The 72,089-nt window shown below is 37.0% G+C and overlaps 5 protein-coding genes across 7 annotated transcripts; 4 read left to right on the top strand and 1 right to left on the bottom strand.

The window, feature by feature from the left end:
- The first annotated feature begins 4,917 nt into the window (after positions 1-4,917).
- Positions 4,918-6,720, top strand: LOC103500999 (uncharacterized). The gene is made up of 2 exons (XM_008464477.3): positions 4,918-5,057; positions 6,160-6,720. The coding sequence occupies exon 2, from the start codon at positions 6,190-6,192 to the stop codon at positions 6,532-6,534; it is 345 nt and encodes a 114-aa protein (XP_008462699.1). The 5' UTR covers positions 4,918-5,057; positions 6,160-6,189; the 3' UTR covers positions 6,535-6,720.
- A 5,339-nt stretch (positions 6,721-12,059) lies between these two features.
- On the bottom strand, positions 12,060-23,682 carry LOC103500998 (uncharacterized). Of its 3 annotated transcripts, none has more exons than XM_051081812.1 (6): positions 23,558-23,682; positions 23,097-23,469; positions 16,678-16,874; positions 15,793-16,063; positions 15,011-15,665; positions 12,060-13,568 (listed from the first exon to the last, which is right to left on the bottom strand). In XM_051081812.1, exons 1-5 carry the CDS (start codon positions 23,566-23,568, stop codon positions 15,015-15,017), a joined length of 1,503 nt encoding a protein of 500 aa, XP_050937769.1. In that variant the 5' UTR covers positions 23,569-23,682; the 3' UTR covers positions 12,060-13,568; positions 15,011-15,014. The 3 variants fall into 3 exon arrangements, with proteins under 3 accessions (XP_050937769.1, XP_050937770.1, XP_008462698.1); XM_051081813.1 differs by lacking the exon at positions 12,060-13,568 and adding an exon at positions 14,725-14,924; XM_008464476.3 differs by lacking the exon at positions 12,060-13,568 and having other exon boundaries at positions 14,725-15,665.
- A 2,498-nt stretch (positions 23,683-26,180) lies between these two features.
- On the top strand, positions 26,181-31,935 carry LOC103500997 (ninja-family protein mc410-like). The gene is made up of 5 exons (XM_008464475.3): positions 26,181-26,369; positions 26,457-26,535; positions 28,015-28,263; positions 28,966-29,968; positions 31,272-31,935. Exons 4-5 carry the CDS (start codon positions 29,029-29,031, stop codon positions 31,754-31,756), a joined length of 1,425 nt encoding a protein of 474 aa, XP_008462697.1. The 5' UTR covers positions 26,181-26,369; positions 26,457-26,535; positions 28,015-28,263; positions 28,966-29,028; the 3' UTR covers positions 31,757-31,935.
- Positions 31,936-32,384: 449 nt separating this feature from the next.
- Positions 32,385-34,698, top strand: LOC103500996 (E3 ubiquitin-protein ligase ATL42-like). Its single transcript, XM_008464474.3, has 2 exons — positions 32,385-33,861; positions 34,027-34,698. Exons 1-2 carry the CDS (start codon positions 33,213-33,215, stop codon positions 34,473-34,475), a joined length of 1,098 nt encoding a protein of 365 aa, XP_008462696.1. The 5' UTR covers positions 32,385-33,212; the 3' UTR covers positions 34,476-34,698.
- Positions 34,699-35,053: 355 nt separating this feature from the next.
- On the top strand, positions 35,054-37,031 carry LOC103500995 (E3 ubiquitin-protein ligase ATL42-like). Its single transcript, XM_008464473.3, has one exon. It carries the CDS (start codon positions 35,555-35,557, stop codon positions 36,863-36,865), a length of 1,311 nt encoding a protein of 436 aa, XP_008462695.1. The 5' UTR covers positions 35,054-35,554; the 3' UTR covers positions 36,866-37,031.
- Positions 37,032-72,089: the final 35,058 nt, after the last annotated feature.

Below are 72,089 nucleotides of genomic sequence, written 5' to 3'. Positions count from 1 at the left end.
AGCTACAGATCTTATATAATTTCTAAAAATTCCTAACAAAAAAAATTATGCAAGCAAAAATTCAAGAAAGAAACTATATCGTGCCATTCTCCGACAACGACGCCATTTTTTTGACAAATTGAATTTTGGGTTTTACCTTAAATACCCATAGTTTGTCTACTCACCAATGTCCTTCATCTCAGTCGGGAAACACTGAGATTAGCCCTGAGATTTCACTTCTAACGTTTTACGTGTGAAGTATACTGTCGAGTATGGAAAGAAAAGAAAAACGCAATTAATTTGGGTGATTTAGGTTTTCATGGGCTTTTTTGGTATCCCAGTGTTTTGGGCTTCTAAATAATGGGTTAAAAATTTGGTATATGATGTAAATATTTTGCCTAATTATTATATTTTTTAAAATCCCCTTTCAAAAAAGAATTAGTATTTTGTAGGGATGTAAACGGGTTGGATTGGATTGGGTTGGGAGACATTCTCAATCTAACACATACTTTCGGGTTGGTTGGGTTGCCAACCCGAATAACCTAAATTAAGTTTTCAACCCAACCCGTAAAATATGGGTTGGATTGTCGGATTGTATTATTATTATTATTATTCCATTTCTAAATTTTAATGTTTGTAAATGAAAGTCATCAAGTATTAAATCAAATGTGTTTCGCATCAAGTTAAGCAAAAAATACATAAATAAATAAAAACTCTCGAAACTCAAAAGATTATTTAACTTTTATTAAATAAATAAATAAATATATAATATAATATATATAGAGAAACCTTCATAAATATAACAAACTACTAAAATATTTACAGCTCGTGTAACAAAGCTCATAAAGTTAGCCATATTTTATATATTCCAGGTTTGCCCTTCCATCCTTCTTCTCTTCTTTGCGATTTTTCTATCGTTTTTCTTGTTTTTCTCCTTTTTTTCGTTACGTGCATCGTCTTTCTTGATCGTGTACCAAATATATTACGCACGTTACGAAATATATTACGTGCATTGTTGACGGGACATTTTTGGTATTTTCCATAACGGGCCTGTGGGCTTTTTTTGTTTTTAGAATTGTTCTATTCAATGTAAATATTTTGCCGCTTTGTTATATTTTTGAAAGGACCCCATATATATATATATAGACCCAAATTTTTCAAACCCTTCGACCCGAGACCCAACCCAACTTGAAATAAATCAAAATTTTCAACACAATCCAACCCACGTTTTAAACTAATCCAACCTAACTCATATTATATGGGTTGGGTAGTCAGAGTTGTCGGGGTTACTCAGGTTATTCTTATACCCTATTATTTTGTAGATATTTTAACTACTATAGCCTAAAATTCTTATTACAAGTTTGACCTTATGTTGCCAAATTTTTCATAAATGTCCTAATGATTTTCAATTTTACACAAATGTAGAGCCCAAAAGATCAAACTACTTATTAATAATATATTAAAAAATAACAAAAAATGAAATAAGGAAAATGGACCAAGATTTGCATTTATTAGATATTTTATGTAAATATAGTATGTGATTAATTCTATTATGGTAATATTATAATCATAATTACCCCATAATTATTTTTCTTTTGGTGATTTTGTTCAAAAATTCTTTGCTCCCTCCTATCTCTCTCTCCATCCATTCTATCGTATTCCGTTCATCTCATTCAAATTTTTCCGGTGAGTACAACAACAACAACAACAACAACAACAACAACAACAACAACAACAACAACAACAACAACAACAACAACACTACTACTACTATTATTATTGTTATTGCATTATAATTAATTTTAAAACGTAGAATAATTTATTAAATTGTATATGGCAGAGATGCGATGAAGTTGGTGGTGCAATATTTGACTGGCTTTTTGTTCTTCATCGAGGTTGAAGACGATGTCATCATTTGTGATCTTAGGACTCAAACCACTGCTCACCAACGCAACCTCTCTTCTCACCGTTTGATCATCATTCCCAACCACGATCTTGAATGTCACATCTTCTAGGCCGATGATGGAATCTCACTTGTTGATTTTGGCTTACGTGATGTCTCCCACATTTATATCTTTTTATGTCCCTTCGATTATGATGATGATAATGACATTGAAGCTCACCGATTCTTCTTTACTTCTTCTTCCAGCGCTGGATGAAAATTAATGATGTTTTACGTGGTGATGAAAATAATATTTATGATTTATTAAACTGTCAAAATTTAATAAATAAAATATTTTTATATTAGAAGAGATTTTATTTGATAATAATTACAAATCTACAATAAAACATAACATATTATTGAATATAATAAAAATTGTATATTAATTATTAGTATAAGTAAGGAAATAATAAATTTAATATAAGGTAAATAAGAAAATATTCTGAATTTAATTTCGAAAGGGGTCTTTTCAAAAATATAAAAAAGCGGCAAAATATTTACACTCTATAGAACAATTCCAAAAATGGAAAAAGCCATAGGCCCACTGTGTAAAATACCAAAAATGATCTGTCAACTACGCCGTCAATAACGCGCGCGTAATATATTTGCGATCGTTTAGATATGGTTCAATATATACTCGATCGTTTAGATGTGGTTCAATATATACGCGATCGTTTAGATATGGTTCAATATATACGCGATCGTTTAGATATGGCTACAACGCGATTGTTTAGATATGACTATAATTTATACACGATCGTTTAGATCTGGCTATAATTTATACGCGATCGTTTAGATATGGCTACACCGCGATCTTATATGGCTATAATTTATACGCGATCGTTTAGATATTACTACAATGCGATCATTTAGATATGGCTACAATTTATCTTTTCAATTCCATCGTTTAATTTGTTACACGATCGTTTAGATTTGGGGACCCAAATCTAAATGATTTTTTAAAAAATTTTGGTACACGATTTTTTTAATTCTTTTGGTACACGATCATTTAGATTTCTTTACACGATTGTTTAGATTTATTTATACGACCGTTTACTTTTTTACATGATCGTTTACATTTAGCTACTTCAATCCAAATGATTTTTTTTCAAGATTTTTATACACGATCTTTTATTTTTTTACACGATCGTTTACTTTTTTAAACAATTGTTTACATTTGGCTACTCTAATCTAAATGATTTTTTTTTCAAGATTCTTTATACACAATCTTTTATTTTTTTTACACAATCGTTTATATTTGGCTACTTCAATCTAAATGATTTTTTTTCAAGATTCTTTATACACAATCTTTTAGATTTTGATATTTTGTTGTACACAGTTTTATACACAGTCGTTTAGATTTGGTTACTCAAATATAAACGCGTAAAAAAAAGATAATGGAAAGAAATCGCAACAAAAAAAAAAGAAGAGGAAAAGTAGAAAGACGATGGAAAGAAATCGAAGTGAAAAAAATGAAGAGGAAAAGAAGAAAAACGATGGAAAGATTAAATGGCATAAATAAAGAATTGAAAAATAAGAAAGATGATGGAAGAAAATCGCAGAAAATAAAAAGAAAAAAGAAGAAAGACGAAATTGTAGAGAAGACGGGGAAGACGAAATAACAAGTGGAAGACGAATCGCGAGAAAGAAAAGAAAGATGGAAGGGCAAACCTTGAATATTTAAAAAATGGCTAACCTTATGAGCTTTGTTACATGGGCCATAAATAGTTTACAGTTTTGTTATATTTACTTCCCTAAATGTAACAAAACTGTAAACTATTTATGGCTCGTGTAACAAAGCCTGTAAGGTTAGCCATTTTTTAAATATTTCAGGTTTGCCCTTCCATATTTCTTTTCTTCCTCGCGACTCGTCTTCCTCATGTTATTTCGTCTTTCCCGTCTTCTCTGCGATTTCGTCTTTCTTCTTTTTTCTTTTTCTTTTGTGCAATTTCTTTCCATCATTTTTCTTATTTTTTTAATTCTTTATTTATGCCATTTAATCTTTCCATCGTTTTTCTTCTTTTCCTCTTCGTTTTTTCCACTTCGATTTCTTTCCATCGTCTTTCTACTTTTACTCTTCTTTTTTTCGCTGCAATTTATTTCCATCGTCTTTCTTCTTTTCTTTTTTTTTTTTTACGCGTTTACATTTAGGTAACCAAATTTAAACGACTGTGTATAAGACTGTATACAACAAAATAGAAAAATCTAAAAGATCGTGTATAAAGAATCTTGAAAAAAAAATCATTTAGATTGGAGTAGCCAAATGTAAACGATTATGTAAAAAAAAATTGTGTATAAAGAATCTTGAAAAAAAATCATTTAGATTGGAGTAACAAAATGTAAACGATCATTAAAAAAGTAAACGATCATGTAAAGAAATGTAAACGATCATGTACCAAAAGAATTAAAAAAAATTGTGTACCAAATTTTAAAAAAAATCATTTAGATTTGGGTTCCCAAATCTAAACGATCGCGTAACAAAATAAAACGATAGAATTGAAAAAGATAAATTGTAGTCATATTTAAACGATCACGTATAAATTGTAGCCATATATAAACGATTGCATATAAATTGTAGCTATATATAAACGATCGCATATAAATTATAATCATATCTAAACGATCGCCTTGTAACCATATATAAACGATTGCGTATAAATTATAGTCATATCTAAACGATCGCGTATAAATTGTAGTTATATCTAAACGATCGCAAATATATTACGCACGCGTTATTGACGACATGGTTGATAGGGTATTTTTTTGTATTTTATACGGTGGGTCTCTTAGCTTTTTTCGATTTTGTAATTGTTTTAAAGAGTCTAAATATTTTTTTCGTTTTTTTATATTTTTTAAAAGATCTCTTATATTTATAGGTAAGTTTTCCATTTCGAAAATTATTTATAATTAATAATTAGTTATAATTGTCCTAAAAATATAGAAAATATATTTTATTTTAAGATATTAGCGATGTTTTATATCACAACTGCGTACTTTCTCTGAATCTTTCCATTTTGTATAAAACCTAAACCATGGTTTCTTCTTATAACTTTTTCCTGCCTCTCTCTCCAATTGTCTGTTGTGTAGGCGATAGGCGTGTTCTTCCGGCAACCTCACGTAGCCGTTTCCCATCAAGGTCTTCCCGGATCTCTTCTTTTCTCCTTCTCTTTCTTCTTATTTCTTCACTCAATTAACTTCAGAATAGGGTAAATTTAGTATTAATTAGGTCAGTGAAAGGATTTAAAGTTCTTTCGGATTTCCAATGGAATGGAGGGTTAGACCACTGTCATTTCTAGATGCATCTAAGATATCTTACATCTTGCTGATGAATTTTGTTTCTAATTTGTTTTCCTTTTCTTTTGAAACCGTTTATTGGGTTCAGTATGTTGCTAGAATTGTTGATAGTATAGGAATGTAATGAGCATTGTTTGTTACCATGATTGGGAGTTTCACTTTTCTCTTTCAGCTTGGGGGAATTATTTGAGGGGCTTGCTCAAAGTGGCTACCCCGATTCTATAATGTTGAATGTATGTGGGAAAATTCGATACTGCTGTTTTCAGTTTGGATTTATGTTTATGAGTTTTTTGAACCTTTTGGAAAACACTTTGCAGTGGCCATAGTGGGTAGAGTTTCCTGAATTTGGCTTGGGTCTTTGCAAATTGAAACCATGAGGAACCGGGCACAATATAAGCACAAATTAGTCGAAACTGAATCAGTTAAATCAAACCCACTAGTGTTGTTGAAAATTGGGTCCGTCTAATCCATGCTCATTGGTTTTGTTGTCCATTTTCACTACTAATATTCATTTAGCGAAAAATTTTTGCAAAATAGAACTAATGTATGTATACCTTGGTCTTATGAATGATGCTATTTTAAATCTTTCAAGAACAATTGCCCTTTTTATTTGTTGCTACTAATAGTATAGCATAACCATTACCCATTTCCATTACTTGGAAAGCTAGGACTATCAAACAATGATTTGTTTAGATGCCCATGTGTCACTTATCTTTTTTGTATTTATGTGTTAGGATTCACTTCGCTTGATCGGAGGTGGTTTTTGTTCTTTCATTTTCTTTTTCTCTACGAAAGTTTGTTTTTAAGGGAAAAATGATGAATGAAAATAGGGAAAACAATAGTATTTGAACAAATATATTAATGAAGAACTAACCGAGTGGTAGCTTAGCTTAAGCTTGAGAGGATTGAAGATTCTGATATTCACCCTTACTTGTGTTGTTTAGAGTATAATTGAGTTGGAGTAGTCAAGGGAGATGGTGATTCCTCCTCCTATCAAGCCACCAAGATTAATCCAGTATCTAAAGCCATATGTCTTGAAGATGCACTTCACAAACAAGTTTGTGAGTGCCCAGGTGATCCACTCTGAAACAGCCACTGTTGCTTCGGCCGCAAGCTCACAAGAGAAGGCATTGCGGTCAAGTATGGAGTCGACAAGGGATGTGGCTGCTGCTGCAAAGATTGGAAAATTGTTGGGAGAGAGGCTTTTGCTTAAGGGAATCCCGGCTGTTTGTGTGCACTTGAAAAGAGAACAGAAATATCATGGTAAGGTCAAAGCTGTTATTGATTCTGTGAGGGAAGCAGGTATTAAGCTGCTTTGATCCTTTTTTTTTTTTTTCTTTTTCCAATTTGCTTCATTTTGGCCCTCCTTGTTATCTGGTTTAAGTGTTGGGCTTCATCAATCAATGCTCAATATTATCTGAATTTGTATTGCCAATGGGATGAGATGCATTGTTGGACTTTTTGTCAAATTATAAATCTGAAACTTAGAGTTCTTTCCCGCTGAAGCCAAGTCTCCAATCTTTTTCATAGATCAAAATTTTGCACTTGTTGCTACCATATCACCAAAAGATTTTTTCCAATGTTAACCCACATAAATAACTTGTACTCAAATGTAAAATAAATTTCAGACGTTGAGGGTAAGAAGGGTAAGAGGAGTTGCTTCGTGTGGAAGCTAAGCGAGCAAGCGGTGTTCCCTTTATATTTCCTTGTAGTAAGGGAGAGATTATACTCCTAAACACCTTGAATGTCAAGGGCTGCAAGAGAGTTTATGTAAAGGATAGGATAGACGTTCAAGATTTAGGATTTACCTCTGTATTAAAGAAAAGAGAAATGTAAATGTAAAGCATTGGTCTAAGAAATAGAAGGCTGTGTTTATTTATTTTTGCTACATTATTCTATACTTATGGTTAAAGAAAAGCTAAGTGAGTTTTCTAATTCAATTGCTTAAGTTGTGTAATTTTGTTGCATTGAGTTGAGAAGGTCTCTAAAGTTTAAAGTTGGAGCTTTGTCTAAAGTTAGAGTTCAAAGGTTATTTCGCTTACTAGGCGTTCGACGTTTGTCACACGGGGTGATAGGCATTAAGTATCTAGGTGGCATGCCTCCATTTGGTCGCATGAAGTGACTTTTGGGGCAGGGCATAATGGACGATGTCGCAAACTAGCAATTGTGGTGAGGCTCTAGTATCACAATCACTATCCTGTAAATAAAAACATTAAAAAACGGGGTTTCAACTAAAATAGCCTAAATTGTTATATGATATTACACAATGGTTATTTTTTTTTAATATATTACATAAAAGTCTTAAATGAACTAATATTTTTCACAAAAGAATGGATGAATTTACCTTATTATCCAAATTTCATTAATCTTGAACAATATTTTTCTTAATTATCAACAATCATATTTATTATATCAATTGAAACTTTCTTAATTATTAATATATATATATATATATATATATATATATATATTTATAATTTCTTAATGTAATATTTATTAACTTTAGAATGGTTTAAATGTGGTATAAATTATTATCTTATATGGTAATAATATTGTTTATTATCCTAAAAAATAAATATTTTCAATTTCACCAACTAAAAGTTAATTTCTCATGATCATCAATTTCGACATCGGCATTCTTTTTCGATTGCTATTACAAAAAACATTTGTTCTTTCTTCTTCCCTTTCGATTTGCTTCTTGTGATGCAATTAGTCTTTTTTTATATTATTTATTTTTTCGTTTCGTATCATATATTTTTTTTTCCTTCACAAATTTGTTCTTTTTTCTTCCCTTCCGATTTGCTTCTTGTGATACAATTAGACTTTTTCTCGTATATTAGTTATTCTTCCGTTTCGTATCATATATTCTTTTTCCTTCACAAATTTGTTCTTTTTTCTTCCCTTTCGATTTGCTTCTTGTGATACAATTAGTCTTTTTTTTCGTATATTATTTATTCTTCCGTTTTGTATCATATATTTTTTTTCCTTCACAAATTTGTTCTTTCTTCTTCTGTTTCGTAACATATATTTCGGTAATTTTTTCTTACTCAATTTAATAAATTGAAAACATAACCTTTCATTCATAAAATATTCAATGTATTATTTCATATATACTATTCATAAATCAATTTAACATATCCTATTTTTCGGTAAATGTATATCAATTTATATGTATTATTGTATATATGAAGGTGGATATATACACTAAATAACAGAATCGATATATCATATTATTTGAAAACTGTATGTCAACATATATTTATAAATTGTATATATCAAGTGGTATATATTTAAATGCAAATATTACGGAATCGAAGTTTAAAACGTTTTAGGAAATCTATGATGTAATGGAGTAAGAAAAAATATGAGGAATTGAGGAAAAGTATGAGGATAACAAAAAAACGAAATAAACTGAGAATCGGTGAAGAATGAAATCGAAATCAGTGATAGAGGAAATAAGATTACGTGAATAAGGAAACTGGATGTACCAAAATTGAAAAAATGTTGCGATTTTTCGGTGACAGAATCGGGCTTACTTGAAGAAAACATATAATATTCTACGGTTACTAGATGTTCATATATATGTATTGGTAAATAAGAAGCGGTATATATCTTAAAAAAACATAACACATATCATATTCGTCAATTACTGTATGTCAATTTATGTATATTATTATATATATGAAGGGGTATATATAAACTAATTCACATAACAGACAATTGAAATTTCTTGGGGATACTGTAAATAATAAATATATGCATTGTTATATATATGAAGTGATATATGTCTAAAACAAATATTTCGGAATATAACGCTAAACGTTCTAGAAATACTATGATTTAATGGAGTACAGAAAAATATAATGAATTAAGGAAGACAATTAACCGAATACGTGAGGAGAACGAAAGGAGAAATAAATTAAGATTATGTGAATAACAGAATCGAAATCGATGATGGATGAAATATAAGGAGATGAAGAATGACTGGATGGAATTTGTGAAGAAATTCGATAACTTTCCAATGGAGGATGTATCAAAATTGTTAGAGAAATTGGATAAATAGCAGGCGACGGATGTAACAGAGAAGAATGACTGTTGACGATGGAGATGAGGATGTAAGAATTATGCGGTTGATGAATAATTAAGAAGGAGAATTTTGAAAATTATTTACATATTCAAAGATATATTATTTGATGATAATTTAAAATAAATTATATAAGGTAACGTTTTTTCATTAATAATTAAGATTTTACATTAATCAAGATCATAATTAAGGAAGTTATAGTTTAGACAATAATGATAAATATAATGTAAATAAGGTCAAATATACTTCTTAATTTTGAATTATCTATATAATTAATGTTAATCATAAAGTTAAAATTGTCCTACAAATATGTGAATTCCTAATTAAGTAAAAAAAATCTTATTTTAGGATATTTGTGAAATTTCATAGTCAAATTAAGTATTTTCTCTAAATCTTTCTTTAAAAACACCATATAACTAAAAATGTGCTTTCCATGTGAGAACTTTGTTAAAATATATTTGTGCTAAAATGAATAAATAGTATGTAGTGGTAAATTTAAAAAATAACAATATTGAATGAATACTTTTTTATATACAATGTTTTTTTCCTTATTTCAACATTTGAATTTTTATATTTTCCTTTCTCTATAACATTATTGTACTTTTTGATCAAGTCATTGTACAGACTAATTTGAACTTTTGTTACTTCAAAAAGAAAACATATTACATTTTGTTTATTAAGTAAACTGTTGTTTAAATATAATTTTAAGTAATAAATGTGAGGAGCTTAAAAAATAAACTATATTTAAATCCTAATAAATAATATTATTAAAAATTAGATTAAAATTAAGAATGAAGTGATAAACAATTAAATTTAACAAATATGTATGATTGTTGACAATAATAACTTTCAATTGTTGACAATAATAATTTTCAATACATCTAACACTTCTCCCTTTTTAGTTTTATATTCTTTTATGAATAACACTCCTTTTGAGGCTTCAATTATTTTGAAAATGTTCCAAACTTCGTATTAGCAAATATTCCATTAAGTCAACAGATTTAAAATGGAAATAAAAATTAACTTACGAAACAACAACAAAATGTAAATATTGGCATTATCTTAAATCGATTTTTTTTTTTTTTGAGTTGGCACAAAAAATGAGTAGATAAAACTTGAAAGCAACAAAAACTTTGGATAGAAAATTTAACTCAAAGGATGCATCTATATTTATACTAAAAATTTGGACCGTTCATGGTTATTGTTATGGAATTTGAAAAGGATTTTTTTTTCTTATAATAATTATATGTATTTATTTCTTACAAAATGTTACAAATCATTTATTTCTCATATTACAAACAACTTATATTTTTTAAGCTATGGAATTTGGAAAACCAAGTCTATTTTATTCGAGTGCATAATGGTTACAAATAGTGTTAAATATTTTAGATGAGTTTTCAAAACACTATTCACCCACGTAATGATTGGTTTTCCAAATTCTATAACTTAAAATAGGCTTTGTTGAATTTGCTATCCACTTAGGCCATGTATGAGTGACTTTCTCCCTTCTTTATTCTTTATAAAATTTATATATTTTTTGAGACAAATATTGAAAGGATAAATTAAAATGATTATTTATAACAAAACAAATAAAATGTTGAAATGATTATTTATTATAAACAACATAAGTAAGTTATTGAAATGACTATTTATTACAAACAATATAAGGAGAGGTTAGGATCTTTCTTTCATTGTTTGACCAGTTTTATATTCAAATATGATTTGAATTTTGAAAAAATGAATGTGGATTTATGCTCAGTAGATCAGAACTAGTTAAGATAGATAAAATGATAAAAAAGTCAAAATGTTGACTTTTGACTTTAATTTAAATGGTCAAATCACCATATTGCCTTTGATCTAAAATTAGTGGAAAAATCCAATATTTTGTTAGATAATCCCACTAACACTTAGTGAAGAGTGGTTACATGAAATGTAGATACCTAGCCCACTAAGTTCCACTAATGGTTAGTGGAATGTTAGATGTTGAGATTTGGTGTACTAATTACTAGGGGTGTAAATCGGTTTGGGTTTTTTTTTTTTCCTAATTTCTAACGTTTATAAAGTTCAAAATTGTTCTTTTTCTAAAAAAATTTCAAAATTGTTGTATATTCAAAATTTCAAACATCCATTAATTCAAAGTTTCAAACACATAAATAAATAAATAAATAAATATATATATATATATTATATTTTATTAATTCGGGTTGGGTTAGGTTGACCTGAATTTATCAACCCTCCAACCGAGACCCAACCAACCCAAAAATATCAAAATTTTCAACCCAACCCAACCCACATTTTAAACTAACTCATCCGAACTCATATAATATGGGTTGGGTAGTCCGGGTTGTAGGGTTATAAGGGTTATTCTCACACCCCTACTAATTACATGCACTTTTACATGTAATTAGCTTATTTAAAGGCTCTTTTTCAAATTTGAAAAGACATTTGGCTAAATTTGTATTTTTGTTTTTACAAAAAATTTACCAAATTTTTTCTCTCTTCCAAAAATCTCAACTCTAATTAATTCCTCCTCCAATTTCCATCTTTCTTTCTAATTTTCCTTCACTTCACTTAGCGAGTCCCACAACATGGTTCTAAGTGCGAAGAATTACGGGTCAACTCTAGTGGTGGTCCCGAATTTAAGTTTGTGAAGAGATTATAAAGATTGAGAAGCTACAAATGTAAGTTTTCCATTAACCTTAATTTTATTTTAATTAGAGTAGTTAAAGCATGTTAATTTCTAAATTTGTTTAGATGTAATTAGAGTAAAATTGATCCTTTATTCTGTTGCGCATGTCTCCTTTTTCTTTACATTCATTACGACACTCCCAACACATACTTCATAATCTCGGCACACTTGTTCTACTAAGAACACCTCTCCACAATGGGTACTAATTAGCAACACATTTTCTAGAGGTTCTATTTGGTGATTTAAGGTTTTAGCGTGCGATACGAAAATAAAAGAATGTGTGGCCCCGGAGTCAAAGAATACAAAAGTAGAAGAATTACAAATCAATAACGAGTGATTACGTGAGGGTTGTCCCTAGCCTCACTCCAAGTCATAGCGCAAACTTTTCCTTGCGACTTAAGCCTTTCAGGTCCTCTGACTCCACTAAATCCAGCTGCAACTTTGTTTTGTCGGTAGGGCTGATTGATCAATTGTGACATAGTTCATGGGTTTCTTTGAGCTCCTACATTTGGACAATTTCTGGCAAAATGCCCTAGTTGTTGGTAGTTAAAACAGCTCCTTGGAAGGCTACTTCTTTCCTCAAATTTCGAATTTTGTCCCTTCGCTGGCCTTCACTGAGGCTCATTCTCCGTTCATACTGAGGTACCCCCCCTTTGTCTCTTCGTTGCCTCTAGAATCCTCCCCCATAACTGGTCCTGAAGTTTATGGGGGTTATGAGAACGAGTTTGGAATTTTCCCATTGCTAAATGCCTACCGCTTGTCACCTGGCCTCGCTGCATCACTCGTCCCCTCTCAAGCCACTGAAACCCAAATGGCCTAGGTCTTTTTTCTTAACCTTATTTTCCTTATCATCTGCCATGCATCTTTCAACCCTTACAGTAGCTTAGACCATCTTAGAAAAGTCAGACCAATTCATGATGGCAGTGACTGATGCCCTAATTTCAATCTGCAGGCCTTCTTCAAATAACTTGCCTTAGTCTGCCTCATCAGATACAAAAGATGAGTCGTACTTAGCTAACTTAATAAATCTTTTCTCACACTCTACAACAATCATGTCGCCTTGGACCAAATTTATGAATTTGCTTCTCTTTGTGTAACAGAAGGAATGAGGATAGAAGTTATTTTTGAAGGCTTTCTTGCAGTCATCCCATATGACGGTACCTTATTCGCATGTCCTACCGCGTAAAGAGTCCACAAGTCTTTTGTGCCTTCTTGTAACAAGAACGTTTCTAACTTTACCTTTTTCTCTTCGGGACAGTCCATCACCCCAAAACATATTTCTATTAAACTTAATCACTTCTCCGTGTCAGCCGAATAAGTGGTTCATGCAAAGGTCGTTGCCTTAATGCTTTCAGTCTCTCGATACAGAACCTTTTATTTATCTTTTGAGGGAGGTGATCCACCAGGCCTTCCTCAACCCTTCTTTCCACCGAACTATGTGGGTTATAGACACTTCGTCTGATGCATGCACTCTATCAGCAAATACGATAGCTAGAACATCTGTCGCCACTTGCCTGACTCATCTCGGCTTTCCTCGTTATGTAGGGATATTCACGGTTCGATTTGGTTTGAAGCTAAAACTGCATCGAACGAAAAATGCAAAAAAAATCTCATATGAAACCGAACCAAACCGTTTATCTATGTCAAACCGAATTGAAATCACACTGCTTATGCATAAATAAAACTGAATCGAAACCAAACCCTTATGCATAAATATTAAAATTGAAATCCTTTATGAACATTATAAATAAACAAAAGGTATACAAAAAAATATAGATTAAATTATTCAATACAGTTATAGTTTACTTATTAATCATCATCATCATCTTCTACTAAGTTACTTATTTAGTTTCTTTTACTAATAATTTTTTTAGTTTACTATTATTATTATCACATTTATTATTATTATTGTTATTATATTTATTATTTTATTATTATTATTATTATATTTGTATGGTGGCGGAAATTTCGCTGTCACCCTCTATTTTATTTTTTTTCCTTTTCTTTATTTTATTCATTTATTAATTTTTTTCCTCCTTCTTTCCTTTTTCTCTTATTTCTTTATTTTATTTATTATTATATTTTTTTATTATATACATGCATTGACATCATACTCTAATTTATTGTGTGTATATTTGATTTGGTTCAAGGTGCATTATTCCTATGACCTTCATTAAAAATTTCGTGAAGTTTTTAAAATATTTTTAACCTTAACTATAAGCATTTTTAAAATCTTACTTAAATTTTGCTTTTTAAACCATTTATAATTTCTTTTTTTCTTTAAAATTATTTTTTAAAACTCAAAAGTAAATATATATTTCATAAAGTTTCCTAATCAACGTTTTCTAAACGAGTATTATAGAGTGCTAACACCTTCTCCGTATACAAATGACCCCGAACTAAACTCTAGTTTTCTTTTTCGCAGACCACTTTTTATTTTATTTAAAATTATTTACTTTATTTCAATATCCAATCACACCACACCGTAAAGAAGATGATAATAACGACTTTTTTTTCGTTTTTAAAATTAACCCTTTTTAAAGACGTTGACCGCTCCGCGTTGTCTCGAGTACATGGCGACAATTACTTTCAAGAAACTTCACAATATCACCTTATTGTTTCTTGATTCTCGTTAATGAGAATTTTTATATAAAATCCTTTCATTATTTTTTTAAAAAAAAAGAACTACCCAAAGAAATTTTTTTTAAAGGAAAAAAAAAAAAGAGGTTTAGGATGTTGAGAAAACAACATTTTGCTTCTTAAAACAAAAATCAATCAATAACTGTTTAGATATTTATGTATGGAAGGTTTTCTTCTCTCAGCCTTCTGTCTTTTGAAAGTAGGGTAGCTACACGGCTTAACATTAACAGCTCCCATAAATTAGCATCACTAATGATAAAATTAGGAATGAAGTTGGAGATCCAAGAAAAGAGTCACTGTGACAAGTAGAATAATTCAAGTGAAAAAACCAAAAGCTACTGAATGAAATTTGGAGATAATGAGCTGAAAAATTAAAAGTTACTTGTTCAGGTGTTCTTCCTCAAAGATGACCGCCTTTCACTAGTTGATAACTGACCAGCCACAGCAGCATAAGATCTGAGTTTCTTCAGGATCGTCCTCTCGCTTACACGCAACATCAAAGAATGATATAACTTCCTATTATCTTGTATGCCAGACAACGTCTCAAGGTCTTCTTCTAAATGATTTGAACCATATAAAGCTTCACGCATATCTGCAAGTGACACGAGAGCTTTACGAACATCTTTGGTAAGCAAAACATCCTTCCTAATTTTTGAATCTTCAATCCAGATACTCTTTCCCATTTGATACAACATAACACCACTAAAATTCCCAGAAACTGATATAGTTAGATCAAAGTGATTAAATGCATCCTCTGATAGCAACATTATGTATAATAATATCAGTAGTTCAGTTTGTGGTTCCCCATCGTATGTTATCTCAAAATATTCAATGTTTTCATTATCACAACCATAATACTCCAACTTTCTCCATAATGATACTCTTGCTTTACTGTATCGCCTGGAAAATAGAGATGAACACCAATCGATAACTAGCTCCAAATCAATGTTCACGATATCATATGGGTTATTTGCTTCTGCAAATCCGTATCTGTGAAGCAAAGCAGCATTTCCCAAAGACCCATATGTATTGAACACCTAATGTGCAGCAGAGGAAACGAAAAAGTTATTCCAAACACCCTTAGACTGAATATGTTTTCCCACCAACCATAAACAGAGATCGACAAGATCTAATTACAAAATCATTGAAAGATTGAATTCTAACCTCATTGCCAGCTTTGACATTCTTTACCATAATCATCTCAAGCGTTGTAGGATCATCTCTGAGATCAGAAGAGTTTGAGTCGGTATCATCTGCATTGTTTACCTCATTTACAAGAGAATCTGATCCTACTTTATCAACAGGAGAATTCCAGCATTTGGACTCGTCGTCGTATGGATGCACATCATTTAGTTGAGAAGTAATATCATCGGACTCGACGTCAGAAGACACCAAGGTAAAATGTACATCCTCAGCATTGGTCTTGTGGTTAAACCTGGATTCATTGAATTGACAGAGTGAGAAATCAAAACTTTTTATTTTTCAAGGTCAAGTTTCTCCAACGATCCTCAAGCCACTTTTGGCTCCAAATTCAAAATAATTGTGGTTTATTGCTTGCTGTTAAAGCGGTTGAGGCTCATCCACAACTTGCAACTTCTTTAGCTATATTGTTTCAGCTCAGCTCGTCTCAAGGCCTTTTCCTAGTGTTGCCTTTTCAAATTCAATTTTGGCTTTTCTGTTAAGGATATATGCTTGTTAAGGCTCTTCCACAACAAGTAACTTCTTTGGTTGATCGTTTCAGCTCAGCTTTGTCTTAGTGTTCACAGATTCTATGACGGATTTTCTTTTCAGAATATATGCCTCAATTGGAATTCTTAAGAAGACACTAAGATTTAGAGAAAAATGTGATGAACCTTAATGGCTTAAATAGGCAGAGTGCAGACAATGGCTTAAACTGTCGTTTCTTTTTTTGGAGTTACTATTTGGCCAGAATTTTGAGAAGTTGAGTACCTCTCACTCACTCTATTGGCCATAGGTAAGCGATGCACAGAACAGAAATTGTAAGGAAGTATATACATTGATAACAATATAGAAGATGGATTCACTTACAGATCTGCCAAAGGGACCATTCCAAACCCATGAAAGTCATCAATATCGAAAGATCTAGACGAAATGAGGCTCCTTGCAGAAAAATATTGTTCGACGCCAAAAAATTCTGGACTGAACATCAGAGGTGCAGACATCATAAGAGGCAGGATATTCTCTTTCCAGTCCTCATACATAAGAGTCTTGTCCTCTTTCACAGTCTGCCTACAAGTGTAAGAAAAATCATCTACATAGATTACCACTTCACATGCACTGCTTCATTACATTATGAAAACTTCATTTCTACAAATACAAAATGAACAAAAATACTTCAAGAAGTGAAAACAAAGCCATATGACATCGAGTATTTTCTTTCGCCAATTAAATTATTCTGGCTGGAATATTCAACAGATCTATTATATAAAATTCAACAACCCTTCAGTCCTTGACCTCTTAGAAAGATATAGAGTATCATCACCTTCTCTTAGCCTAAAAGAATCGAGAACTTGATTGTTGAAATCCCCTTTTGAATCAGAATGTCTTCCTGGTTAATGATGTGGAAATTGACATTAAGAATAGTGGTGCAGTACTGGGGTTAGGTTACAGACTTGGCCAGGGAAGCTAATCTGTTTTTGGCATGTTCCCCCTGCTTTAATAGTTTTATATATATACTCGTAGTGTCCAGACCAACTTACGTGCACCTCAAGTAATAACCTTACAGGACAACCTGCCAGATCCCACAACATTTGGTGCCAAGGAAATGAACCAATAGTGCATCAGTATAGTAGGAGAGGAAAGATTAGTACGGGCAAGGGAATTGTAGGCGTGGGGACCACTCGGGAGAATAGTATAAATATTCTCGAAGTGCATTGAGTTAGTTAGACATTGGAAAGTATCTTCTCGAGAGTGAGGGATAGGTCATTAGGAACGATCGTTTGTGATTGTGCCCTAGTTATTCTACTGTTCGATCCATTACTACTACAATAAAGATCAATACCTTTCATATCAGTATCAGAGCAATCAAACCTCAGAAAAGCACTCAATATGGCGTAGAAACAATTGGAGGAGAAGACTGACGCAAAACAAAGTCGAAATTTCGATGATTAGTGTGGAAATTCAGAAACTATCAAAGAAGGAGGAATCCATGGCATCCTTATCGAAGAGCGTGGAACGATTGAATGAACAAGTCGATGGTCAACAATGTAGTTTCGAAGAAATGAAGAAGTTGTTGACGAATCTCTTGTCTGAGATCGTGCAATTGCGATCTAATACACCTTTGAATAATGAACGAGGCAAATCAAGCGGAAGTAAGAATGAGAAGGAAACACTAACAGAAACGATTGCAATTACTGTTAGAATTAGTGGGCTTGGCCATTAGGGTATTTATGGAAAGATTATGGGAATATTTTCTCTAATTCCTAAATTTTTTCCTTTTCTTTATTCCCTTCTGTATTCTATTTATTATCCCTCATTGTACCTATTGTAAAATTCATTAGAAAATAATAACAACAAGATATCGTGGTTTTTCTCCCAGTACTCAAGTTTCCACGTAATTGATGTGTGCTCTTTTCTCTCCTTTCAATAATTACGAACGAAGTTGCATGATCTGGAGCGGGAGATGCAACATTGGAATGGAGCAAATTCAAGAAAGTAGAGATGTCAATTTTCAATCGCACTGATCTTGATTCCTACTTATTCCGGGTCGATAGATACTTTCAAATTCATAAACTAATGGAGGAGGAGAAATTGACTATAGTGGTTATAAGTTTCAAAGAAGCGGCTTTGGACTAGTACCGTGCAAAGGAGGACCAAGAGCCATTTTTCGATTGGAAAGGATTACAGATGCGACTACTGCAATGAAAGGATTACAGATGCGACTACTGCAATAGTTCCAATCTCCTGAGCAAGGGACGGCATGTAGCCAATTTCTTGTGATTAAACAAGAATCAACTATAGAAGAAAATATAAATCTTTTCAATAAGCTTGTTGCACCGTTGCCTCATTTGTATGATGAAATTTTGGAGAATACATTCATGAATAGGTTTGTACCATAGGGCATAGGATAGGTTAGGGCTGAGGTAGAACGCTGGGAGCCCGTTGGGCTTGTGAATATGATGAAAGTGACCCAAAGAGTAAAAAATAGAGAAGTGGTTTGGTTTGAAACGACGGAGAAGAAAGGAGAAACGGACACAATCATTGAAAAAAATAAATGAGTGAACGTGGTGAACAATCTTAAAGGAATTCTACCGACCGCAACGAAGGAAATACCAAAGGCAGTTAAACTAGTTCCGACGCGGACGATTACGTTGCAAGGTGTGAATCAAGCCGAAGTTCAAAAGGAGGGCATGTTCAAGCGTTATCTAACATTGGATTCAAAGCGGAAAGAGAGAAAGGATTATGTTTCCGCTGTGATGAACGATACACCATAGGTCATCAGTGTAAGGTTAAGGATCAGCGAGAACTTTAAGTCCTGTTAGTACAAAATGAAGCTGACGAGTTAAAAGTATTTGAAGATGCAGTAGAAGAGTTTGAGCTGATAGAACTCCAAGCTGCAGAAGTACAAGAGAGTGGAATTATCGATGAACTCAGTAGTTGACTTATCGAACCCAGCAACAGTGCTTGAAAAGGAGGCAGCATGTGAAACAAGGGTGGTGGCACCGCTTGGAAGTGCGGCTGACTAAGAGGGTGTTGCGACTGGACAGAGGACCGCGGTTAGGAGTAGGCTGGCTAAACTGCAGAGGCACGTGGGGATACGCACCTGGCAGCAATGGCACGTGGGCAAAAGAATGTGGCTCGTGCAGCTGGTTCTCTCCACTAGGCGGCGCGGCTAGCTCTGAGAGTGATTGTGATCGTGCGGCGACTTCGAAGCTGGTGGAGCAATTTTTCCATAGTGGCAACGTTGATTGCAACGGCAACGGCAGCGGCTGTCTCGTGGTTGGTCTCTGTTTGGGTTCCATCAATGTTCATGTCTAGGGTTTTCTCTATACCCTGCTCTGATATCATATTAAAAGTGGTAAAGTGAATAGATACCAAGTTACGTGGAAACCCGAGTACCGAAAGAAAAACCACAATTTGACTTTCTTATTATTTTCTCATTTTAACAAAGAATACAATAGGAAGAATTAATGAACAATAAGCTTGTAATAAAAAAGGAAAGAAAATTAGGTTATATCCTTTCTTGGGCCAAGTCCACTAATACTAACCATCCTCGAACAGGAGATTGAGGCTGATGTTGATTTGAAAATGTTCCTCCAAGAGTTCAATGATATCCTTCCACTCGTTATACACAAAAAGTCTAGAAACAACCCATATGCTATTGAAATCTTCCTTTAAAACTTAAGCTTTCTTGTGAACCAAATAGCATGTGGTCTATTTTTTTTTTTTTTTTTAATGTAAGTAGCTCTGTTTTACTGGTGCCAAAACAGGGGTTTGCTGGTTCTGTAAGACTGTTTTCAAAACAGGGGCATTAAAGCTCTTTTTTTCTCCCAACTGATACTCTATCTTCTTTTTTTCCACTTACAAACTGAGTTGTCTAGATTTTTAACTTTCGGAATAACTTGAGCTCTAATTTGAAGGAGGGTATTGAGACGTTGAGTTGTGGCTTAAGAACCAATTGTTCTCCAAATTCGAAAGGAACTTTCCATTATCTGAAGGGATGACAACCACCCCTTTTGGCTTCCCTTGAGGATACCCTAATGGTTGATCGTCCACCTGAGGCCAACCAAAAATCACAGCAAAGAATCCAATAAACGTCAGCCCTGAATTTGGATAGCTTCAATCTGCCGCAGTCAAACTCTCCAAATCTCTAGAAGAAGCAATGCTCTGAACCTCTGATAAGCTCTGCTAAGGCGTCAGAAAACCATTTCAACTGACTCTCTGAAATAACCAAGATGATCTGAGCTTTAACATATTCTACGTGGACTCGTTTGTTCTCCATCCAAGCGAAGTAGTACGAATGAAGAACCGGACAACTTACATCTTCCATTATATTTAACAGTCGAGAAGCTGAATCGTAACTAAAAAAACGTCATAAGGTTGTCGAAGAAATGTTGGAGGTGATGTCCAAGGGTGGAGGTGGAGTACATGGTCGTCGGATAATTTGTCGGGGAAGATGGGTTGAAGGGAACAGAACGAACAGAAGGGAGGAGAAGAGAGGAAGAAAGGGAGAGAGAGAACTTACCCCATCCGTCTTCCTATTTGGAATGAGGAAGATTTTTCCCCAACAATTATCTCGTTGGAGACAGCTTATTGAAGAAGTAAGTTTTGTGTTACATGAGTTTGGAATTAGAGTGCCTTTGAGAAAGGACCTAATAGAAGTAAAGAAGGTTCAAGTGACTTCCAGTGATGGCAAAGCATAGTCCATCAATGAAGTCAAAATCCCCTTTTTGGCTTCCCCTGAGGATACCCTAATGGTTGGTCGTCCACCTAAGGCCGACCAAAAACCATAGCAAATAATCCAACAATTGTCAGCCATGAATTTGGATAGCTTCAATCTGTCGCGGTCTAACTCTCCAAATCTCTAAAAGGAGCAATCCTCTAAACCCCTGATAAGCTCTGCTAAGACGTTAGAATACCATTTCAACTGACTCTCTGAAATAACCAAGATGATCCGAGCTTCAACGTCTTCTAAGTGGACTCGCTTGTTCTCCATCCAAGCACAATAGTATGAATAAAAAAACCTACAGTTTACAACTTCCATTGTATCTAACAGTCGAGAAGGCTGCTAAAGAAATGTTGGAGGTGATGCCCGAGAGTGGAGGTGGAGCACATGGTCGCTGGATAATTTGTCGGGGAAGATGGATTGAAGGGAACAGACCAAATGGAAGGGGGAGAAGAGAGGAAAAAAGGGAGAGAGAGAACTTAACCTCATCCATCTTCCTGTTTGGAATAGGAAGATTTTTCCCCAACAATTATCTCGTGAGAGACAGCTTATTGAAGTTACATAAATTTGGAATTAGACGCCTTTGAGAAACGACCTAGTGATGGCAAAGCATAGTCCATCAATAAAAACATTCCACCTCCCCCCCAAAAAAATTCACTGCACTTCCTTAGAGCAGGAGTGTATGGAAGAATTGAGAAACAGCCAGCCAAATGCTGAAGCTATTTAGTTGCCACTTCCCGGCTTGAAAACTAATATAGAAAACATAACTTCTTTAAAGAAAAACGGTAAGGCTTAGTCTCAAAGATCAGGATAGTTCCTCAACGTTAGTTCCTTTGGACAAAACCACTTCAATGAAGAACGAGGTGGTATTGATTTCAATTACAAACTAAATTTTCCAATCAAAGAAGATAATTTGGAAGGAATAATGGGTGACTTATTTACTTTATCAACTTCACCTTTTGAAATAGGTATCAAAATCATATGTGAAGGAAACCTCAGAATTATCATCAACATGTTCCAATTGCCTAAGAATCCACAAGCTCCTCACTACTTACACTAAACCCTGAATTATCGTCAAGATATTTAATTAGCTTAAGCATTTTTTTATAATCAATAAACATATGGTCACAAGGAAAAGCATACTCTTATCCTAAATATTTACCAAGGCCCTAATAGCCATAGAGTTCGGAAGTATGTTTTTGAATTGGAAAGTCGTTTAGTTTGAATTACGAAACCTGACAACCTGTGCTTAGAGTGTTGAGGTAGTTATTATATGTCAGGTATATTTGTTGTAGTCTTTTTTTTTTTTTTTGGTAATCTTGAGAAGTTGGTTTACTGTTGAGTGTAGTCTTTTTTTTATTTTTTTTTAGTTTTTTCCACTCCCTAAGAAGGAAAATGACAGTAGAGTGAGGGAGTTCAGACCTATTAGTCTCATAATGAGTTACTATAAGATTTTGGCTAAGGTTCTTGCTAATCATCTAAGAAACGTGCTCCCTTTGGCTATAGTTGAGACGCAGGGAGTCTCATAAACCCTGAATAATCGATAAGATATCCAATTGAGCTTGAGATCCACAAGCTCCTCACTACTTACACTAACCATCTACTAATAGTAGATGTGCACAAGACTCCTCAATAACATGAAAGTTGATCTCTAAAAGTTACTATATGGCTACTCCTACTTCGAGGGTAAAAAAGAGGATAAATTACTTCAACAGAGTAGATAAACGGGTACCTTTACATTACTCACCTCCACAAGTCCAACGGGAAGCAGAATAAAGTAAGTTAATCAAATTTATTGAAAGGAAGAGAAAATAGAAAATGGAAGCAATTGTCTTATAAGGGAGGGGGCAGGTGAGAGAAAAATCAGTTGATGCAGGTAAAAGGGTGTGATATGCCAATAACATCCAGATTAAGAAAATATATTCTCTTTGGGTTCAACAAATGAGTAAATAACACAGTCACTTCAGAGAGTTGCAATTACAAATTTCAACAAAACTAATTCCTTTAATTAACAACTCCATGCATGAACTTAAAGAAACAGAGAAAAAGGAAGTGGACTTACCCTGTGTAGCTCAGTTCCACAAAGAAACTGGTCTACATCTTGCAGAGACCAAAGCAAGGGCACGCATTCTTCATCAGGCAGAAGCTGGAGATAGCCAGCCCAATTAGAGTTCTCCCCTAAACTTCTCTCATACATGAGAGCAACCGAAAGCCCCAGATAGCCACCCAAACCGACTTCTTCTATAATGGAAGAGGCACTGGTGGTCTTGACGGTGAGGCAAGCAAGTTTAGGAACGTTTGCAACAACATCACCCTCCCGTAAATCGCACAAGGCTTTGACGGAGATTCCATTGTCGGGGGTATCCGTGAATTGAAGAGCATCGCTGCATTGTATGCCTTGGGATGTCATCCATCGCTTGAAAACTCTCAATCGCCTGATTGTAAGGAAAAAAAATGGAAAAAAATAAGCAAATATTCAAAACTTGAGAAGAAGAAAAGAAGAAAGTTGATCCGTTGGATAACCTGGAAGTCATTGTTCACAGCAGCTAGCAAGGAACTGGTCACTGCAGTTGCTGGAAGACCCGTGATCGCAAGTCCCTCCCGTACCCGGGAATGATAAAAACGAGTGGGGATTATTTTCTTTTTTCGCATTCCCTTCTCAAAAATATAAACAAAATATTTATTAATAACAATTTCGAAAATGATAAAAGTCCACCTTCCCGTAATAAAAGATAAAAAAATGTCTCATCAATTAGGTCACCAACAACACCAATTATATATTTTATCATTTTTACTTTTCAATTCTATCACAAAGTCATTTAGATTTGACTTATTTTTTCAAGATTTTTTTTTTGTAAACGATCGTTTACATTTGTCTAAACAAAATTTTTTTAATCCTTTTATAGACGATTGTTTTTTTACACAATCGTAGGGTGCATAATCTAAACGATGTAAAATTTTTTCAAGATTCTTTATACACGATCTACCTAATTTAAATTATGTAAAAAAGTACACGATTAATATTTAAAAGCTTTGTTACACTCTTTATACATGTTTGGATATATATCTTATTTATCAAAAACAAAAAATAAAATAAATCGTGAGGATAGGGGTGAAGATGAAGAGTCGCATCTCATCGCTTGTCATGTGGACATCTTTACAATCGATTATTTTGCTTTACCATTTTATTTTAATAACAATAAATAAATGTTTATAGGGATGAATTCCACATGATATACATATATAAATTGAGAGGGTATGATATCATATCTATTATCTATATCACCAGTAAGCTGTATATAATGAATGGAATCTAAGTATCAATTTTCAAAAGAAACTAAGCACAATAATTCAATTGAGCAAAATAAAGACCTCATCAAAATTTGCAACCGACGGTAACCAAGAAATAGTCGAATCTTGTTTGCATGCTTTGACACAAAAGAAATAAAATGTTGAAAAAGAAAGTAAAATAGTAAGGAAAGAAATAATGTCTAAAGATAATCAGAGGAAAGAGGGATTCATAAATACTACAAGAAATTCAAGAATTCATGCTCTGCCTTTGAAATTAACTCCAAAAAAAATAATCAAACTACTCAAAGAAAACAAATCTTTACTATTTGAATTACAAAACAACAAAATCAGTTAGTTGAAAAACATCTCTATATTTGTCTTCGAAGATTTATTAGTTTGCTTCTTAAACCCAAATATATTAGTAGTCAAAAGAAATTAATTAAATTATAAAGTTGTTTTGCAATTATGCTATTCCCTTTTCGCAAAGGCAAAGTGTCAGAAGTGGTTCTAAGTCATCAATCAAAATTCAACAATTTACGAATTTTCTACAAACACAATAATTTTAATAATAACCATTGCCATTGTATCTTCAAGGGACATGGAGGAGAAGGAATTAAGCTTGAGGTATATTCTCATCTTTAGCCTTCGTATTCTTTCAAAATTGTGAACAAGAGAGTTCATTAGATTGTTTTCTCAAATCTTTATTTAACGGAAAAGTTGATACAATAGTAATTTTGGACATTCAAGTTTAAGGATAAAACAAATTGACCCGAACTTGAAAATTATAAATCAAACCTACCCTAATCTAATTTAAGTTCGAAAGAACTCAAAGTTTAGGAAAGTCATGAATATTTAATAATATGAAGTTCTATCTCAAAACCAATTAATAGTGAGATGAGTAATCCATTAGTGAAGAGTTTAGTTAGTAAGAAAGGTAGAACATAAGTACTTTTGTGAAACAAATCTCACACTTTTTGTACCCTCACTAACTAAACTCTTATATCATTGTTGTACCCTCACACACACATGACATAAGTACTTTTGTGAAACAAATCTCACACTTTTTGTACTTGCACTAACTAAACTCTTATACTTATACCCTCACACACACATGATAAAACAAATCTAATTATACCCTCAAACATAACACATGGAAATAAAGATGATGGAACACGTAAACCCTAAACCTATTATTTCTTAAGAATTTCTGAGTTTTAAAAAAAGTCAAAGTTTATTGTTGAATTGTTGTTTAGTGTTGAGGAGTGAGAGGTTGGTAGCCAAGTGGAGGAAAGAAAGGAAGATTAAGTGGTTTTGGCAAACTGTCGAAAGACTTGGTGTTTTGAACTTTGCCAGGCCCTCAAGGCAAAGGAATTTTGTGATGTTGTGTGTGCAAACCTCTCAAGGCATGTAGTGGCCAAGACATATATAGGCGAGAGGGCTAAGTGTCAATCGAGGGCAAAGCATGCTAGACGTCGAGACAAGCCAATAGGAGCTAGGCAAGGAGAACCTCCAAAGCACCAAGCTAAGCGCTATGGTAAGCCAAAGGTAGTGCACACGTGGTGATCCACGCGGCCATGCACATGCAATGAGGGCTTTGCAATCAAGGTTTGTGAGGTTAGCTAAGCAACATGGTCTTGTTAGGAGGCTTTGGAAGAGAAGCCAAGTTGCTTGATATTTTGGAAGATCTTTAAGCATTTAAGGCGGACGGTTGAGCAGAGACAAATGTCCACAACATGAAAAGTTTGAAAATATGGCAGCCAGGATGTGACAAGGTTGCTATGCACAGAGCTTTATATTAAGGTTAAGGTTAGTTCAATTGAGGAGTTCTCTTAATTCCTTCATGTTTTTTTTCTCAAATTGGTTGCAAAAGTTTACTAAAATAGTCTATTTGGTGAGGTGAGGCTACTAGACAAAAGAGACGTGAGGAAGGTGTTGATCGAGTTCAAAGAAGAAGGGAAGGTCAGAATTCGAAAGTTTCTAAGCAATAGGGGTTTTTTGAAGGCTATAGATCACATCCCTTCGAATTTGAAGCTGAATCTTGGAGGTAAGCTAGTTAAAACAATTCTAAGCAAGTGTGAAGAAGGAGTTTTTTCATTTTGATGGTTAGATTAAAAGTTATGAATGCTTGAAGTTGAAAGAGGTTTTCTGGACAAGATTGAAGGTGGCAGAAGCATCAGGTTGCAAGGCTCCAAGCATGAGCACGGTTGAAGGTAAGAGGTTATCTGACTTAAGATTTTACACACAGTATGGCCAACACACAACTAGGCGACGTGGGATACTGAAATGACTTTAAATTGGGAAAGGTCGTTTAATGGGTTAAAGATGCAAGAATCATGCAAATGTTGAAAGAATTGCACCAAAAAATTATGGTAAAATATTAAAGACTGCAAGTTAATAAATGTCCGTTTTTTAAAAAGCAATAAATGCAATTGACTTTTTAATTATAATTAAATATAATAAAATACGTAATAATGATTTTTTAAAATATTAATTATAAGGTCAAATTCATCCCAGAAATGAGCAAAATCTTATTGAGACAAAAAAATTTTAAAATTAAGATAATTGTGAGATAATGAATATGCATTTTCCATATTAATATGGTTGTTAGTTTGGACATATTAGTAAATAGTTAGTTAGTAATAAGTTAGGTTGTTTTACTATAAATAGAACGTGGGGATGAGGGAAAGGTGTGAAGATTTTGTTAGTGAGTTTTTTTTTTTGGGGTAATTTGGGATAGTCTGGAAAGAGGGTAGGGTTTATTTGATTTCTTATTCTTCTGGTATTATAGCATATATTTCATTTATTTATGTATTTGATTTTTGTTTGATTATTCTTGAGTCCATCTTATGTTCTTGAGATAACTCTTATTAGGTGGGATCCTAATATATTTATAGGCTTGATTTGTAAAAATTAAACGTAAAGTTACCAACCTAAACTCAATGTTTTCATTAAAACAATTTTTAGGGGGCATTTGAGGCAAGAAGTAACTCATAATAGTTTAAGGATTATAATAGTTTGACTATGGATTATAATAGTCTACGTTGGGGTGCAGATTATTATCTCAACTTTTGTCAGTATTTGGCTTGACCTTCTACTTTTCCTCGATAAATATTTAGAGCTTAGTGAGAGAAGAGATGTGAAGAAGAGGAGGAAGGAGAGTGAGAACAAAGTATTATCATAATACTAGAATTAAAAAAATCATTATCCTAGTAATCATAATACTATGGCCAAAGATGAAATGGGCTAACTCCTCTCTAATCCCAGAGGCAAACATCCTCTTAATTGTTAAGTACATATCATATCATTTATAGCTGAAGTAACTAAGTTATTATTATTATTATTTTTTTTTCTTTTGGGGCTGAACATTCAAATCCTTGCGTCACACATGTGTGAAATTATTCTAAGTAAAAAAAATTAAAAAATATTTACAAAATATAATAATTTATTTGTATATTATAGATATTTTTATGATAGACTTGATAAAATAAACTATTAAATGTAGTTATAGTGATACAAATATATTGAAATATCATATATATTGATATGCGAATGTGATATTTTATAATATTTTGGTTGATTTAGTTATATTTTTCGATTTGAATGTATATATAAAAGGAATTTTAAATTTTAGTCCGTTGAAAAAAGGAAAAATGCGTAGACCGATCTGATCTAAAGTTTTTGCATATTAGATGGCCAAAACCCCGCGAATTGCTCCAAAAGCATTGCCGATTAATAGGTAAAATTGGACAGGAGTTTGAATTCATCGAGTGAAGACACACAGATCAAGCCACTGACAAAGCTAATTCATCCCGCCAAATCAGTAGACTCTACTGCAGATTTCAGAAGGATCACACTTGATTTAGGGTTATGTTCCTCTGTTTCAATCAATGTCTTCCGCCGTCACTTTGTATTGCTCGCTTGGATTCATTCCGTTTCTGGTAAATTTTTCGATTTCCTTTTTTGAACTTAGTAGAAACGATTGAACCCTTTCTTTTATGTCTTGAGATTTTTGGATCATGTCAGTATTTTCTAGTTATCAAGGTGTGTGTGTTAAGTGAATGGGTTGAATTGGGATTTTGATCAATTAATTGATATTCTGTTGACATAGAAGTGTGTGGGAAATCAACTGCTACTTTCTTTTGAATCCGTTCCGAGATCTCGAATATCGGATTTGTTTATTTTGATTCTTCCATAGAATGTACGTATTATGTTTTTTATTGGTATCTGTAGAACTGCTGTTTTGAAATTGGAAAGTGGAAAGTGGATTGATCCTCTAGAAACTTTCGTTGAAGGTAACCAAAAATCAGATTGTTGAGTTTCTGATTTGTTAGAATGAATACATTAGTTCTGTGATTACAAGATTCGTTGGCTCGATTATTGTAATTGTGTGCATGACATCGATATAGTTTAAAATAGCCCTGTCATTCACATGTTTGTAAAATGTAGCGGATTTCTTCTTTTTGTGTATTATTTATATGGGATTGAGGATTTTTCTACAATGATTGAATATGATCTCGTGTTCTGCTGCATCATTTGGCATTTTTCTGCCCTGCATTGGTTGTTGGGCAAGGTTTATATATCATGATATGTTAGTCAATTTTGATAGTTCTCTTACACTTTAGATTCTTTTTCTATGCCAGCCTGAGTCTAGTATTCATGGATGATCAGTACTCGTTATCTTGGAGAAACTTTTAACTAGAAACATGGAGGACAACGGGCTTGAGCTTAGCTTGGGTCTGTCTTGTGGGGGATCATCGGTCAAGTCTAAAGGGAAAAATGCCTGCTCTTCTGATGTTGGAACAGAGGAAAGTGATAGAGGCAGTAAAATTATTGATGATTTCAAGAATTTCCTTCAAGGTGGTAATCAGAGACTAGATATTGGCCCAGTTATCTTGAGAAATGACTCAATAAAGCTTAAAGACAATCTTTTTAGTGACCTTTCCCGGGCTAATACTGATGGAGATAATTCCCTGAACTTGAAGGCCACTGGGATCTGGCTAATGCAAAAGAAGAACCCTATAGATATTCAGGAAGAAATACAGCCAGAGGTGAGTAATAAGCGAAAGATATTTTTTGAGGAGATAAACTGCCAAAAGAAACATGAAGGAGATTCCAGTCAGAATAATTTTGATGACAAGGTAAAAGCATCGCGTAATTCCACAACCGAGGATGGTTCTGTTGCTGAAAATGAGGATGTTGGAGAGTCTGAACTTGAGGGTTCTACGTCAAGGCCAGTTTCACAAAATGATGGATGTGCTGAGTTAAGTACTACGGACCTGAGTGGGCAGAAAAAGGTTAACAGTTCATCAGGTAGTGATATCGAGCTTCAAAACTTGAACAGAAGCATTCCGTTCTCTATTCAAACTACAAGTTTGCAGAATGGTATTTCTCCTCCAATAGTCAAAGATTCTCATGATGCTGGTGCATCCAGTTCAACTGGCCATTCCCTACACAGCATAAGGCAAGCATTCCTCACTGGAAATGGTGAGCAATGTGGGTTCCAGCCTATGAATCCTGGAAACTTGCCTTTGATGTTTGGCTATTCTTCTAGCCAGCTTCCAACTTTAGATAAAGATAGTTCCCGGGGTTTGATTTCCCAACCACAGTTGCATAATCCCTGTAGCAGAAGTCAACCGTCTTCAGGTAAACATCTTATCCTACCTCATCTGCTAGAAAACTCATTCTATCTTTCAAGATAATAATAAAACTGCGGCTGTTCCCTTCCTTCATTATTCTAGATCGCTCTTGGTTTTAAGTTACATCATTGAAAGTTAATGATAGGCCACCGATTATACATCAGTATGTTCATAGGGGCAGAAAGGGCAAGGAAGTAGTTACTAGTGAATTGGGAGAATCATCTAACAGTAAGGATGATTATTTTCGGAAAGTTTCAGGAGGTGATTAGTAGATAGTTATGAAGGGAGTTACTTTACAGTTATTGAAGATATATATTTCAATATGAAGTGAAGTGAGTAAAGGAGACAGTCGGTCTTTTAGTTTGAGTGTTGGTTTCTCTCTTGTGTGGGCGGAAAGGTTTTTGTAATACTCTACTATAGTATGCTTTCTGTGAATTAAAAGAACTCTTTAACAGTACCTATCAGTTAACAGCAAGAGTGTCAACGGATATAGACTATGTTCGAAATGAATATTGAAGAAAATTATAAATTATTTTTGTTATTATTACCAAACAACTTTGAGGTTTCAGTTGTTATTTCGCTTGGCTTTATTATAGATTTCGATAGAGTTTACCGAATTAGTGGCAGATTTAGAAATTTTGTTGACAAGCATTCCTCGTTGGAAATGGTGAACCCTAAATCGTAAACCCTAAGCATTCCTCAAGGTAGATGAGGAATTCTTGCCTTATGCTTTATAGTTTAGTAAAAATAATATGGAAAAAAAATGTAAGGAGTGAGGTTTGAACTTGGGTCTAGAGGGGACTAGGAGATAGTTTTACGACTGGACTAGCTTTTGGTATCGGTATATATATATATATATTATATAAAGAGCATAAAATTGGGGGAGGCTCAACCCCTCGGGCCTATACTAAATCCATCGGTGGCTCAAATGCTTATAAACATGAAGAAATTCAGGAGTCCCTTTCTCACATACAAGTTACTACTAGCAACCCAGCTTTAAGCCAAAAAGAAGCATACCCAACTCTTGTTCCTACCAATATAGTATTGATGACAAAAACAATATTTCCATGATTCTGCTACCATCTATTCATTAATACAATAATGTCCCGTTACATATATGTCAATTTTCCCCACCATTTTTTTGTATGCTTCCACGACTGGAGGTCTATCAAATTTCTAGGATACTTGCAATGGGCGCGTTGTACATTTGTATACCATCCTATATATTATTGTGTGATTTCCTTTTCCTTTGAAGCTTTTATTTCAAGATAAATTCTTAACTTTTCCAATGAATGTTCCTTGAATGCAAGGAATTCTTCCTAGTTCAGCTGAGGTTACTCAATATGATCCCAGGACGTCAGAACAAGAGAAAGTTGATAATAATAGCAGACAGCCTACTGTTGAAGAAGGGTCCTCTTCTCAAGCAGGGGCAAAAGGAAGCAGCAGTAGCCTTGGGGTGAAAGATTCATCAGAACAGCCGGGCAGAGGTTTGTTCAATGAAATTTCTGCTATAAAGCCAGGTCTCGATGCTGATGTCAAGTTTGGGGGATCTGGTTCTTTCCCTAATCTACCTTGGGTATCTACCACGGGTACCGGTCCAAATGGTCGAACTATTTCTGGTGTGACTTACAGATACAATACAGACCAGATCAAGATTGTCTGTGCTTGTCATGGTACCCACATGTCTCCAGAGGACTTTGTTCGACATGCTAGTGAAGAGCTCGTCAGTTCGGAAAATGATGCTTGTTTGGCTCCATTTTCAAGTAACAATCCTTCAACCTCTACACAAAGTTGACTCATAGCATCTATGTTTGCATAGTTAGGAATTCTGTTGTGGATTGAAATCAACTTCTACACAAAGTTTGACTCATAACCTCTATGTTTTTTGTTTGAATAGTTGGGAATTCTCTTGTGGATTGAATTAAACAACATTCCTTGTATTATCCCCTTCCAAAAAGATCACTTTTCTCATCATTTTATTTGTTCAAAACTGGAGAAGTTCTGTTTTAACAGAACCAACTGAGTTTTGTACAAGGTTTGAGAATGACAGTATAACATCCAATGAAGTTCATCAGAATACCTGTTTGGCTTGGAAGAGAAGTGGAGCTTTTACACGTGTCAACAACCAACATTGTTTGTCTTTTGTGTGCAGCTTAATATTGTATCCTGTCAGATTTCCTCTCTGTAACCAATCAGATCGTTGACTGCCATCCACGTGTCAGCAAATATCTTGTGCCCTCACTGCCAACCCTTCACTTTCCAATTTTAGGTGCAAAGAGTGACCTATAAGTTTGACATTATTGAAGGGGAACTTTAATTTCCTGAAGCACCGTTTATAATTTTTTTTAATTTGATATACTCCTATGTCATTATTCAATTTTTTGCCCATGACATTTCAATTAAATTATATATATATATATTAAAAATTTATATAGAAAAAAAAAATAAATGAAAAGGACAAAAGACATCTTTCCAAATTTTGGACCATCCATCCCACTCAAGGAATTTCTAATTTTCTTCCATTTTAATTTCTTTGGAGTCGTAATTTTTTCTGGGCTCCTAAGTTGGGGATGAAAATTTAAACTTCTGAAATTAAGAAAATGAATAAATGGTTAACTACTTTAACTTTTTTATGCTCAAATCGGCGAGTCTGTTTTTTATTTGGAGGAAATTCAAAGGGAAGGTTACTTCTAGCTGTCTTGCTAAAAATCTGTACTAAAAAATTAGGCAAACATTATACAACCTTGACTTTGTGGAGCTTGAAAGTTAGCTATATATTTGACTTTTGGTTTGCCTTTAATGAACTATTTATTGTTTTGTTTCACTTAAAATTATGTTCTTACATCAATTAAAGTATCATAAACTTGGCTTGTCCAATTGAATTTGTCTTCCTCAGATACTTTAGTTTAATGTCACACCCTGCCTTTTTTGCAGCGATACGATAGCTCTGTGAGAATTGATTGGACATCAGAGGCCTTTTGCTTCATATACTTGTAGTAATTTATCAAAAGGTTGTTTCTTTTGGCTGCTAGAATTTTTGTGCAACTTATCATTTGATGTAAATATTCAACCTACCAATCTTCAAATGATTCACAAAGTTAATTCTCAACAACTCCAAGTCCTTAGAAAGCTACAAAAGGCTGTAATTTCAACCAGAGATATGAAGTGTTCTTGTTCTTGCAAAGTCACATTTAGAGTTTAAAAGAGTTTTTTTCATGAGTATTTAGAAGAGTTTTTCACGAGTTTTCTCCATGGGTAGGTTTAATAGAATCATTATGATCATTTTGATTATTTTTCTTTTTCCTGTCATTGCACAAGCACCTTCTCCACCAAAAGCTGGTTCTGTTATTCCACAAAACTTCACCATTGTTATTGGAATCCTCTCCATCATGTTCTCCATGGTTTTCATCCTTGTTGTTTATGCAAAATTCTGTCACCCGACTTCCCATTTTCGTGGCGAACCACAGGCTAATCTCAGGCATGGACTTCTCAGATCAGACTCAAGATTTTCTGGGGTTGATCAAAAGGTTATCGATGCACTTCCTTTCTTTAGATTCTCATCACTCAAAGGATCAAGGGAAGGGCTGGAATGTGCTGTTTGCTTATCCAAATTTGAGGACATTGAAGTCCTTCGGTTGCTTCCGAAATGCAAGCATGCCTTTCACATTGGCTGTATAGACCATTGGCTCGAAAAGCACTCGAGCTGTCCCATTTGTCGGTGTAGGATAAGTGTCGAGGACGTTGCATTCTTTAAATCTAACAGTATAAGACTAATCAGGAACAACAGCCAGCCAGACCTGCCACAAGATTCACATATGGAGCTCTTTGTGCTGAGAGAGGAAAATCATCATTACTCTTCAAGGTCCAACGACGGAACCAGCTTCAGGAAAATAGGAAAAGGTAGCAAGGAAAAAGAAGTATTGATTGAAAGTGAAGCTGGTGAATACGAGAGTGACGAGCGAGTGCTCTTTCACAAGCATAAACACACGATTCTTGTATCTGACTTTGTTTTCATGAACAGATGAAGCAACTTGAGTTCTTCTGACCTTATGTTCTTGAACACAGAAATGCTTGGGGCCATGTCCAGCAGTAGATTCTCTTCTTTGGAATCAGAAAGCATTCGCCGATCAGCAACAAGAGAAAGAGAGGGCAAAAGGACTTCACAAATTAAGGAAGCGATGGAAATGAAGAGATCATTTGAGAGGAGGATAAGCATAGCTGAGAAAAATAGCTTAGTTTCAATCTCAGGAATTTCATCTACCTCAGATTCTAATGCAAGTACATCAAAGACAACAAATCTTAATGAAAGATCTGTCTCAGACACCACTGCATTTTCAAGATTTGGTTATTTTAATGAGAATGCAATAAGAGACAGTTCTATGATTGAAGCTGATGCAAAAAGTTACAGAATTAGGCAGCTATGGTTGCCAATAGCTAGAAGAACAGTGCAATGGTTTGCCAATAGGGAAGAAAGGTCTCGACTCTCAAAGTACACACAGCAGCCAGATGCATAGACAAAATGAATCTCAAGGGTTTGCAATCCATGTTTAAAAATAGTCATTTGATTTTTTTCTAATTATGTAAAATGGATCTTTTTGTTCTTTTTTTCTCTTGGGTGTTGTTTCAGAAGTGAGAGGCTGCTATCTTCTATTCCAAAAGTTTGAGTTATTTTGGTGACTTTTCTTAAATGTAAACATGAACCTAAGATGGTTAATCTTTTCTTCGTTTCCTTTTAAATATTTTGGCTTTTTAACTTATAAAAGTTGTTAAGTAATCGACAATCAAAGATGAAGAGAAAACATAAAACAATAGAGAATTGACATACAGATTTACAGTGGGGTTAGAGAGTTTATATAGCAGAAATAAAATGTAAGTTTTGTTCGGAGCACCTGATAACAGACCCCAAATATAAAAGCTTTAGAAAAACAAAATTATTAGTAACCAACTATGACAATCTAGCCAGAGTTCTGCAGCATGTGTGCTTAATCCCTTGCATGTTGCAGGACTTAGAATTTCCATTTGTTTAAGACAGGCAATCCGTATTAAAATAATAATGATAGCAATAAATTAATAAATAAATGCCATTGCTAAATGATAAAAGTAATAATTTGGTTCTATTTACCCACTAACCAAAATGATTGGTGGCATTGAGATAAGTTTTGTTTCGGAGAAGGTGATGTCACAGTTTAATGCCTAGCTATTGTTTTTTTCCTCTCTTAATTTATCTGCTACTTACCTCCCAAGTAATGCCTATCAAATACAGGCCCACATTTTTCAACAAATTTAAAATTCCCTCAACCTTGTCATCTTCTTTTATGAATTTCAAACTACAAAAATACTCGTTTTTTAAATTGATTTCTGAAGGTGAAGTCATAGAACAGCAGCCAGAGAAGAATACATGAACCACCACAAAACTGATGAATGAATGATTCTCTTTGTAGAGGTTATTTAAGGTCTATTTCATATAAAAACCTCTACTCCTCTTTCCCTTTTCCATGCCTATCAAAAGGGAGTTTTTAGCTTCATTTGATTGAGATATTGGCCCTTCTGAAGATCAGTAGATTCCGAAAAAGAATTCGCCATTGGAGAATCAATGATCCAGTTAAGTTTGAATGTTTGTTTCCTCTTTTCTGTGTTCTTTGTTGTTGAAGCTCAAATTGATTCTCAAGATGCTGAAAACAGTGCTTTCCAGCCAAGTCTTGGCTTCGTGATTGGGATTCTAGGAGTTATGTTTTTGTTGACATTTATTCTTCTTGTTTATGCAAAGTTCTGCCATAGAAGAGCTTCTATTAGTGTGGATGGTGTAAATCATCCTAGACAAATCAGGTCAAGTTCTCGGTTTTCTGGAATTGATAAGACGGTGATTGAATCTCTTCCATTCTTTAGATTCTCCACACTGAAAGGTACCAAAGAAGGGCTGGAATGTGCAGTCTGTCTTTCGAAATTTGAAGATATCGAAATTCTTCGGTTATTGCCAAAGTGCAAGCATGCTTTTCATATTAACTGCATTGATCATTGGCTAGAAAAACATGCTAGCTGTCCCCTTTGCAGGCAAAGAGTTGGCTCCGAGGACTTGAAGCTTCTTTCAAATTCAAGCAGCATGAGATTCTTATTGAGCAACTTATCAGAACTGAAACAAGATTCGAACATAGAGCTCTTTGTACAGAGAGAAGAAGAAGAACAACAACAACAACAAATACTCCATGGCTCTTCTAGATTCAGTATTCGAAGAAGCTTCAGAAAGATCTTAAAGAATGATAAGGAAAATGAAATGTTGATACCACAAGCTTCTTGTGATTATGAAGATGAGAAAATGAAAAACTTACACAGACACAACCACAAAATTATCGTATCGGATTTCGTTTTCATGAATCGATGGAGCAACATAAGTTCCTCCGATTTGATGTTCTTGAACAAAGAGATGATTGATGCGATTTCAAGCTGTAGATTCACTTCCTTAGATACAGATATTGAGCAGTCAACTCTACCAAGATCAATGCAAATTGATGAAATCTTGAAGATCAAAGAGGAGATGGAAATAAAGAGATCATTTGAGAGCAAACTCAACACAAAAATCCAAAGCAACTCAATTCTTGGGTACCCTTCTACATCACAATCTTCTACAAATCCAAGTCAAACAACAAGAATTACAAGCCCAGATGCAAGAAGATCAGTGTCAGAAATCACAGGCATATCAAGATTTGGTCATGATGATGATCTGTATATGAATTTTAACAGAAAAGTTGAAAATGGGGAATCTTCTGATCTGGAAAGCAGTGTAAAGCAAGAAAGAATGAGGAAAATTTGGTACCCAATTGCTAAAAGAACAGTTCAATGGTTTGCTAATAGAGAAAAAAGGTTTCAAACAGCTGAGAACAGACAACAAATAGTAGAAACAGTATAAATCAAACCAGTTCTTTTACCTTTTCTCTTCAATTAAATTTCTTTTGTAGTTTCCTTTTACTGGGTCCCCAACTAGGTCCCAAATTTAGAGAACTTTTAGTTTAGATATTTAAAGAAATGGATTTCTTTTAAATGTTACTATACAATTCATAAGTTCTTAGACTCTACATTGCTCTAAAAGTTTCTATAACATTTTCGAGATCTCATTTTTTCTTAAGTGGGGTAAAGCAATCTGTTCGAGTAACTTCAAAATTCAAACTTTTTTTCCAAAAAAGAACAAAAAAAAAAAAAAAAAAAAAAAAAGAAGAAGAAAAGGCAGGATTCTTTGCCTGCTTTAAGTCAAACAGCATGAAGGAAGCAGCAGAAGAGAACAAGAAGATTATGATTAAAAAATGGCAAAGTTGCAGAGAATTTAGCATTAAAAACAGGGTGTGTGTTGATTGGAACAACTTCATTAATCGATAGCTGCCCTAAAATCTATTTTTTTTTCTTTTTTTGGCTAAATTGCAAAAACACCCTTTAAATAAAAATCCAGCCTCAAACCAGTTTTAAAATTAGACTAGTTGGTAGTAAAACTAAACTCCTAAAAAGATAAAAATTGAACCATCAAAGTCTAATTTTAACACTTAAATTTGAAGATACAATCACATATTTTTAGGTGGTTTTTTTTTGTTGATTTTTTTAAATTTAAAAGTTGGGCTTCTAGCATTGACGTAAGAGATGAGTTTTCTTTCTTTGTCTTTGGCTTATAATAAAAGAAAAGAAAAGAAAAGAAAATGTCTCATATTACTTGGAATTGAAGCTTTGACTTTTTGTTCTCTCTATCAACTTGCAATTCCAATGGTTAAATAAATGATGAACATGTGGAGAAGTATAATATGGAACTCTCAAATTTATGGAAATGTTGAAATTTTTTGAAGAAGGTATCTTTGAAATGTTGATGTCAACCATTATTTAAATAATGGAAACACACCAATTTTAGGTTTTTTTTAGGATTGGCATATGGGGTTTATAATCTCCTGTTTTTAGAGGATTATATGTCTAATTCTGACGTAGCAATTATGAAATATTTTGATTTAAATTTTAGCTTAGGTATCAACTTTTATCTCAAACTTTCAATTTCGTCCAACTTTCGCATAGTAATTGTTACAATATTTTGCATTAAACATTACAAGAAATGAGGAGATTCCCGACACATAAAAATGTTGACGAAAGTGGAAAAGACGTTGAGAAACAAATTTTAGACGCAGAAAGGAACATTGGGAAGACCGTCGAAAGAAATGCGTAGGGAGACCTTTTCTCGACACATCACCAACAAGGTGTCAGGAATAACCTTCTCCTTACGTTTTCTTCACCGCGTTCTTGATACATCGGGAATAAGTAATCCCCAACGTCGACATTTCTAACGTCACTGGTGCGTCGGGAATAACCACTATCGACGTGTATATATCTAACATCGGCCAGCCATCAGGAAAAACTATCCCCGACACGATGGTTGCAACATATTCCTGACGTTTGTAGTGTGTAGGGAAATATTTTTAATATGTATTTTTTATATTTTAAATATGTAATTTTTATTTTTTTCCTAAAATATTTTCCTGTAATGTTTTTCAATCGAGAGTCTTTATTTCCTAAAATATTCACATTCGTTTTTTATTAAATTAAAGAAATTCAAAATAAGTTAGTAAATTACGAAATACAAACACAAATTCAACAAAAATTTGATGTTCATAATACAAAGAAGTTAGCGTTGATAATAAAAAAAAATTAATGTTCATAATATAAAAAAACGCAAATAAAGCCATACTTCTTCTAACGAGCCTCGTACACCATTCTACACTGTGAGTTTAGTACATATATATATATATATATATATATATATATATATATATATATATATATATATATATCATCGCTATATACTGTAATTTCAAAAACCTAAGAATAATGAAAATATATATACATACTGTAAAAGCTAGAGATCATCATGTGGTGGTTCTTGTTGTGCCCGAGTCATGTCTTCTATCAGCTTCTACATTTGTTCTACTTCTAAAACTAACGTTTTGTGATTTCTTGTCTGCTCTTCAATTCGTTGCATAGCTTGATCAAGCTTAGCCTGTAATTGAAGCTTTACTATAGATTGCGGCATGACGTCGTAGAACTGCTGGCACTCGTCGTTTTGCGGGCCTTTGGTTTGGGTCCCCAACTAAGACCTTTTGAGTAGCCTGGTCGTCTACCCAATACTGTATCACATATCTCATCCCCAGAGAGTGGCTGATTACCCTCTGGGGTAGGTTGAGACTGGAGTTCTAGCATTTGATTCTACAACGAATTTAGAAACTATCTTAGTAAGTAAAAAATATATTATATATTAAAGAGGACAAATGAAAGCAGAAGTGTTGGTTGGATAACTTATATGCACATCCTCCGTAGCCTGGGACACGAACGTCTTGCCTTGAACGTGTGTTTGTCGGAATAACTCCATACGATTGATCGACTCCCCTTTTTGCTCAGAAAGCTCGTGCTGTCGTTGTAGAAATGACTTGGACTCGCTACTATGATTATAAGACTGTTCTGTCTAGCAGCCTTGTTTGTCTGTGATTGCTCCGGCATAAAAACAATTATATTTTTTATCTCTTATACATATTAAAAGTTGAAATCATAATTAACCATGACAAAGAGTTCAGTTGCTCACCTAGAATGCACGACTCATGTAATGGTCACAGAGGAAGTATCAATCCTCATCACGTCCCACCAATAGGTATGGTCGGTTGGCACGAGCCTCATCGGGGTCGCTATACTTTAAAGTGTCTGTGACAGTCCCTCCGAAACTCTTTAAAGTTGGTGAGCATCTGATACTCAATGAACCTATTCATTGCTTGATCATTGAAATCAAGCACAAAAAACCGCTACACATTACAAAAACAACACATTAGCTTGGTTAACTTAAATACGTTTCAAATGGAATCATAAATGTGTAGTGGACTTATCTGAAGGTCGCCCTTGACGACCTTGATGTATTCTCTGCCTACGTCCGCCCACTTAAGGCAATAAGTTCTGAAATATGTTTGTTGTATCTTCATTTATATCTACCCCAATATCCTCGGTGTTTCATCTTCCAAACGATGTTCCTCTGTTTCCTCTTCTTGTTCAATCGGGGCTTGTAAATCATTCAGCATACCAAACATATCATCTTCTTCATTAAACTGCCTATTACTAGTTCATTTATCAAAAGGGTTACTACTAGTTCCATCCTTAAAGTTTTCTGTACCTCTAAAACTTAATGACTCTCCATGATACACCCATTTTGTGTAGTAGGGGATATTCCAATAGTCAGTAGATATAGGTATCCGTTCGTAGATATCAACGTAAAATTTGACAAATTCTAAAAATTGAGTCACTCCCTCTCTATACTCAAGGAAAAACCTATTCCTAAGTTTCATCTAACCCTTGTCCATTTTTTAAGTTCCTAAAACATAAACAGATTTGATTAGAAACATATTCCTCTCCTCTCACATCCTTTACTCCCTTAAATATACAATCTCTTAAAATTTTGACTAAAACTAACTTTAAACTACAGAGGCTACCATAACTGCAGGATAGCTAGCACAACCTAATTATTAACCACAAACAACTTCAATCTTCGCATCCTGCCCACCCCTTCCAACAATGCTACCTTATGAGCTATTCTACTACCACCCCTTCAAACCCTCAGAAATACAAACAAATTCAAAACAAAAAAGGCTACCATAACTACAGGATAGTCATCTCAAATTAACAACAAAGTTATTCAAAAATACTAAAACATAAATATTAGAATTAAACTAAAGGCTACCATAACTGCAGGATAGCCAAAACGAATCATAACACATATTACAGAATTTTTAACACAATAATAACCATTACTCCCTCCCCCCTTAAATTTTCAACCATAATCCTTCACTTCAAAATTTCAATTCAACCACCCCTCAAAATTTCAATTCAACCCCCCTCAAAATTTCAATTCAATCCCTCCTCCCCTTTAAAATTACAATTCAACCTTCCTCTTTCAAAATTTCAATTCAACCCCGCCCTCAAAATTTTAATTCAACCCTCCTCCTCTTTAATTTTCAACCTACCCCCTTCAAATACTCAATTAAACACCACTCCCCCTCTTCAAATTCAACCCACACATTCAAAATTTCAATTCTCCAAATCAATTTCTCAAATACCCCCCTTTCAACCTACATTCAAAATTCTCATTCCAAAACCAAAAATCTATTCCTAAACAATATCCTACAGCTAATTTATCATTAAAATCCTAAAACTAATTTTTAAAAGTAAAAACCTAAACTAAACAAACGTTCGTTTTAAATTTTAGACTTTAAACTTACCTCAACTAGGAATGTGCGGTGGCAGATGGTGGGAGAGGGACGACGGTAAGCTCACGGTGACGAGGGCAACGGTGGCGACGACCAGACGCTTCTCTTCTCTTTGATCGTCGATCGAATTGATCTCTTGTTGCTTCTTTTCTCTTTCGTTTCGGTTCTGTGTTTCACAAAACTAAAACAACAATTTATAGCGGAACTCCCGATGCAGCACGAAAATGTCAAAAGATTTCCTTACTCTCGATGCAGTTCCTGATGAATAACTAATGGCGTTGGAGATCTTGCATTACTCTCCACGCTATTTTTGACACACATAAAAAGCGTCGGGTGATCCTCTTACTGTTGACGACGTCCCCGACACCATGCATGATGCGTTGGAAGTATTTGTCTGATACAATTAATGTTCAATAATTTTCAACTGTTGGTTCCCGATGCTTGCATGTCACGTTAGAATAAGTTATTATTCTCGATGTCTTTCCCGAAGTCTAGATCACGATGTTGGGAAAATGGGTATTTCCCAACGGGTGTAAATTGGCATCGAAATAATAGGTCGTTCTTGATGTTTTTTCTTCCGACACCTTTTTCTGCATCGGGATAACCTCGATTTCTTGTGATGGAACCTTTTATTGCAGTTGGTTGGCTAATTTTATCAAAGATAAAACTTGAACAACATCTTAAGCAACATATTAAAGACTTGTCAAGAACATCGGGGCCACAACTTGTGCAGAATATATTTTTCAATGTGAAAGTGTGATTTGCAGATTTGTGGATTCTTTATCATTATGCAATATTTTCCTTACTTATGCTCTTATTGTTTGGAATTTATGTCATAAAACTCGTAATTTGTAATCATATTCTATTCAATAAAGTCGTTATTGAGAAATTGAATACTATAATCTTAAATCCAATAAACTAGGATCCCGATGCTATTTTGAGTAAACTTGAACTTTATGTAGAGACATAAACATGGATTAAGTTCGAGTATATGGCCTAAATAGTCTATAGTATATGAATAAAGGTTAGGGGCCTTATTCAAAGAAACTATGGGTGCGACCCACTTTGTAGTTAGTACAAACGAGGTAATCTTGAATCGTTCATGTACAGACATGAAAGTGGGGGCATCCTATGTAAAGGTTTTACATAAGAATGAACCATGAAATAGTCACTTTTACGTTATAACGTCGTTTACTGTTTAAAACTAACTATCTCGATTATTGATGACCTAGGTAACTTAATCTTTATCCTGAGCTAACTATGAACTCCTGTTCACATGATATTATCCTTAGATCTACATAGGTCAGGGCAACTCATTAGTGTTGGGCCAATAAGCCTTTCATTTCCGGGGTAAGATTGGGTGGATAGTTAGGAACATAGGGTGTAAGACGAAACTCACTCCTACCCGTTTTAGGGTTAGTAGATATTCCCTTAAGGACTGAATTCAAGTCTTGAACAAGGAGCCCCACCCTCTCATTGGCCTGAGAGGTATCTGGTATATAGGTTGGACCTTTAACCAATTGTTCAATAGTGGATTAGTGAGACTTAAGGAGCAAGATGTAGTCTCGAGGGTAAAATGATACTTTTCAACTCAACCGAGCTTACGAACAACCTATGAAGGATTAACTTACTGATCATGGTTATATCAAATGGACACAAATATGTCTATAGTGAGGGGAGTGCAACTACTGGACTTTAGTGAAATGACATGTTAGTTAACGAATATTGATTAGCTCGGTATGAAAAAGTTTAGCCAGTGAACCTCAAATCGTTGGAGCCCATGATCTATAGATCTATTAGTTTACCTTGCTAGTTCATATGGAATAAACTTAGAACAGTATGATGGAATAAGTCGAATTGTTCGAATTAGGAGAGGAGAGAGAAACCGACAAGTATATGTGATATAGCCATCGAGTTTTAGATTACAGATAGAGTTTTATGTTTAAATTGCGGGTATATATATTGCTGGTACGTTAGGCGTGGGCGAGCTAAAGTATAAGAAGGATTTTTCTACTGAAGATCAGTTGAGAGATTGATCACAGAAGCTACAAGCATAAAGAAGGTAGTGCGATCTTTTATCTGTGGTATCAACATGTTGATCTAAGATGATTGTGATGATGAGTAAGGTGAACGATGAAGCAGTGATCAAAGTGGTCACTGTAAACTTTCGAAGAGCATAAAGATATTGTCGAGTAGATTCGCTCATACATTCAGGGGGAGCCTGGAGTCTGAAGCTAATAAGCATGTTAAATAGTCATATAGTTGAACAGAGATCATATGTTGTATCGATGTATATTGACTAAGGGTGAATCATAATAATATTACTTATTGGAGCGGTGCGTAGCTCCCAAACGTAGGCAACATTGGCCGAACTGGGTTACCAAAGTTCCTTGTGTTATTTTGTTCTGTTGCATCTCTAGCTATTACAACTGTTAATTACGTTAGAATTAACTAGAGGGACTATCTCACACTGTTTTTCACTTTCTTTGTTAATAAAGAAAATTCATAAGGTTATGAAAATTTTTAACAATCATTCTGGTAATTGTAACTCCTTACATATCAAAGACATTATTGACAACAACTTCAATATGCTGAGAACTCTAGACTTTTTGATCGAAAAGAAGAAGGCAAACAATGAACAACACTCAATATAAGCAAGAAAAAATGGATGCAGAGACTGTGAAGGCTTTGGCCATTATCAAGTTGAATGTCCAAACTTTTTAAGAAGAAAAGTAAAGAGCACTTAGTTACATTGTCAAATGATGAATTAGTTACAAGTAGTGAATTTGATGATGAAATTTGTGCCTTGACTGGTTGTGTTTCTTTAGAAAAACATGTGGAATTTGATACTCCAACCTTGAAGTTGGGTGAAACATATAGTGAGACATGTCTTTCTGCCCAACAATTTGGCAACTTGATAGTTAAAGAAACCTATGAGAAATGAGGATAACCTGTTTGGTTTTATGTCCTAAAACTCGTAGATAGTAAATATAATACATTGACCATTATTAATAAAGTTTTATTATTATAATTTCAATAAGTGTTATTGATTTTATTATTAGTTTTGTCTTAATAACCTAAATCCAATCAACTAACATCTAAGTTGTTTGATGAGTCTTGAACAGTATGTAGAAACATACAGGGATCAATGTTCGAGATGAGCTTAAAGGGTCTATAGTATAGGGTTAAGACTGGGTACCATATCCTGGTAATATTATGAATACAACTCACTTTGTATTTGATAGAAACACAATTATCCAATGCATTCATGTAAGTGATATGTGAGTGAGGGTATCCTATGCAATGAGTTTGCATAAGACCGAACCACAAAGTAGTAACAACTAGATGTAACTCCATTAACTATTTAGGTTTCTATTTCATTAGGATGACCTAGGTAACTTAGTCTTAATTCTGATTGTATTATGAATTTCTGTTCGCAAGGAATTGTCCTTTGATTTGTACAGGTGACAGTGGCCAGATTTTTGACTCAATATGCTTATCATTTTGGGGACAAGACCGAGTGGAAAGCTGAAAACATAATCACACAAGATGGAATTCACTCATTCCTGATTTTAGGATAAATAGATGAGTGTTCCCTTAAATGGTGTCTCCGAGACTTGAACAAAGGGTCTTACCTTCTCTATGGCACGGTAATTAAGGACTAAAAATAACTTAGGGGTAAAACTGTAATTAAGGACTATAAGTAACTTAGGGATAAAACAGTAATTTCACCCAACTGATGTTACAAACACTTATGAAGGACTAACTTACTGGTATTGGTCTATATCTGTGGATAGAGAAATATATCTATAGTGAGAAGAGTTCAGCTGTGAGTCTTTAGTTGAGTGTACACATAGTTAACGAATATTGATTAATGTGGTTAATGAGTTTAGCCAATTAATCTCATATTGTTTTAGCTTCTGATCTGTAGGTCCATTAGGTCCTCTTCCTAGCTCGTAAAGGATAATGAGATTTATTTATATTGGTTGTAGTTTGAAATGTTCAAATCTACTTTGGGAATTAATATAATGTATGGTGATACATTATAATATAAAGTTTATATTTTAATTAGACTTTATTATATAAGTTTAGTTTTGGATATGATTCAAAATTAATTTGTGAGAGAATAAAATATTTGAATGAGTTCAAATATTAATTTAATGTGACTTAGATTCATATTAAAGCTATACGTCAAAATTTAATGTGTATATGATAAATAATGAGAGAAATTTATATTTGAATATGATTCAAATTTGGATTAAATTAAATATAAGATATTTAATTTAGTAATTAATTAATTAGAGAATTAATTAATAGTTTAGTTTAATTTTATTTAGTTAAATTTGATTTAATTAAATTAATTAAATTAATTAAATTAAAATTATAGGTTAGGTGAGAGATATTCATTTAAATATGATTTAAATGAAATATTAATTAAATATGATTTAATTAATTAATTTAATAAAATTAAATTAATAGGAAATGTGGGTGGTTTTCCACGTTCTCTGATTCTCTCTAACTTTCCCTCTTCTTCGGTTTGAAGAAGGGGGAGTTATACGCAATTCACAGAACAGTTCTGTGATTTTGGCGTATGATACAATTCTCTCAAGAAGAAAATTCTCTCTTTAAATTTTCCTCCTTCCAATTGGTTTCCAAAAACCAAATAATGTGAAGAATAGGATTGTTTCCAAGTGTGGTGTCTCTAAATTTTGTGATTTGTAGATCTAGAGTTGTCCATGATCGTAAGTATTCTTCTTCTTCTCTATAATGTAATTTTTAGCATGCTTAACCATAATAGAAATTAGTTTCTGTATTTTTTTTTACCAAAGTATTGGTATTTTTAGGTTCTTAATTATATTGAGTTAAGGTATCTATTGATTCTTCTGCTGTGCAAAGGCTTTATCCCTTCATAACCATCGTCTATTGAGTACTATTTTTTTATTTTAAAATAGATTTAAAAAGATCTCGAATGGAATTTGAATCATTTTCCAAGTTCATTCACATGTTAAACTTAGGAATAAATGATGTAAACAAGATTCTCAGTACTGGAAAACAAGTTGATGATTGATTACATGTTGGATTCAGTAAGTATGGGAAAATTATCTCTAAAGTTGGATCTTCCTCACAAACTATTTCTCTTCTTACTCAACATTTTCATATGTCAGACCAAATGTCTGTTCGCAAAGGTCTGACATCTTATCTTGTCATCAGAAATCAAAGGAGGAAGTGGGTGTGTGTTATTTATGTGGAAAGGTCGTCACTTTTTTTACCTTTATGGTAGACCTATGAACAAAACTCAAATAGAGGTTTGAATGGTGGGAACAAGAGAATGCTTCTCTTGTGGCTATTAATTGTAGTGTAGCCTTTACGTTTCTTCATCCTTCAGCTAAGAGGAACTGGTACTTTGATTGTGGTTGTTCCATGTATATGACATGAGAGAAGTATTTTCAAACTAATCTAAAGTGTTGTGGTTCTAAACATGTTACTTATAGTGATGGTGGTAAAGATTATTGGCAAAAAAAAAAAACTTCAATATTCTTGACTTCCTTCTTTCAATGATGTTATTCTTTTGAAAGGTTTAACAATAAATATCATCAACATAAGTCAGCTATGTGATCAAGGAAGGAGTTAATGTTAAGTTTTAAAAAGTTAGACATCTACTGACTTGTAGAGATAAGTCTCTCATAATGACAAGTACATGATCTTGTGATAATTGTGACTTGTGGACTTCTAATGTTGTTAAACTTGGCTGTGACATCCATAAGTACAATGATTGTGCTCTCTCCCAAAAATGTAGAATTGTACTCTTATAGTAACTACAAATTTGTTATCGTAGAAAGCTAGAGTTTGGTCAAGTTATCCCTTAGAAACAAGGTGAATACTTGTCAATATTCTTAGATTTATGACTGTAAAGCTTGTGTTGTTCATACTACTATCCTCACAAAGCTTGTCATCAGTCGTGTTAAGATATTTCTTGAGCCTCTTATGATATGTGATGTCATTAATGATAATGTCGCTTTTTTCGTACTTGTGGTTAAAATCATCATTGTCTTATTTGAAAATTTGGTATGTAAGCCTCTTTATTCTAAAAAGGATACTGGTGATGCTTCTACTAACATTGATTATGTTTCTGAGGTTAATAAAGCTATTATTGTTGCTTCATGGATGGTTATTTTGAGAATGTGTTAAAGGATGACCTTGCTTCTCCTAATGTATCTACCAATGTTACTTCTAAAAATTTGTTAATTTTAGGGCATCTAAGAATTTGATCGTTGATAGTGTTCTGGTTGATCAAAATGTTGTGAGTTATGATGGTCAAGATGATGATGTGGGTGAATATATTTTAGTGTAGGTTATAAGTGGCTTAAGGTTGTTAATATATCTCATATTCCAACTGTTGGTCATGTTGATGCTGAATATGTTGTTAGAAAAAGAATTGTTGTTAAGAAAGAAGCTTTCGATCTATCTTAGAAGATTGTTTTAAATATTGTTCTTTCTTGGTGCTATATTAGAGGATATAGGCTTTGGTTGCCTTTATTTAGTTTGACGAGTGTGAAAAAGTTATGAGATAATCAGTAAAGTCCTCTAGTTAAATCCAAAGTAAATAATGAGAGGAATAACTAAGTATACTGCATAAGTAAATAACAAAAGACTTTGGTAACCCAGTTTTGCAAATAGCACCTACGTTTGGGGAGCTGCGCACAGCTCAGATGAGTAATATTATTAAGATTCACAATAGTCAATGTACATCATTTAGTAAGTGATATTTGACCTCAAGTACATGACTATATTAAAGTACTTAATAACGTAAGTGTTCAGGCTCCCCCTGAACATATTAGTGAATCTTCTTGAAGATGTTTTCATACTCCCTCTAAGTTTAAGATGATCTCTTGACCATTGCTTCTTCTTTCATATTACTCATCATTACATTCATCACAAATCAACTTGTTGAAACCATAGGTAATTAATTGTACTACCTTCTCCTGCTCACAGCAACTGCAACGATGCTTTCGATTGGTAGCACCAAAATACTTTCTGCGTTCGTCAGCCGTCACAATCACCACAAGTTCCGTGGTGTATATATATATATTTCCTCAAGAATATTTCCAGCAAGATAATAATATAAGATTTTTAAAATAAAGGAAGATCTTTTATCTTTTTTTGGGATTTAAATAACTCATTAATAAAATATAATCTCATAAAATCTTTTTGACAAAATCCCACAAACTCCCCCTTTTGTAAAAAGGAGGAGATTTCTTTTCAAGTTCAAGTCAATGCTTCTTAGAGACTTCTCATAGTGCAACAACAGAAAATGGTCATATTTAACCTCATAACAGTTCATCAAATCAACACATTCATCAACAGAATAACCATCATCATTTCATTTCTCTAATTCATAACCAACACCACAACAAATCAACAATAAACATGATACGATTATATAGCCTTGTATGAGTCCCTTACAATCTTCAAAATGAAAAACAAAAGAAACCGACTTAGAAAAACTTCAACATAATAAACAAACTTCAAAAAGAAAAAAAAAACTACATAGCTTCAACAGGGACATCATTCTGCTAGATCTGTTGTTATATATAAAGAGGAGGGAATAAGTGTTCCCATATGTCTCAAAAGCTGATTATATATAAAGAGTCCAACATCCACATTATCATCATTGCATATTTGATAAAGAAAAATCCTTAAAGTAACAAAAACATAGGAAGATTGCGACGGCGAAAACCAGTTAGCAATGCCAATTTTATGAAGAATGGCATATTTGATACTCAGTGAAACAGTTGGAATCCCATTTACTAGCCATATAGATAAGGTTCCTCCAAATAGTACAGAAGTTAAAACTTCATTAGTTGGATGTGAAGAAGCAGAGTTAGGCTCCACAACGTTTCCTAGGAAACCATTTATCACGGCAAGAGAAATCTTGAACTTTAAACCTCGAATGTGCACTGTTGTGAAAGGTCCAACATTTGAAATTGTTTTGGACAAACCTGCTTTGACAATTAAATCCATAACACTTAAGCAAGAATGGTTCTTATCAGAGACGTTCACCTCGTCAGCAATACGCCTCTGCACTACATATTTTCATCTTTGCACACTTTCTTCGAGATGAAACAAAATATCATCAATGGAAACAAATGAAATATTCGGTGGAATCTTTTTCCTTCTAGTTTTCGTGGTGATGTTACGATGACTTTGTTGGAATTTCTTTCCTTTCGGTCTTGATTTAGCTGGAGGTTGTTCAGAGTCAGTTTAAGGAGGATGCACATCTGGTATAACATTGTCTGATGCACTATTATCAGTTTGTTCAACATGATCATCAACATTTATATCGGGATTCTCTCTATAGTATCTGCAATGTTCTTATCCATATTGTCAGTAGACTGACCCATAGGATTAGGATTAGGGACAGATTGTGGAATATCAACTGGTGAACTATTCTGAACATGAGACATAACTAGGTGAATGACCAGACTATCCAATTTCATCTACATTGGACTCAGTAGTGGAAAATAAGTCATTCCTCAACAGCCTAATTAGAGGAACATCATCTCGCTCATCCAAATCCATTTCAGACACATGAGACTTGAAACAACTGGTTCCATTTCGACATTCTCAATAGTACTACTAGCAATATTCTCATCATGCATAGATAAAGTTGGGCTATCAGAAGGATTTACCTGAGTCTTTTCAGACGCAGGGGATAAGGTCTTCTAGTGGGAGAGCGACGATCCCTCGTTCAAATGCCATGCATGTTGGTTCGAGAGTCAGAAGCTTCATCAACAGCTTTGGATGAACGAGCTTGATAATTTTCGTTATGAGTATTCACCATTTTTGAATTTGACAGAGACAGGCTTTAAGAACGTGCACTATGAAGATAACAGATTTCTTGAAGCTGAGGAGACTTAAACAAAATAACTTCCCGCTTAAATGAAATGTTCTTCATTAAAGGCTATTTCGACGATGACGTGCCCATTAACAAAACCATAATGTGTTTTTTACGTCTTTATAATTAATAAAAAATAAAATTAAAATTTGTAAACTCCTAACCGAACCCTTAAGTGCTCAAAAGAACTTGTATCTAGTGGTTTAGTAAATATATCTACCAACTGCAGATTCGATTGAATATGCTCTAGGGAAATTATTTTCTCTTCTATAAGCTTTTTGATAAAATGATGGCTGATGTTAATATGCTTAGTCCTGCTGTGCTGAACTGAATTTTTGGAAATATTGATTACACTCATATTACCACAATAAAGTGTCATAGTATCCTAATGAATACCATATTCCTATAACATTTGTTTCATCCAAATAAGCTGAATACACCCACTTCCTTCTGCAATGTATTTTGCATCTGCTGTAGATAATGAAACACAATTCTGCTTTTTACAGAACCAGAAGATCAAATTATTCCCAAGAAAGAAACATCCCTCTAGAGTGCTTTTTCTATCATTTGAGCATCTAGCCCAATCTGCATCACAAAAACCAACAAGAATTGAATTTGTATCATAAGAATATAGAACTCCAAATTTTCTTGTTCCATGAACGTATTTGATTATTCTTTTAACAGCAGCTAGATGTTAAACTCGAGGGTCAAATTGAAATCGTGTACATACACCCATAGCATAAGCAATATCAGGTCTACTAATTGTTAAATAAAGCAAACTTTCAATCATACTTCTGTTAAGTTATGATTTACAGACTCCCCATCATTATCCTTAGTGATTTTAACATGCATAGCAGGTGGAGTCCTTTTTTGCTTAGACTTGTTGAGGCCAATTTTTTAAACTATATTCTCAGCATATTTCTCCTAAGTGATAAAGATGTCTTCTTTTCTTTGCTTTATTTGAAGAATCAGAAAACAAGACAGTTCTCCAACCATACTCATCTCGAATTTTGACTGCACAATATCAATAAAAGTTTTAACAAGTTCCTCTGGAAAGCCTCCGAATATGATATCATCTACATAGATTTGTGCAACTATCAGGTCTCTGTCAGATTTATTCACAAATAAGGTCTCGTTAGTACCTCATCTGGAGTATCCCTTATGACTAAGGTAAATGTTGAGTCGTTCATACCATGCTTTAGGTGATTGCTTTAAACCATATAGAGCTTTATTGAGTTTATACACATGCTGAGGATACACTGGATCAATAAAACCCTTAGGTTGAGCTACATAAACTTCTTCATTCAAGTACCCATTTAGAAAAACAATTTTAACATCCATCTAATACAATTTAAACATTCGAATACATGATAAGCTGAGTAAAAGGCGTATAGGTTCAAGTCTAGCTACAGGTGCAAAGGTTTTATCGAAACCTACTCCTTCCACCTAAGAGTCACCTTGAGCAACCGATCGTGTCTTGTTTCTTGTTACATGTCCTCTCTTATATGTTTTATTCTTAAATAGTGTTTCCTATAATGTTTCCTCCCTCAAGTTTAGGAACCAAAGTTCACACATTGTTACGTTTGAATTGCAATAATTCTTCCTGCATTGTATTTATCCAGAACTCATCCTTAAGGGCTTCATTTACTGATGTAGGTTCAATAGATCAAGTATAACAAATATTAGCAATCATCTTTGCATAATCAATCTTGTCCTTTTTCCTAGTGGTAATCTCAGCAGATGGATCTCCAATTATGGAACTCGACGGATGATTCTTTTGAACATGTGAAGATGGAATAATTTCACTTACATCAGTCATTACTTCTTTTTTAGTCGATTTGGAGCTATCATCAAAGTTATTTACACTTGTATCAACTGTAGAAGTATTAGTAATAGCTAATTAAGGTACAATAGCATGTTTAGGTGGAAGATCATCATCATCATTTGATCATTTGTATTTCTACTCATTATCATTCACAACCACATTGATAGTCTCAACAATTACTATGGTTCTATTATTGAATGCTCTGTAAGCATGATTATTATGAGAATATCCTAGAAAAATTTCTTTTTCTGATTTAGCATCCCATTTTCTGTGATATTCTCTATCGAAAAGAATATAACAAGTACTTTTCGATCTTTGGAGCTCGTACTCTGAGAACTTCAACCCACACTCCTGGCATGCTCTCTGACACGTTTTTCGGAGGTATAGGTCATGAAGCGAGCTCGTTGGAGGGAGAACTGTGGTGCGATCCAAAAAGGTCCAAAAGATGGCCAATGCTTCCAACGAGTGGTGAACGCTCGTCTGGTGTCAGAAACCACTGGAAATACACTTGCAGCGAAGGAAATGGGCTGAGCTCGAGGACTTCCAGTGGTTGTCCCAAGAAAACGCGAGCGAGAATGCCCCATACTCAGTTTTCTCATCTTGGGGCAAAAAGCGGTCCTTCGATGGTTTCTTCCCCTTCCTCCTTATTGGTCATAAGTCTTTTGATTTCCAAGGCTCGTACTCCGAGGACTTCAACCCACACTTCTGGCATGCTCCTTGACACGTTTTCCAGAGGTATAGGTCGGGAAGTGAGCTCGATGGAGGGTGATCTGTGGTGCGACCCAAAACGGTCCAAAAGATGGCCAATGCTACCAACGATTGGCGAACGCACGTCTGGTGTCAGAAACCACTGGAAATGCACTCGCAGCGAAGGAAATGGGTTGAGCTGAGGACCTTTAGTGCTAGTCCCAAGAAAACACGTGCAAGAATGCCCCAGACTCAGTTTTTTCGTCATTGGGCAAAAAGCGGTCCTCCGACGGTTTCTTCCCTTTGCTCCGTATTGGTCATAAGTCTTTCGATCTTCGGAGCTCATAATCCGAGAACTTCAACCTAAACTTCTGACATGCTTCCTGACATGTTTTTCAGAGGTATAGGTCGAGAAGCGAGCTCGTTGGAGGGAGAATTGTGGTGCGACCCAAAACGGTCCAAAAGATAGCCAATGCTTCCAACGAGTGGTGAACGCTCGTCCGGTGTCAGAAACTGCTGGAAATGCACTTGCAGCGAAGGAAACGGGCTGAGCTCGAGGACTTCCGGTGCTCGTCCCAAGAAAATGTGAGCGAGAATGCCCCAGACTCAGTTTTCTCGTCCTGAGGCAAAAAGCGATCCCTCGACGGTTTCTTCCCTTTGCTCCGTATTCATCATAAGTCTTTCGATCTTCGGGGCTCGTACTCCGAAGAATTCAACCCACACTCCTGGCATGCTCCCAGACATGTTTTCCAGAGGTATAGGTCGGAAAGCGAGCTCGTTGGAGGGAGAACTCGTTGGAAGCATGGTCCATCTTTTGGATCGTTTTGGGTCGCACCACAGTTTTCCCTCCAACGAGCTCGCTTTTTGACCTATACCTCTGAAAAACGTGTCTGAGAGCATGTTAGGAGTGTGGGTTGAAGTCCTCGGAGTACGAGCCCTGAGGATCGAAAGACTTATGACCAAAACGGAGAAGAGGGAAGAAACCGGCGGGAGACAGCTTTTTGCCTCAGGTCGAGAAAACTGTGTTCGGGGCATTCTCGCTTTGTTTTCTTTGGATGAGCACCGAAATTCCTCAAGCTCAGCCTGTTTCCCTCGTTGCAAGTGCATTTCCAGTGGTTTCTGACACCGGACAAGTGTTGGCCACTCATTGGCAGCATTGACCATCTTCTGGATCGTTTTGGATCGCACCACAGTTCTCCCTCTAACGAGCTCGCTTTCCGACCTATAACTCCAGAAAACGTGTTAGGGAGCATGCCAGGAGTGTGGATTGAAGACCTCGGAGTACGAGCCTCGAAGATCGAAAGACTTATGACCCATAAGGAGCAAAGGGAAGAAACCGTCGGGGACCGCTTTTTACCCCAGGATGAGAAAACTGAGTCCGGGACATTATCGCTCGCGTTTTCTTGGGACGAGCACTTGAAGTCCTCGAGCTTAGCCTGTTTCCTTCGTTGCAAGTGTATTTTCTGCGGTTTCTGACATCGGACGAGCGTTCGCAACTCGTTAGAAGCATTGGCCATCTTTTGGATTGTTCTGGGTCGCACCATAGTTCTCCCTCCAACCAGCTCCCTTCCCGACTATACCTCTGGAAAATGTGTCAGAGAGCATGCCAGAAATGTGGGTTGAAGTGTTCGGAGTACGAGCTCCGAGGATCGAAAGACTTATGACCAATACGGAGCAAAAGGAAGAAACCGTCGGGGGACTGCTTTTTGCCCTAGGATGAGAAACTGAGTCTGGGGCATTCTTGCTCACGTTTTCTTTAGACGAGAACTGGAAGCCCTCGAGCTCAGCCTGTTTCTTTTGCTGCAAGTGCACTTCCAATGGTTTATGACACCGAACGAGCGTTGGCCACTTGTTGGAAGCATTGGCCATCTTTTGGATCGTTTTGGGTCGCACCACAGTTCTCCCTCCAACGAGCTCGCTTTTCAACCTATACCTCTGGAAAATGTGTCAGGCAGTATGCCAAGAGTGTGGGTTTAAGTCCTTGGAGTACGAGCTCCAAGGATCAAAAGACTTATGACCAATACGGAGCAAAGGGAAGAAACCGTCGGGGGATCGCTTTTTGCCCTAGGACGAGAAAACTGAGTCAGAGGCATTCTCGCTCGCGTTTTCTTGGGACTAGCACCGGAAGTCCTCGAGCTCAGCCCATTTTCTTCGCTACAAGTGCATTTCCAGTAGTTTTTGATGCCAGACGAGCATTCGCCACTCGTTGGAAGCATTGGCCATCTTTTGAACCGTTTTGGATCGCACCACATTTCTCCCTCCAACGAGTTCGCTTCCCGACCTATACCTCCCAAAAACGTATCAGGAAGCATGCCAGGAGTGTGGGTTGAAGTCCTCAGAGTACGAGCTCCAAAAATCGAAAGACTTATGACCAATACGGAGCAAAGAGAAGAAACCATCGGGGAACCACTTTTTGCCCCAGGACGAGAAAACTGAGTTCGAGGCATTCTCGCTCGTGTTTTCTTGGGACGAGCACTGGAAGTCCTCAAGCTCAGCCTGTTTCCTTCGCTACAAGTTTATTTCCAGTGGTTTCTGACACCGGACAAGCGTTCGCAACTCGTTGGAAGCACTGACCATCTTTTGGACCGTTTTGGGTCGCACCACAGTTCTCCTCCCAACGAGCTAGCTTCCCGACCTATACCTCCGAAAAACGTTTCAGGGAGCATGCCAAGAGTGTGGGTTAAAGTCCTCGGAGTACAAGCCCCGAGGATCGAAAGACTTATGACCAATACAGAGCAAAGGGAAGAAACCATCGCGGGTCCGGTTTTTTCTCCAAACCGAGAAAATTGAGTCCGGGGCATTCTCGCTGTTATTTTCTTGGGACGAGCACCAGAAGTCCTCAAGTTCAGTTCGTTTCTTTCACTGCAAGTGCATTTCCAGTGGTTTCTGACATGGGACGAGCGTTCGCCACTCGTTGGAAGCATTGGCCATCTTTTGAACCGTTTTGGGTTGCACCACAGTTCTCCCTCCAACGAGTTCGCTTTCCGACCGATACCTCCGGAAAATGTGTCAGGGAGCATGCTAGAAGTGTGGGTTGAAGTCCACGGAGTACAAGCCTCGAGGATCAAAAGACTTATGACCAATTCGGAGCAACGGGAAGAAACCGTCGGGGGACCGCTTTTTGCACCAGGATGAGAACATTTAGTCTGGGGCATTCTCGCTTGCGTTTTCTTGGGACGAGAACTGGAAGTCCTCGAGCTCAGCCTGTTTTCTTCGCTGCAACTGCATTTCCAGTGGTTTTTGACACTGGACGAGCGTTTTCCACTCGTTGGAAGCATTGGCCATCTTTTTGACCGTTTTGGATCGCACCACAGTTTTCCCTCTAACGAGTCGCTTCCCGACCGATACCTCTAAAAAACCTGTCAGGGAGCATGCGAGGAGTGTGGGTTGAAATCCTCGGAGTACGAGCCCCGAATATTGAAAAACTTATGACCAATACGGAGCAAAGGGAAAAAATCGTCGAGGGATCGCTTTTTGCCTCAGAACGAGAAAACTGAGTCCAGAGCAATCTCGCTCGCATTTTCTTGAGACGAGCACCGGAAGTCTTTGAGCTCAGCTCGTTTCCTTCGCGACAAGTGCATTTCTAGTGGTTTCTGACACTGGACGAGCGTTCTCCACTCGTTGGAAGCATTGGCCATCTTTTGGACCATTTTCGGTCGCACCACAGTTCTCCGTCCAACGAGCTTGCTTCCCGAACTATACCTCCGGAAAACGTATCAGGGAGTATGCCAGGAGTGTGGGTTGAGGTCCTTGGAGTACGAGCTCCGAGGATCGAAAGACTTATGACCAATACGGAGCAGAGGGAAGAAACCGTCGGTGGACCGCTTTTTGTCCTAGGACGAGAAAACTGAGTTCGAGGCATTCTCGCTCGCATTTTCTTTGGACGAGAAATGGAAGTCCTCGAGCTCAGCCTGTTTCCTTCGCTGCAAGTGCATTTCCAGTAGTTTCTGACGCCAGACGAGTGTTCACCACTCGTTGGAAGTATTGGCCATCTTTTGGAACGTCTTGGATCGCACCACATTTCTCCCTCCAACAAGCTCGCTATCCGACCTATACCTCCAAAAAATGTGTCAGGGAGCATGCCAGGAGTCTGGGTTGAAGTCCTCAGAGTACAAGCCCCGAAGATCCAAAAACTTAGGACGAATATGGAGAAAAGGGAAGAAACCCTCGCAGGTCCGCTTTTTGCCCCAAGACCAGAAAATTGAGTTCGGGGCATTCTCGCTCGCATTTTTTTGGGACTAGCATTGGAAGTCCTCGAGCTCATCCTGTTTCCTTCGCTGCAAGTGTATTTCCAATGGTTTCTGACACCGGACGAGCGTTCGCCACTCGTTGGAAGCATTGATCATCTTTTGAACCGTTTTGGGTCGTACCACAGTTCTCCCCTCAACGAGCTCGCTTCCCGACCTATACCTTCGGAAAATATGTTAGACAGTATGCCAGGAGTGTGGGTTAAAGTCCTCGGAGTACGAGCCTCGAGGATCGAAAGACTTATGACCAATACGGAACAGAGGGAACAAACCGTTGGTGGATCGCTTTTTGCGCTAGGACGAGAAAACTGAGTCTGGGGCATTGTCGCTCGCATTTTCTTGGGACGAGAACTAAACGTCCTCAAGCGCAACCTGTTTTCTTCACTGCAAGTGCATTTCCAGTGGTTTCTGACACCGAACGAGCGTTCACCACTCGTTGAAAGCATTGACCATCTTTTGGACTGTTTTGGATCGCACAACAGTTCTCCCTCGAACGAGCTCGCTTCCTGACCTATACCTCCGGAAAACATGTCAGGGAGCATGATGCCAGGAGTGTGGGTTGAAGTCCTCAGAGTGCGAGCCCCGAAGATCGAAAGACTTATGACCAATATGGAGCAAACGGAAGAAACCGTCGAGGGACCGCTTTTTGCCTCAGGATGAGAAAACTGAGTCAAGATCATTCTAGCTCGCGTTTTCTTGCGATGAGAACCAGAAGTCGTTGAGTCCGAGGCATTCTCGCTCGCCTTTCCTTGGGATGAGCACCAGAAGTCCTCGATTGTATCCCGTTTCCTTCGCAGCAAGTGCATTTCTAGTGGTTTTTGACATCGAACGAGCGTTTGCCACTTGTTGGAAGCATTGGTCATCTTTCGGACCGTTTTGGGTCGCACCACATTTCTCCATCCAATGAGCTCGCTTCTCGACCTATACCTCTAGAAATCGTGTCAGGAAGAATGCCAGGAGTGTGGGTTGAAGTCCTCGGAGTACGAACCCCGAGGATCGAAAGACTTATAACCAATACTGAGCAAAGGGAAGAAACCATTCGGGAACCGCTTTTTACCCCAAGACGAGAAAACTGAGTCTGGGGCATTTTCACTCATATTTTCATGGGACGAGCATCGGAAGTCCTCGAGCTCAGCCCGTTTCCTTCACTGCAAGTGCATTTCCAGTGGTTTCTGACACCGGACGAGCGTTCACCACTCGTTGGAAGCATGGGCCATCTTTTGGACAGTTTTGGGTCGCACCACAGTTCTCCCTCCAACGAGCTCGCTTCCCGACCTATACCTTTTAAAAATGTGTCGGGGAGCATGCCAGGAGTTTGGGTTGAAGTCCTCGGTGTACGAGCCCCGAAGAGCGAAAGACTTATGACCAATACTGAGCAAAGGGAAGAAACCGTCGGAGGACCACTTTTTATCCCAGGACGAGAAAATTGAGTCCGGAGCATTTTCGCTCGCGGTTTCCTGGGATGAGCACCGAAAATCCTCGAGCTCGGCCTGTTTCCTTCACTGCAAGTGCATTTCCAGTGGTTTCTGACGTCGGGAGAGCGTTCACCACTCGTTGGAAGCATTGGCCACCTTTTGGACCGTTTTGGGTCGCACCACAGTTCTCCCTTCAATGAGCTCGCTTCCCGACCTATACCTTCAAAAAACGTGTCAATGAGCATGCCAGGAGTGTGGATTAAATTCCTTGGAGTACGAGCCCCGAAGAGCGAAAGACTTATGACCAATACGGAGCAAAAGTAAGAAACCGTCAGGGGACCGCTTTTTGCCCAGGACGAGAAAACTGAGTCCGGGGCATTCTCGCTTGCGTTTTCTTGTGACGAGCACTGGAAGTGCTCGAGCTCAGTCTATTTCCATCGCTCCAAGTGCATTTCCAGTAGTTTTTGACACCGGACGAGCTTTCGCCACTCGTTGGAAGTATTGGCCATCTTTTGGACCGTTTTGGGTCGCACAAAAGTTCTCCCTCCAACGAGCTCGCTTTCCAACCTATACCTCTGAAAAATGTGTCAGAGAGCATGCCAAGAGTGTGGGTTGAAGTCCTCGGAGCACGAGCCCCAAAGATTGAAAGACTTATGACCAATACGGAGCCAAGAGAAGAAACCGTCGGGAGACAGCTTTTTGCTCTAGGACGAGAAAACTGAATCTGGAGCATTCTCGCTTGCGTTTTCATGGGACGAGTACCGGAGGTCCTCGAGCTCAGTCCGTTTCCTTCAATGCAAATGCATTTCCTGTGGTTTCTGACACCTGACAAGCGTTCGCCACTCGTTGGAAACATTGGCCATCTTTTGGACCGTTTTCGGTGGCACCACAGTTCTCCCTCCAACGAGCTCGCTTGCCAACCTATACCTCAGGAAAACGTGAAAGGGAGCATGTCAGGAGTGTGGGTTGAAGACCTTGGAGTACGAACCTCGAAGATCGAAAGACTTATGACAATTACGTAGCAAAGGGAAGAAACCGTCGGGGGGACCGCTTTTTGGCCAAGGACGAGAAAACAGAGTCTGATGCATTCGCGCTCCCGTTTTCGTGGGACGAGCACCGGAAGTCCTCGAGCGCTGCCCGTTTCCTTTGCTGCAAGTGCATTTCCTGTGGTTTCTGACACAAGACGAGCGTTCGCCACTCATTGGAAGCATTGGCCATCTTTTGGACCGTTTTGGGTCGCACCACAGTTCTCCCTCCAATGAGCTCGCTTCCCGACCTATACCTCTGAAAAACGTGTCAGGGAGCATGCATGGAGTGTGGGTTGAATTCCTCAGAGTATGAGCCGCGAAGATCGAAAGACTTATGACCAATACGGACCAAAGGAAAGAAACCGTCGAGGGACCGCTTTTTGCCCCTGGACGAGAAAACTGAGTCTGGGGCATTCTCGCTCGCGTTTTCTTGGGACAAGCACCATAGGTCCTTGAGATCAGCCTGTTTTCTTCGCTGCAAGTGCATTTCCAGTGGTTTCTGACACCGGACGAGCGTTCGCCACTCGTTGGAAGCATTGACCATCTTTTGGACCGTTTTGGATCGCACCACATTTCTCCCTCCAACGAGCTCGCTTCCCGACCTATACCTCTGGAAAACATAATAGGGAGTATGCCTGGAGTGTGGGTTGATGTCCTCGGAGTACAGCCCCGAAGATCAAAAGACTTATGACTAATACGGAGCAAAGGGAAGAAATTGTCAGGGGGATCACTTTTTACCTCAGGATGAGAAAACGTAGTTCGGGGAATTCTTGCTCACGTTTTCTTCGGTCGAGCATCAGAAGTCCTCAAGCTCAGCCTGTTTCCTTCCCTGCAAGTGCATTTTTAGTGGTTTCTGACACTGGACGAGCGTTCGCCACTCGTTGGAAGCATTGGCCATCTTTTGGAACGTTTTGGATCTCACCACATTTCTCCCTCCAACGAGCTCGCTTCCCGACCTATACCTCTGGAAAACATAATAGGGAGTATGCCAGGAGTTTGGGTTGATGTCCTAGGAGTACAGCCCCGAAGATCGAAAGACTTATGACGAATATGGAGCAAACGGAAGAAACAGTCGGGGGACCGCTTTTTGCCCCAGGACGAGAAAACATAGTCTGAGGCATTCTTGCTCGCATTTCCTTGGGACGAGCACTAGAGGTCCTTGAGCTCAGCTCGTTTCATTTTCTGTAAGTGCATTTCCAGTGGTTTTTGACATCGGACGAGCGTTCGACACTCGTTGGAAGCATTGACAATCTTTTAGACCGTTTTGGATCGCACCACTGTTCTCCATCCACCGAGCTCACTTCCCAACCTATACTTCCAAAAAATGTGTCAGGGAGCATGTCAGGAGTGTGGGTTGAAGTCCTCAGAGTACGAGCCCCGAAGATCGAAAGACTTATAACCAATACGGAGCAAAGGCAAGAAACTGTAGGGGGACCGCTTTTTTCCCCATGACGAGAAAACTGAGTCCGAGGCGTTCTTGCTCCGTTTTCTTAGGACAAGCATCGGAAGTCCTCGAGCTCAACCATTTCCTTCGCTGCAAGTCTATTTCTAGAGGTTTTTGACACCGGACGAGTGTTCGACACTTGTTGGAATCATTGGCCATCTTTTGGACCGTTTTGTGTCGCACCATAAATCTCCCACCAAGAGCTCGCTTCCTGATCTGTACCTCTGGAAAACGTGTCAGGAAGCATACCAGGAGTGTGAGTTGAAGTCCTCAGAGTACGAGCCCCAAAGATCGAAAGACTTATGACCAATACGGTGCAAAGTGAAGAAACCGTCGGGGGATCACTTTTTATCTCAAGATGAGAAAACTGAGTTCGGGGCATTCTCACTCGCGTTTTCTTGGGATGAGCAGCAAAAGTCCTCGTGCTCAGCCCGTTTACTACGCTGCAAGTGTATTTCCAGTGGTTTATGAAACCGGACGAGCATTAGGCACTCGTTGGAAGAATTGGCCATCTTTTGGACCGTGTTGGGTCGTACCTTTGTTCTCCCACCAACGAGCTCACTTCCCAACCTATACCTCCAGAAAACGTATTAGGGAGCATGCCAGGAGTGTGGGTTAAAGTCCTCGGAGTACGAGCCCCGAAGATCAAAAGACTTATGACAAATACGGAGCAAAGGAAAGAAACCGTCGGGGGGACCGCTTTTTGGCCAAGGACGAGAAAACTGAGTCTGGGGCATTCTCGCTCGCGTTTTCTTGGGACAAGCACCAAAAGTCCTCAAGCTCAGCCCGTTTCCTTTGCTGCAAGTGTATTTTCAGTGGTTTCTGACACCGGACGAGCGTTAGCCACTCGTTGGAAGCATTGGCCATCTTTTGGACCGTTTTTGGTCGCACCACAGTTCTCCCTTCAACGAGCTCGCTTCCCGACCTAGACCTCCAGAAAACGTATCAGGGAGCATGCCAGAAGTGTGGGTTGAAGTCCTCAGAGTATGAGCCCTAAAGATCGAAAGACTAAGGACCAATATGGAGAAAAGAGAAGAAACAGTCGGGAGACCGCTTTTTGTCCCAGGACGAGAAAACTAAGTCCGAGGCATTTTCGCTCATGTTTTCTTGGGACGAGCACCGAAGGTCCTCGAGCTCAGCCCGTTTCCTTCGCTCCAAGTGCATTTCTAGTGGTTTCTAACACCGAACGAGCGTTCGCCACTCGTTGGAAACATTGTCCATCTTTTGGACCATTTTCGGTCGCACCACAGTTCTCCCTCCAACGAGCTCCTTCCCAACCTATACCTATGGAAAACGTGTTAGAGAGCATGCCAAGAGTGTGGGTTGAAGTCCTCAGAGTACGAGCCCCAAAGATCGAAAGACTTATGACCAATACGGAGCAAAGGGAAGAAACCATCGGGGGATCGCTTTTTACTCCATGATGAGAAAACTGAGTTCGGGGCATCCTCGCTCGCGTTTTCTTTGGACGAGCACCGGAAGTCGTCAAGATCAGCCCGTTTTCTTCACTGCAAGTGCATTTCCAGGGGTTTCTGACACCGGACGAGTGTTCGCCACTCTTTGGAAGCATTAGCCATCTTTTGGACCGTTTTGGGTCGCACCTCTGTTCTGCCTCCAACGAGATCACTTCCCAACATATACCTCACGAAAACGTTTCAGGGAGCATGCCAGGAGTGTGGGTTGAAGTCCTCGAAGTACGAGCCCCAAAGATCGAAAGACTTATGACCAATACGGAGCAAAGGGAAGAAATCGTCGGGCGACCGCTTTTCGCCCAGGACGAGAAAAATAAGTCCGGAGCATTCTCGCTCGCATTTTCTTCGGACGAGCACCGGAAGTCCTCGAGCTCAGCACGTTTCTTTCGTTGGAAGTTCATTTCCAGTGGTTTCTGACTCCGGACGAGCGTTCGCCACTCGGTGGAAGCATTGACCATCTTTTGGACCCTTTTGGGTCGCACCACTGTTCTCCCTCCAACGAGCTCGCTTCCCAACCTATACCTCCAGAAAACATGTGAAGGAGCATGCCAGGAGTGTGGGTTGAAGTCCTCAGAGTACGAGCCCCGAAGATCGATAGACTTATGACCAATACGGTCCCTTGACGGTTTGAGGGACCAAAAAGCGGTCCCTTGACGGTTTCTTCCCTTTGCTCCGTATTGGTCATAAGTCTTTCGATCTTCAGAGCTCGTACTCAAAACGGTCCAAAAGATGGCCAATGCTTCCAACGAGTAGCGAACGCTCGTCCGATGTCAGAAACCACTGGAAATGCACTTTCAACGAAGGAAGTGAGCTGAGCTCAAGGACATCCGGTGCTCGTCCCATGAAAACGTGAGCGAGAATGCCCCGGACTCAGTTTCCTCGTCCTGGGGCAAAAAGCACACCCCCGACGGTTTCATCCCTTCGCTCCGTATTGGTAATACGTCTTTCGATCTTCAGGGCTCATACTCCGAGGACTTCAACCCACACTATTGGCATGCTCCCTAACATGTTTCCCAAAGGTATAGGTCGAAAAGCGAGCTCATTGGAGGGAGAACTGTGGTACAACCCAAAACGGTCCAAAAGATGAACAATGATTCCAATGAGTGCCGAACGCTCGTTCGGTATCAGAAACCACTGGAAATGCACTTGCAGCGAATAAAATGGGATGAGCTCGAGGAATTCCGGTTCTCGTCCCAAGAAAACGCGAGCAAGAATGCTCCAGACTCAGTTTTCTCATCCTGGGACAAAAAGCGATCCCCGAACGGTATCTTCCTTTTGCTCCGTATTGGTCATAAGTCTTTCGATCTTCGGGGCTCCTACTCCGAGGACTTCAACCACACTCTTGGCATGCTCCCTGACTCATTTTCTGGAGGTATAGGTCGGGAAGTGAGCTCGTTGGATGGAGAACTATGGTGCGACCCAAAACGGTTCAAAAGATGGCCAATGCTTCCAACGAGTGGCGAACGCTCGTCCGGTGTCAGAAACCACTGGAAATGCACTTGCAGCGAAGGAAACGGGCTAAGCTCAAGGAATTCTGGTGCTCATTTCAGGAAAATGCGCGCGAGAATGCCCCGGACAGAGTTTTCTCGTCGTGTGGCAAAAAGCTATCTCCCGACGATTTCTTCCTTTTGCTCCGTATTGGTCATAAGTCTTTCGATCTTTGGGGCTCGTACTTCGAGGACTTCAACCCACACTCCTGGCATGCTCCCTTAACACGTTTTACGGTGGTATAGGTCGGGAAGCGAGCTCATTGGAGGGAGAACTATGGTGCGACCCCAAACGATCCAAAAGATGGCCAATGCTTCCAACGACTGGTGAACGCTCGTCGGTGTAAGAAACCACTGGAAATACACTTGCAGCGAAGGAAACAAGCTGAGCTCGAGGACTTCTGGTGCTCGTCCCAAGAAAACCCAAGTGAGAATGCCACGAACTCAGTTTTCTCGTCCTATGGCAAATAGCGGTCCTCCGACGGTTTCTTCCCTTTGCTCCATATTGGTCATAAGTCTTTCGATCTTCGGGGCTCGTACTCTGAGGACTTTAACCCACACTCCTGGCATGCTCCCTAACACGTTTTTTGGAGGTATAGGTCGGGAAGCAAGCTCGTTAGAGGAAGAACTATGGTGCAACCCAAAACGGTCCAAAAGATGGCAAATGCTTCAAACGAGTGGCGATCGCTCGTCCAGTGTCAGTAACCACTAAAAATGCACTTGCAGCGAAGGCAATGGGCTGACCTCGAGGTCTTTCGATGCTCGTCCCAAGAAAACGCGAGCGAGAATGCCCCGGACTCAGTTTTCTCGTCCTAGGGTTTCTTCCCTTTGCTCCGTATTGGTCATAAGTCTTTCGATCTTTGGGGCTCGTACTCCGAGGACTTCAACCCACACTCCTGGCATGCTCTCTGACACGTTTTTCAGATGTATGGGTCGGGAAGCGAGCTCGTTAGAGGGAGAACTGTGGTGTGACCCAAAACGGTCCAAAAGATGACCAATGATTGTAACAAGTGACGAACGCTCGTCCGGTGTCAGAAACCTTTAGAAATACACTTGCAGCGAAGGAAATGGGCTGAGCTCGAGGACTTCCGATGCTTGTCCTAAGAAAACGGAGCGAGAACGCATCGGACTCAGTTTTCTCGTCTTGGGGCAAAAAGCGGTCCCCCTACAGTTTCTTGTCTTTGCTCTGTATTGGTTATAAGTCTTTCGATCTTCGGGGCTCGTACTTCGAGGACTTCAACCCACACTCCTGGCATGCTCCCTGACACGTTTTTCGGAGGTATAGGCTGGGAAGCGAGCTCGTTCGAGGGAGAACTGTGGTGCGACCCAAAATTGTCCAAAAGATGGCCAATGCTTCCAACGAGTCGCTAACGCTCGTCCGGTGTCAGAAACCACTTGAAATGCACTTGCAGCGAAGAAAACAGACTGAGCTCGAGAACCTCCGGTGCTCGTTCCAAGAAAACCCGATCGAGAATGCCCCGGACTCAATTTTCTCATCCTGGAGCAAAAAGCAGTCCCCCAACTGTTTCCTCCCTTTGCTCCATATTGGTCATAAGTCTTTCGATCTTTGGGGTTCGTACTCCGAGGACTTCAACCCACACTCCTGACATGCTCCCTAAGACGTTTTTCGAAGGTATAGGTCGGGAAGCGAGCTCGTTGTAGGGAGAACTGTGGTGCGATCCAAAACGATCCAAAACAATCCAAAAGATGGCCAATGCTTCCGACAAGTCGCGAACGCTCGTCCGGTGTCAAAAACCATTGGAAATGCATTTGCAGTGAAAGAAACGAGCTGAGCTCATGGACTTCTGGTGCTCGTCCCAGGAAAACTCGAGCGAGAATTCCCCGGACTCATTTTTCTCGTCTTGGAGCAAAAAGCGGTCCCTCGACGGTTTCTTCCCTTTGCTCCGTATTGGTCATAAGTCTTTCGATCTTCTTGGCTCGTACTCCGAGGACTTCAACCCACACTCCTGGCATGCTCCCTAACACATTTTTAAGAGGTATAGGTCGGGAAGCGAGCTTGTTGGAGTGAGAATTGTGGTGTGACCCAAAACGGTCGAAAAGATGGCCAATGATTCCAACAAGTGACGAACGCTCGTCCGGTGTCAGAAACCTCTAGAAATACACTTGCAGCGAAGGAAACGGGCTGAGCTCGAGGACTTCCGGTGCTTGTCCTAAAAAAACGGAGCGAGAACGCCTCAGACTCAGTTTTCTCGTCCTGGGGCAAAAAGCGGTCCCCCTACAGTTTCTTGTCTTTGCCCCGTATTGGTTATAAGTCTTTCGATCTTCGGGGCTCGTACTTCGAGGACTTCAACCCTTACTACTGGCATGCTTTCTAACACATTTTCTGGAGGTATAGGTCGGGAAGCAAGCTTGTTGGAGGGAGAACTGTGGTGTGACGCAAAACGGTCGAAAAGATGGCCAATGATTCCAACAAGTGACGAACGCTCGTCCGGTGTCAGAAACCACTGGAAATGCACTTGCAGCGAAGAAAACAGGATGAGCTCGAGAACTTCCGGTGCTGGTGCTAAGAAAACGCGAGCGAGAATGCTCCAGACTCAGTTTTCTCATCCTGGGACAAAAAGCGGTCCCCCTACAGTTTCTTGCCTTTGCTCCGTATTGGTTATAAGTCTTTCGATCTTTGGGGCTCGTACTTCGAGGACTTCAACCCACACTCCTGGCATGCTCCTTGACACGTTTTCTGGAGGTATAGGTCGGGAAGCGAGCTCGTTAGAGGGAGAATTATGGTGCGACCCAAAACGGTCCAAAAGATGGCCAATGCTTCCAACGAATGGCGAACGCTAGTCCAATGTCAGAAACCGCTGGAAATGCACTTGCAGCGAAGGAAATGGACTAAGCTCGAGAAATTCCAATGGTCGTCCCAAGAAAATGCGAGCGAGAATGCCCCGGACTCAGTTTTCTCGTTCTGGGGCAAAAAGCGATCCCCCGACGGTTTCTTCTTTTTGCTCCGTATTGGTCATAAGTCTTTCGACAAGCAGTATTCACGGCTTCAGCCCAAAACTATAGAGGTAGAGACTTGGCACGATTCATGACTCGAGCTATCTCTTGTGAGGTTCTATTTTTCCTCTCTACTACTCCATTTTGCTGTGGTATAAACGATGCTGAGTATTCATGATGAATCCCTTCTGCTTCACAGAAATTATTTAATTCTTCATTTTTGAATTCTTTTCCATGATCACTCTTAATTTAAACAATATTCTTCCCTTGTTCATGCCGAAGACTTAATCATAAACAGATGCATACTTTGACAGTATCTGATTTTCCTTTGAGGAATCTTACCCAAGTAAAGTGAAAGAAATCATCCACAACTACAAACACATACTTTTTCCCTACAAGGCTCTTAGTTTGCATAGGACCCATTAGATCCATGTGTAACAGTTATAGAATTATATTTGTATAACACACTGTTGAATAAGAAATTTTGGAACCAATCGCAAATTGCCACATCATTTATTAAAATAATAGTATTTGGGATTAACTAAAAATTGTCATGTGTCTCAAATTAAATTTAAAGACAAATTGGACAATTCTAACGATGTCACGTGTCTTTATTATGGCAATTGGGTCAAATTTATTATTTTGGTTCAATTAAATATTATTTACTTGGCCTAAAATTCAATTGGGCCAAAAAATAAGCTTAATTTAGACCAAAATTAAATATGACCTAAATACATGTGATTGAGCCCATGGGTATGGTCCATGGACCACACCAACCCAAGTCCATGAAAGCCCACCAGGGAACTCTATAAATAGAGGAGTTCTCTTCATTTGCAAGGGTGGGAAATTTTTGACTCCAGAAGGTCTAGAGAATTCTCCCACCTGAAGTTGACCACCCTCGAAGATCGAAACTCCGACCACCCTCGAAGATTGAAGCTCCAACCACCCTCGAAGATTGAAGCTCCAACCACCCTCGAAGATTGAAACTCCTTTGAAGATACAAACTTTCTTCCAAGACTCCAATTTCAAGAACACCCTCGAAGATGGAAGCTCTTTTGAAGATATAAATTTTCTTCCAAGACTCCAACTTCAAGAACACCCTCAAAGATTGAAGCTCCTTTGAAGATACAAGTTTTCTTCCAAGACTCCAACTCCAAGGACATCATGTGTTTCGCTTCTTCAAATCAAGCGTAAGCATCCAGCCAAGAGAGAATCAGAGGATCAAATTCTAGAGATCGAACCACATCGCATCAAATCAACGTAAATACAACATCAACACAAGTTCAACTCCACGAATCAAATTTCTTCAGAAATCTCGTGTGAACACACTCCTTCATACTTTTGTGAGAGGCCTTATTTGCTTTCCCAGTTGACAGTCATTACAAAAGAACTTGCTGTTTGAGTCAATGTTTGGAATTCTTATGACTGCCTTATTCTTTATTGTTTTATTAATACTACTTAGGCTGGCATGGCCAAGTTTTATGTGTCATAGTTGGGTTTGATCTTCTTTGATTGAGTGACATACATCAGTATTGTTTGATACCCAATGATAACAGATGTCAGCCTATCTAAGCCACTCATAAGAACTCTTTTATCAGAATTAGAAACTGTACAATTTTCTTTGTTGAAGTTTACAATATAACCTTGATCACAAAATTGACTGATACTAATTAGGTTTGCCTTAAGCCTTTCAACATATCATACATCATTTAAAACACAATTAGGATCTATTTATAATTGAAATCAATTCGCTAAACGAACGTATATATAAGACAAAAGAAAAATTGAATGATATATAAATATCAGCAGAGAGATTCGTTTTATGTCATTCAGATCCGATTATGAGAAAAATGTATTCAAATACATCCTACATTTAATTAACGATATATTACTGTTATTTATTTAGTATTATAAGTTATAACTACTTTCATTTTGCCCATTTAGTTATCCAATCTGGTCCCTCCAATAATAATATTTAATCAATAACTAAGAATAAGCTTAATATAAGTCTAACTCGAAATTGCCACAAAAGTTCGAAGCTTTGAATGTCCGTCTCATGTATTATTAGTTAAACTATAAAAATTAAAAAATTGATAAAACAAAACAAATTCTAGATAAAAGTAACATAACTAATATTCATGTGACAAAAATTCTAAATTTTAAAAAGGCTATGATGCCTAACATTCTTTGATCAATTAAGATGTAGAAAAAATAAATCAGAATTTCTAAATTACCTTCTTCTATTCTCGAATCACCTTTTTATATAGGATTTTTCTTGCTTCCAATCCTTGAGTAGGAACCCCTTATTTCTCTTCGACCTAAGATTTGAGATCATTATAAACTCAACCTCAATTTAGAATAGGTGGAGTAGCGCAGAAATATCTCTAGGATCCATTTGAGCTTGTGTACTCGGCCTTGGGAGTGATGAACAACTCCCAACAATATCTGCGTCAGGAGTTGTTTTTTTCCAATTATTATCTGCTATTTTTTTTTTGTGTAATTTGTGGTACCTTTCTTAGTTCTGATTCGATTTAAATTCAGTAAATTTTTCAAACGAAACGTTTACAAAATTAATAATTACATTGAAATACCAAAGTTCAATTTATAAAATTAGAACATATGTCATAAAAAAAGTTTTTCAATGTTTATTTGAAACAAATACATACAAAAGAAAAATGCATCATCCCTCATCGTCAGACGTCATTTTCGAACAAGTTCACACCTACAATCACATGAAAGTAAAATACATTGTTTAAACTTCAAATAAACCAAAATGGATGTGAATAACAATAACAATGACTTGGTACTCATGGAGTATGATATTCATCGACATTAAAAAAAGAATATGCATATTTAAAAAAGGTGCCTTCCTACTACGTAATTGAAGGTTGAAAAAGAATTGCAAGCAAACTAAGCCATGAAATAGGTTGGGATTATTAGACTATGTATACAATATGTATGTATTGACCAAATATCATAAGGTCTTATTCATACAAATGGTTTAGTATTCAGGAAAGAATCTACGCTAACATACAACACCCACAAATTTCTTCCAGAACAAAGTTCCATGTCCAATTGGAAAATCCCAACTCAATTTTTTTCCAAACCAATCTTGATTAAAAGGAGGCACCTAGATGATAGATCTAGAGCCATATAGATAGAACAACAGAGAAACAATATTTAAAATAACCATGTAAAAAACTTTGCACGACAAGCATATCAGTTCCATTTATATATATATATATATATATATATATATAAAAAGATAAAAACAAAGAAATTTAAAAGAACAAGTATAAATATGCATTAGAGATCAACATAACATATCTCTATCTATAAGATACAATTCGAAACCAAAGATAAATGATAATCATAAAAATCTAGATTCAAGCTGAAACAAAAACAAAGTAAATCAAAACCCCTCAAACTCACTTCAAAAGTAAGTTCAACTAAGACTATCATAATTGCAAGATAGTCATAACCAATCATTTGACTGCAAAAGCTAGGTTTAAACAAATACTACCATAATTGCAAGATGGCCAGAACAATCATTTGAAATAAAATTATCTATTCTAAAAAAAAACAATTAGAAATTTAAAAAATACGTACCTTAAGTTTAAGGTCCTCTTCATACTCGTGTCATTTCTTCAATCATTTCTTCCATTTGTCGGGTTTGCATCTCTGACGTTCTTCTTTGTTCTTCAATCATATTTCTTAGTTCCTGGACCTCCTTAGCATGCATATCTTGAGACACCAAACTCGATGAACTACTACCACCTTTCCTTGACTTGGGTTTGGGGCCCTAACCAAAACCTTTTGAATAGTCTGGTCGTCTACCCAAAACCGTCTCGCATATTTCCGCCCCTGAGAGTGGTTGAGAATCTTCTAGAGTGAGTGATGATAGTAATTCCAACATTTGATTCTACACATAAATTGTCACACCCCGTCCCGCACGAGACCCAAAATGCCACGTGAGACGTGGTGTGATTTGAAGTATCCTTGACGTGTTTGTAATGCCCCAAAAGTTAAGGTAATTTTAAATTTAATTGTCATAAGTTTGATTTAATTATGTTGAAATTATTCGGGTGTTAATTTGAGATTTTGGTGGGAATTGGGATTAATTAAATGTTTATTGGAAGAACATTTAATTAATTTGAAGATTTGGATTTTTTTTTTGTTGTTAAAGAATTGTTTTGGGCTGAATATTATTGAGTTAATTAATTTGGTGAGATTTAATATTTATTATTAATTATATATAACTATATATAATTAAATTTTTGGAAGAGAAATAGTTATATTAAGGAGAATATAATTATTAAGGATTTTATATTATTGATTTTTGGAGGAAAAAAAGAGATGATGTGATAGAAAAGATTTAATGAGGAGAGAGAATAAAGTTTATTTTGATTTATTTCTAAAAAGAACGAGGAAAAAGAAAAGAAAATAATAATAATAATATTGTTATTATTACTATTTTAAATAGGCCTTAGTATGCGTGAAGTTTCACTATTCATCATCTTCTTCACTTTCAAACGCTAGTGTTGCCGCCACACCTTTTGCCGTCCATCTCCGATCTTCTTTATCTTTCTACCATCGTCGTTCAAAGAACGTCTCGTTGCACGCCTTCGTCAAGTATCCGTTGTGGTTTGTCGTTTAAGTATCCTCGCAGTTTTTCGTTCAAGTATCTATCGATCGTAGCTTAAAGTTTCTCTCAAGTCTCCGTCTGTTGCATCTCCCATTCATAAACCTGGTTCTCGCGGAAGCCTCCACCAGTCGTGCTTCGCGTTCACGGATCAAGTTTCTTGAATTCGTCTCTGTTCGCTTCAATCTGAATCGTCTGACCACGTGAAGTTTTCGTCGACTCTGAGCCACACACGCAAGCCAAGTCCGAGCCATTTTCACGAGCTAAGTTTCCTTGCCCAAGCCATTTTCTTAGTCAAATTCCTTGAACTTGAGTCGTGCCCTATTTTCTCCAAGCCATCTTTTTGGTGAGTTCTTGATTTGGGTTTAGGTATACCCATCAAGTGTTAATCTTTGGTTTAAAATAGATTAATTTTGAGTTGAAGTTGGAGTATTTTCTTAAAGATGGATTGTTTTCTTGAAGGTTTGATTGACTAGTTTTGGAGTAGTCATTGGTGCAGTACCCTAAATGTTAAATTGGTTTCAACCCCTGTTATTGGTAAGGTAAATTGGAAAAGGACTTAGATGTTAGAGACATTCTATTTAGTTATTAAATTGTTTCCTTACTGTTTAGGACCTATTCATTGGAAAGCTTTGACTATGACTGCTAGGAAAGATTTGTTAGCTAACCTCGAGGTAAGAGATTCTATTGCTGGACCTTCAAATATAAAATTAAGAGCTTGCATGTATTTTTCATTATGCACTGATGTAGCTAAGATATATAATGTGTT

Source organism: Cucumis melo, chromosome 2 (assembly GCF_025177605.1).
Source record: "Cucumis melo cultivar AY chromosome 2, USDA_Cmelo_AY_1.0, whole genome shotgun sequence".
Classification (NCBI taxonomy): domain Eukaryota; kingdom Viridiplantae; phylum Streptophyta; class Magnoliopsida; order Cucurbitales; family Cucurbitaceae; genus Cucumis; species Cucumis melo.
This window is presented reverse-complemented; position numbering and strand designations above follow the sequence as displayed.

What these genes read in the sequence shown, in the direction of transcription:
- LOC103500999 (XM_008464477.3), top strand. Translation starts at nt 6,190, where the DNA reads ATGGTGATTCCTCCTCCTATCAAGCCACCAAGATTAATCCAGTATCTA.
- LOC103500998 (XM_051081812.1), bottom strand. An exon ending in GTGGAACTGAGCTACACAGG is followed by an intron (nt 16,875 to 23,096) that starts GTAAGTCCACTT and finishes ACTTGTAGGCAG; the next exon opens with ACTGTGAAAGAGGACAAGAC. An exon ending in ATGTCAAAGCTGGCAATGAG is followed by an intron (nt 15,666 to 15,792) that starts GTTAGAATTCAA and finishes GCTGCACATTAG; the next exon opens with GTGTTCAATACATATGGGTC.
- LOC103500997 (XM_008464475.3), top strand. Translation starts at nt 29,029, where the DNA reads ATGGAGGACAACGGGCTTGAGCTTAGCTTGGGTCTGTCTTGTGGGGGA. An exon ending in CAGAAGTCAACCGTCTTCAG is followed by an intron (nt 29,969 to 31,271) that starts GTAAACATCTTA and finishes CTTGAATGCAAG; the next exon opens with GAATTCTTCCTAGTTCAGCT.
- LOC103500996 (XM_008464474.3), top strand. Translation starts at nt 33,213, where the DNA reads ATGGGTAGGTTTAATAGAATCATTATGATCATTTTGATTATTTTTCTT. An exon ending in CTTCAGGAAAATAGGAAAAG is followed by an intron (nt 33,862 to 34,026) that starts GTAGCAAGGAAA and finishes TCTTGAACACAG; the next exon opens with AAATGCTTGGGGCCATGTCC.
- LOC103500995 (XM_008464473.3), top strand. Translation starts at nt 35,555, where the DNA reads ATGATCCAGTTAAGTTTGAATGTTTGTTTCCTCTTTTCTGTGTTCTTT.